The sequence below is a fragment of the Alligator mississippiensis genome, chromosome 6, assembly GCF_030867095.1.
Source record: "Alligator mississippiensis isolate rAllMis1 chromosome 6, rAllMis1, whole genome shotgun sequence".
Lineage (NCBI taxonomy): Eukaryota > Metazoa > Chordata > Crocodylia > Alligatoridae > Alligator > Alligator mississippiensis.
Window position 1 is genome coordinate 19,233,802 of NC_081829.1, and position 51,642 is coordinate 19,285,443.

The 51,642-nt window shown below is 46.3% G+C and overlaps 1 protein-coding gene across 1 annotated transcript; it reads left to right on the forward strand.

Annotated features, from left to right (window-relative positions):
• The first annotated feature begins 399 nt into the window (after positions 1–399).
• Positions 400–49,485, forward strand: PKD2L1 (polycystin 2 like 1, transient receptor potential cation channel). The gene is made up of 15 exons (XM_059729684.1): positions 400–1,142; positions 10,390–10,503; positions 19,840–19,967; positions 20,404–20,660; positions 23,502–23,726; positions 25,667–25,895; positions 26,286–26,456; positions 32,109–32,290; positions 34,709–34,829; positions 35,348–35,446; positions 37,188–37,309; positions 39,844–39,961; positions 40,206–40,342; positions 43,609–43,756; positions 48,418–49,485. Exons 1-15 carry the CDS (start codon positions 848–850, stop codon positions 48,634–48,636), a joined length of 2,565 nt encoding a protein of 854 aa, XP_059585667.1. The 5' UTR covers positions 400–847; the 3' UTR covers positions 48,637–49,485.
• The last annotated feature ends 2,157 nt before the right edge of the window (positions 49,486–51,642 follow it).

Here is a 51,642-nt window from a genome sequence, read left to right on the forward strand (position 1 = left end):
CTTACTGCACAATAGAAGCATGTGTTTACTGCCAGTAAGCTATGCTACTTTTCAGTAAAGCATCTCATGTAGATCCACCCAGTGAGCATTTCTCCATGGTCTAGCTGTCTACATATACAGTAACTAAAACTAATGACACTGTGACTGCACCAGCTAGTCCCTCTCAGTTCAGTTCCAGGAGGCTTTGTACTCTATCTGTGTACCTATGTTAGACCCCTCCTCCTTACCTCAGTCACAGCAGTTTGAATGTTTAAAGCTTCCTAGACCTCCAAACACAGCATTTTCCACCTAGCTCTACAAAGTAGACCTGTTCCTCCTGTGCTTCCTCTATTCTACCCTATCTTCCATGTGCAAGGTCTAAACCCTCACCTCTGCTTGGAAGCCCAGCCCTTATCACATGGAGATGCACCAGGTGCTGATCTCAGCTGCCTGAAGCTTTAGGTGTTCAATTATATCCCAACCCCCACCCTCTTTTCAACTCAGGCAGCGAGAGGCAGTCTCCTAGCAGCCTCCTCTCCCCATTGTGGCATTCAGAGCTGTTATCTGTGCTAGGAGGGAGAGACCATTCCTTGGATGTAGCTTCATTCCCAGAAGAATAGAATTTACGTTCATTCTCAACAATGGGCTGTGCCACCCTCTGCTGCGTGTCCATAGATGAGTTAGTATAAAAGAGAGAGTGAGAGTCTGCATGAGCCCAGTGCTCAACCTCTCCTGGGCTCCTCGGGCAGAGGGGTTGCTGAGCTCTGACAGGCTCCTAGTCGCTCTTCTTTGCTAGTCTAAAACTGTAGTCTCTGGGCAGTCCGCACCAGGAATTGAATTAGAGCACATCATTCCTCAGTGAATAGTCATGAGCTGCTCCCGGTTAAACAACAGAGCTGAGAGCCACTTCCAAGCCCAAGAGGAGCATGAGCTTGAAGCCGTGGGGAAGAAAGCCTGGGATAATCCGGTTTACAATGGGTCCCCCTCTAGCTCCCTGAAGATCCGAGCCATCTACAACCCCAAGTCCATCCTGGAGAACCCTTATGAGAACATTGATAAGGTGGGCGACTCCCTTCCCTACCCAGAGGAAAGAAAGAAGTCTGAGGAGGTAAAGAAGAGCTCTATCCCCAGATGCTGCTTCTATGTCTTCAGAGGAATCCGAGGTAAGACTCTCTGTCTGGTTAGAATGTACCTGCAAATCCCCTTGAAGAGCAGTGGAGATGGGGTTGGTTCATAGAGAGGTGAGTGATCTAGAGCATCTGTACAGCCTGGAAAACTGCATGTAATCCCACTGAGCATGCATCTAAATTGTCCTTTCCAAAGTCAGCCTGTGGCAGAACCAGGGAGAGAAGCCAGAAGTCCTGATTTCATGCCCCTTGCTCTACCTTTGAAGCTAATCTGCTACCAGTGAGGTAGTCATTGTTCCCATTTTACAGATGGGGAAACAGAGGCAAGGAAAGTCTAAGGGACATGCTCCCACTGTGAATGTGTGGGATAGAACCAGAAATCCTGATTCCAAGACCTCCCTCATAGTGATAAGACAATATTTCCACCCTAATATGTCTATTCTAGAAGTAGTAGTTATGACAGTTCCCATATTTATATATGTATAGACAGCAAGAAATTTAAAAAGGGGCAACCAAAATATAGGACTTTAAGGAGAGAGAAATGAGGAAAAGAACTAAATATGTAGGGTTTTGTTAAAAGACGACAGAAAAGTAGTGTTGTAGTGCTATTTTATCTGTGATGGTCCAGAGAGTAAGTGAGAAGCAGGAATTGTTTGGTGATACCTTTTATTGGACTCTTTAGCTGGGAAAAAATGTTAGATTTGGGGTTTTTTGCACACAAAATGCCTTTCCTCAGGTCTGGGAAAGAAGCAAGTACAGCCTAAGTTAAATATCGGGTAAAACAATTACTTATTTTACTCCTTTATATGATGAAAAGGGCAAAAAAGTTAACTAAGAAGTATTCAAATAGTGTAGAGGGGAAAGGAATTGTTTAGGCACATACAATGGAATAAGTCTAAGAGCAACTAGACTGACAGCTAGAAATTAGACTGAATATAAGGATAATGTTCCTGGTCATGAGACTAGCCTCCCAAAGACAGTGGTGAAGTCTCTTTAACTGAGAGAATCAACACAGTTCAGACAAAACATCAGATATCAGGGAACAGTCTTGAATTGATCATACAACTGAATCTTTGTCTTTTGTCAGTTCTAAATTCTGTGGTGTTCCAGTCACAGATTTTAGTAAGACCTGGTGCAAGTTTACACTCTATAACAAGTGTGTTTGGGGAGATCAGTCCTGTCCTGCACGTATCACATATTTATGGAGTATTTCTTGGCTTCTGTGAAGGGCACGGTCCAACAGCTGGTTTGTCTTCCTGCGGATTTGATGATGGTTAGATTGGGTCTTTAGAGTAACTGAAGGCACAACTTGGTAGTAATGCTGAATCACTATAACTGTCCTGACCAAACAGCCTCGTTACAGCCCAAATGAGGACAGGGAAGGTTATGCTAGTGCAAAGTTAATGTGTTTTAATTCTGAAGCCTGAGTCGTTGTGACATAACTGTACAGTGCCTAGAAATAGGGGGATCAATATTTGCAAAACAAATACCTTTTTCAAATATAACCTCTATTAGGTATCACTATCTGCAAGCAGAGAAATGGAAGTGAAAATACCTATCGTACAGCTGCATCCCATTTTCCACAACTAATGCAAGTGATCCAAAGCCTGGTGAAGTTAATAGAAAAATGTCCATTGATGGTTTTAATTCAGATCCTTTATATTCTTTTATGCCAGCAATAGCACTAGATGAATTTATAGTCCTTTGAATCTTTGCAGTGCCTTTTAATGATGTTAGCTAATTCTTACTGCAACTTTGTTCTTAGATGAATAATAACATGTGAGCTCACTGCCTCAGTTTCTCTATATGTACAGTGAAGAGAAAATACTGGTCTCTCACAAAGGCAGAAAAGAACAGAGAGATTCATGGTCACAGCTGGGACTGGAAGTAGCCAGTTGGTATTTCTCATTAGATGGATTATGACCAGCTCTTGGGGGGCCATTTGTGCAGAGCACTGTAATGAAGTGAGTGTTTTTTTTTCTTTTAGCATTACAAATTTGGGCTAAAATTGCAAGTCCCTTGCTTGCATTGGTAAGCAGCTGCTCACTGAAATAGTCTCAATGACTCATGCAAGTAACTGGTTACCAATGGGAGTAAGGGAAATATGATCCAACCCTTTGCATATATACTACATGGTGTAGAGTCTCTCATTTCCCTTAAAGCCATTACAGAGAGAGCCAGCATTACTCCAGTTCTTGGATCCCCTTCTAATCCCATCTCTTTAAAGATACTAAAGTTTGTGGAGGGCACTTATTACTGGAGAAAAATAGTAGAATGTCACTGTCAAAAGAGCAGTATCACCAGCTTTCCAATCCACAAAGATGTTCAAATGAGAAATGCCTGGTTTGGGAGCATTTTCATGCATTGTCTAAGCAATAGATGAAAATAGAAACTTATCCTAGGTTTTAAAATTGGTGGAGAGTCCCTGCTGCAGGGGGATCAACCACAGCCGGTGCAAACAAAGCGTGTGAAACCGACTGTTCCTGGAGGAGCAGAAGGATCTAGAGATTAAGGCATTGGCCTGAGACTTCAAAAGTCTGGGTTATTTTCTTGCTCCACAGTAGATTTCGTGTGTGACCCAAGGCACACTTAGTCCTAAATCTTTAATTTTTTTTAGTTTTCTAGTCCTTCTGAAATTGTCTTTCTGTGCCTCAGTCCCCATTTGGGGATAGAGGATAAGGAGCTTCATTAGAAGATGGTGAAGCAGACGGATCCTGTGGTGATGAGTGTCCTATTAGTACCTTAGCTAGATGCATAGGTTGCTGTGGAGGGATTTCTAGCAAATCTCCAGGCAATAGACATTTGATGAAACCCGGGTTTGCTGTCACCATTGTTTTGAAGCCCCTTTTTCTGGGCCATGCCCTCATCTCATGCAAATCAGATTAGTTTCACTGGCTTCACGGACAGTTCATGCACATCTGTGGTGCTAGCCCTCTGCTTTTTACTCCCCGCCTTCCTCCTTCTATGACACTTCCATCCCTCTTCCCCTTCATGTTTCCCCACCTGATCTGCCTATCTCTTATGTGTTAAACTAACACAATTTTATTGGTCTTATTTGTAAGTGAAACTATTATCCTTTTCCCCACCTATACACATCAGAATGTACATCCTTCTGCCAGCTCTTCTCCACTATTTAACCATAGAACAGGTTTTCACTACAGCCGCTGCTTTTGGAAGACCTGGCACACAGTGCTGGTGTGTTTGGTACCATGGTTTGCAGATACATTGTTGCTTTGCTCTATCAAATGTAAATGGAGCTATTCATCTTGCCCTGGGTATATGGAAGTGAAGCTTATTCTCCCATTTTATGTTCTGCCTAGGAGACTGCAAGCCAGATCCCCAGCTGGATTACACTAGTGCAGCTCCATTGACATTGATGCTAATGCATAGCAGCTGAAGAGCTGGCTCTAGAACTCTGCCCTATGTCCATGACTGGTAGAGTCTTCCTCCTGAGGCGCCTCATAGTGTCTCTCAGTTTGTGCATCCGAATATGCCTATAGACTTTCTTCCTTTCCCCATGTCACTGGCTTACATTCTTATTAGCCTCATTGGGCCAGCAGCAGTAAATCACGATACTGTTATTGAAGTCAATGGAGATATCCCAGATTACATCTGCTGAGGATCTGGTGTTTTGGGTGAGGGTTGTGCAGACAGTTAATATCCTTCCTCTTTCTGCTATGCCATTCTCATGCCCTGAGGCACTGAGGAGACAGCTACAACTCATACAGGAGCTCTCGGTGCTGATTTGCTTATTAGGTAAAATAGGTTTATTGATAGTAGGTCAAAGTGCTTCCCTCCCCATTTCTCCAAGAACTGAGAAGATGTCTCACCATCCCTTGTAGACCCAGGGGCTCCAGGACCAGAATGCTGGCCTCCCACATGGCACAGAGCAAATGCTCTCTAACTTCTGCTGGCCACTCGCACAACTTGTAATACTCTTAGCATTACCTGTATGAACCCCTCAGCCTCATTCATCCAAAGATTTCATACTACTTCCTGATGATCAGTGGTTAAGCTCTGCCTCCTTTTGAAGAGTAGTTAAGGCATATGTAGATATATGGGACTGATATGCAGGAGTTGATCCAAACTCCAGCCTGGGGACACAGGGGCCTCGTTGTAGCTTACTTGGAACAATTGGCAGTGAAAAGATGTACTGTATCAAGCCATGTGGTCCTTGCACCAACCCACATTGATTTCTGGGGCTGTTTCTCTTGAGTTAGACTGGTACCAACCATGATGTTCTTGCACAGATCTTTGGATGTAAATTTGCATACTTACATTTGTAAATTCAGCCTTTCCTGCTGCTCACTGGCAATGTAGCCAAGTGGTCTAATGTCTTGAGTTTTCAGAGCAGAAGTAGACTGCAATTCAGTATCAGGCCAGACCAGCATAACTGTACATCAGTGCAGCCAGGGAAAGCTTGATAGTGAGATGGGTTCCCCCTGCAAAATAGAAATTCATATTTATAACCCTTGGTTGACTGAGAGCTACTTCTTGTATTGCTATTGCATTTAGCAGCATCACTGCTGGAAGCTGTACAATTGCACAGAAAAAGACATCTTGAACCCAGAAAAGCTTATGGGCTAAATAGATAAAGGGAGCGTTATTATCTCCATTTGTTCATTTAAAAATGGAGGTAGAGTGACATGACCAAAGTCTCACAGAAAGTCTGGCAGAGAGGAGAAAAGACCCTTCTTTGATGACTTAACCACACAATCATCATTCCTCCTAAAAGCTGAGGTGTTCTTCACAGACAGGGATATACTTAATACAGGTGTGACATCTTCCTCCAGGTTGGGATTTGAATTCCATCCCTTCTTCTGTCCACAAAGCTCAAGGAGATTCAGAGGTTAGAGCTTGTTTTAAAGGTTTGCATGAGGTGCATACAAGCCAAAGGAAGCATGAGGGGAAGTCCGGCTGATTTCAAGGGGTAACAACCAGATGTCTGGGCAGATATCCTGAACAGCATGAGAAGATAGTTCAGACTCTGCTCTATTTTGCTCAGGTGCCAGGGAACAGGAGGGGGTGAAAGTCCATTGTTAACTATCTTGGCTCAGTGGTACTGTCAGAGAGCACTCAGGGGGCTCCGCCTTTGATCAGCTTTGATATCTGTTGCAAGGAGGTGGAGCTGTGTCCATCACTCTAGCTCTTCCGCAGGTGGATGTGTGGGTGGTGCCAGATTGGACCATAGGAAAGGAGCAAAAACCATTATGATTATTGATGAGGCTTAAGCCTTTCAGCTTTCAAGTGGAAGTTTTTGTGAGTGTTAGCTATTCAACAGGGTATACATTTGAGTGATCACATAAAGAAGCCATTAGAGAGAGCACAAATGAGTGCTTTAATGGTGTTGGGCAGTTCATCAACACTGATATGTCAAGGTCCTTTAAGGAACAAGTCCCTTTCTCCTTGATCAGGCATCAGGTGACACTAACGGAGCTGCTTCTACCCAGTAAAGTGCAGCAGAGCTTAAGATGCAGAACTAGATTCTAGGGCTAGATCCTCATCTACTGAAACTGGCACACCAACTTCAAAGACAAGATCTGCAACAATTTACATCTTCTAAGAGAATCTGAATGTGAACACCCCCTATTATTAAGGTAGGATCATATCCTTCAAGAGTTCAGCAGTAGTTCTGCTATATTTTTGTTGTAGGTGTAGTTAGAAGTATATAGAAAAGAACAAGATATTCATGTAACATTAGTATCAGATACAGCTCAGTTTTCAGTGGAGCCTGCACATGGCTGGGTTGGGGTGAGCTGTGAGCAGGCCCTGAGCTGCGGGGGGCTGGCTCCAAGGTGAGGTAGCACCCGGCCTGCTAGCAGCCCAGCCAGGTGGCCCCTGGTGTACTGCCACTGCAGGGGGAAGGACCGGGGCCCCCAGCAGCTCAGATGCCGCTGACAGCTCACCCCCTGGCTGCAGGCAGGCTCCACTGGGGAAGAAAAAAAAAAAAGATTGGGCCTCTTGCCACCTTTTTTCACCTCTAAGAGAACTTCCAGCACCCCATACATTGTCCCCACCACCTTCCCAAAACCTGGAAATGGTCCGGCTGCCCCGGGGCAGTGTGGGAAGGCATCAGAAGGGCAGCTGGGTTTGGTGGCAGCCGGAGAAGGTGGTGGGGACGGAACACGGGGTGCTGGAAGCCCAGGTGGGCTTGAGGATGGATGTATTACTGCAATTTGTTAGAAACCAAATAAAATACATTGGGATACATTTTAGTTTGCTACCTAACAGTCGTTTACATTGCAATATGCTACTTTACATGTATAGTGTGATGAAATTAAAATCACAATACATCACCTCACATGTAATGTGCAACACAATTAAACCACTATAAAAGGGTAATTAAACCTCTAAAAAGGACAATTTTGTCACGTGCTCATAGTGAGGGAGCGTATTGCTATGGTGATGTAGTTGTGGCATCATGGTTTGCGCCCACCGACGCTCTGCCGCCATAGCACGTTGCTAGGATGACGTAGCGTCCCGAGTAGACAATCTTTGCGTCTTTTTCTTCCTTCCTTAATTTAGGGCATTTTAAAAACAAAACATTTATGAACATGTCAGAAAAACATTGGCTTTCTAAAAAAACAAAACAGGTCATTTTAGAAACTCTTAAAATGTTTTGAAATTTTCCACTTTCTCTTCCTTTTTTTTTCCTCCCAACTGAAACTATTGACCAAATCCAACTAAAATTCACAAATAACTTCAGTCTCACCAAAATTACATTTTTGGTAGCCAATTTACTATTCGTTGATACATTTTACCCAGCTGGAATCTGCAGAGTCAAGTAGGTGCCACCTTCCCACTTTGCAAGTCATCTTCACATACAAAGGAAATCTTGTGCAAGGCTAACATGATGTGGGGCTTTTTGTGCTCAGACTGTCTGAGTTTGGTACCTCTCTGCTAAATTCCTAGCTGTGAGCTGGCCATTGAAGAGAGAGAATATTCTCCTGGTGTCTATGCTTGGACCTGCTGGCAAGGCAGGAGACATGGGGAAAGTGTAGTTGGAGCTAGGGGCAGGAGAGAGGGATTGTGGGAGATTTATGAAGAACAGAGAAGTAGGATTGTAAGGTTGGAGAGTGGTCTTTAGGGGGCTGATCATGAGGGCAGGAGAGGGAGATTTGTGGTTTCAGAATGAAGAGCAGGAGAACTACTGACACATACACCAGTTTAAGTGATCAGAAACTGGTTGAAACCTGTAACAGAATAGAAGTTCAGTGGACATAAGCCAGTTTCAAACTGGCTGAAACTGATTTAAGATAAACCTGGTTGAATGTAGTATCAAACTTAACTGATTTAGGTCAAACTGGTTTATGGAACTTCTGTCCCAGACCCCTTCATGGTTTAAGTTAAATCACAGTGCCCCAGCACCCCAGCATTTTGCAGCCCTGGGTTGGGCTGTGCTGCCTTCTCCAGAAAGCAGGGCTGGCGCCCCTCTGCTTCCTAGCTGGAGCAGTGAAAGCTGGCTCACTGGCCTCCCTGGCTGGCTCACTGGCTTTATGACAGGAGGCCATCTTGAGGCTGATCACAACATCAGCCTGCCCACTTGTCTAGGGCAGTATGCCCTGTCTTATCTGCCATGACCTGATATATCAAAATAGATGGAAAAATGCAGGAGGCTACCCATTTAATTGCCCTGATGCCAAGAGCAAAATGCATGGCTTTGAACTTTCCCTTATACCGTGTCCCATGCCTCACAGACAGCATCCAAAACCACCTCTGACTCCCCCAGACCCTTAGCTGGGCCACACTCAGCCTCCAGCCCACATTTGGCCTCAGGGTCTTCAGACATACCTTGGCCTCTCTGCCCCCCTCACTAGGGCCACTACTCCAGCCAGCCTATGCACGGTCTTTCATGCCCCCACAGACCTTACTCTGTGCAGCCTCCAGCTTTCTGTCCCACACTGGGCTGAACTTGGCCTCTGGCTCCTCTCTGGGCCAGTACTCTACCCTTCACTGGGGCCACTGCTCTGCCCCTCACAGGGGTCCTGGGCTTTATGCCCCTTGGGCCTCAGGTGTCTGTCGACATCCCTGGGCCCCTAACTCGGCCTACAGCCCATTCAGGCTTCAGGTGTCTGTCGATGTGCCTGGACCCTGCCTCAGGCCTCTTCAATGTGCCTGGGCCCTGTGCTTTTTCTGTCAGGGTGTGCTCTCCTAGCCTTTCCCCTCCATGGGGTACCCACAAGGCAGCAGGGGCTGAGGCTTTCTGGCACCCCATCATCACCTTTCACTGGGGAAGCACAGGCATGGCATTTCCTGGAGACTGCCCCACCATAGGTAGCCCCACCACACCCCCCAACCACAGCAGGGTGTAGTTTCAGGTTATGCCCAAGGACCAGGAACCTCCTCCATCCCCACAGTTCCTACCCTGACCGCCAGGTGCTCTGGCTCCCCGGGTGTAACTGCCAGCACAGCTCAGCTCCTAGTGCCTGGGCTTATACTGACACTGCCAATTAGTCCTCCAATCCAGTGGCCCCCTCACGGTCATGTAGCAGCCTAATTGGACCTAACCACACCTACCATCTGTACCACAGCTTGTTCAAGCCCCTTAAAGTAGTGGGCGCCAAACGTGCCTTACCATAGCCCCCCTTTCCCCCGGCAAACCCTGGCTGGGGTCTGGGGCCAAGGAGGGGGGTTAAAATAGAGCTGCCATGCCCTGCTCTGCTTGCTGCAACTGTGGACTACAAATCCCAGAGGTACTTGGAAGCAGGAAGAGGAAGTGATAAGCAACTCTGCAAAGTCTTGCTACTGTGATTCTGGACTCCAACTCCAAGTGACCTAAGGGGCAGCAGGAAGAGGAAGTGAACACACAGCTCACGCTGGCTACATGCCACACAGCCATGTTCTAGCACCCCCATGCTTCTGGGTTGAGCCATTGGAGGCATGTGGCTGCATTTCCTGAATCAGAAGTAAATGTCTGTTCATTTGCTTATTGGTTCAATCTTTGCAGCTTAGGTTAACCTGCAAAGACTGAATCAATTCAGCTTCAGGCTTTTTGACTATACTTAGCAACTGGCTAGAAGAACTGAGCATGGGCTGGAAAGAGGCAGTGACTGAGTAGATATAGTCCCTCTGGAGATGGGATGAGCCATGATGTCCATGTGGGCTGGAGAAGCTTGTCCAGTGAGCCCATTATGGTTGTTAGCAGGCTTTCTGCCTCGGATGCTTAGCACTAAAAACACAATTCTCCACTGGGTTGAGATAAGTGTTATCCCATCCACTATCATCTGTAATAGAGTCCTAAGGTCTTTCAAAATTCACATGTCTTTTTTTTTACACCAAACAGGGCTTTGGGGTACAACCTTGACTGAAAATACAGCTGAAAACAGAGAGCTTTATGTAAAGACCACCCTGCGAGAGCTATTGGTTTATATTGTGTTCCTGGTGGACATCTGTTTATGTAAGTCCAGATATCTCAGTGGTGGTGGTGGTGGAGAATGTCTTTGTGTGACTCTTTGTGTGTGTGTGTGTGTGTGTGTGTGTGTGTGTGTGCGTGCATGCGCACGTGTGTGTACACATGTGCATGTGTGTATTTTAGAGGATTTATGTTTTTTACAACTTGGCTCTAACCTATGCATAGTATCATAAACATCCACCCAAAGTACTGACCGGGCATTTAAAAAAAATAAATCAGTAAAGTATTTAAATCATATGGAGGTGGAGAGAGAAACAGTAAGATGGAATGCTGGATTTTGGTACTAATTAGAATTTGTTACCATTTTTTTCATGCAACTTTTCTCATGAAAAGTGGTTTTTGGAGCAGCATAAATATATTTGCACAAATTAATATTTTTCCAGGTTTTTCCTTTAAAAAAAATCCATTGGTAGAGAAAGTCCAAAATATTTTGAGGTTGAAGCTTCAGGTTTTCCCCTGAACTATCAAAAAATATTCATGGTAAATGTGAGGGGCAGGGAGCAGGGGTGGGGAGGGGAGGGAGAAAAATGTTCAAAATTTACCATAGATGGGAAAAAATGGGGTTTTCCTGAGTGCTTTTAGCAGTTCACTGCACACCCATCACTTCTCCCATTTAAGACTCTCAAGTCCCTTTGCAACCAATTAAGTGACCCTTTTCAGCTCTCTGTAAAGACACTATTCCATCCACTTAATAAATGTAAACAGTTAAGGTCTGATTCTCAGAAATTCTGCACACCCACAACTCAGCTAACTTCACCGGGAGCAGCTGTTCCACCACTGAAAATCAGGCTCTAAGGCTAAAAGCAGACATTGCATTTCTCCTAGAAAACCTGGAATCCTATGCTAGAAATAGATGTCAATGAATGAAGCAGAGATCAGCCATGCTGCAATGTGTCATGGCACAGCTGATCCACTTGACTAGGCAGAACACGTGTTGCTCCTTGATGGTGTGGGACACCCTTTTGATGGCGTGGGACAAAAGACAATGTAATCTCCCACCGTGCATTGGAAAAGACACAGAGGAGATCTTACTGCAATACAAAAAACCCTGGGAAGTGCTCCTAGAAGTCCTAGCAGTACATAGGGGTGAGTGCAACACCAGTAAGGATGCCAGAACTTGGGTAGTGTTGTGCAGTGTGACTGCTCCTGCCTGGATTAGCCTAACTTGGTGCTCAAATCCAGTGGAACTCTTAGCAAAGGGAGCACTCAGCCTTTCTGTGATCATTATAAAGTGACTGCTGCTAAGATCACTTGGCATCTGCTACTTTGAAGTAGTGCTTCTGAAAATTTAACATAGGCTCTGGCCATTAGCTCCCGGTCAATGGTGTTTCTCCTCAGCTTGGCAGCTTGAAGTTCTGTTACATCTCTGCATGCAAACAGCCAAGGTTTTCAAATGCAGCTCTCAAAACTTCCTGGAGTAGGAGATGCATTGTTCAAATGTGACACTTCTCCTTTAAATCTTGGTGAGCCATGCTCAAAGGGTGACTGGCATTATAACGTGAGTGGCAGCTCACATTGTCACCCGGGCGTGGATTTAATGCAGCTCTGTACCAAATACTAATGCACTTTGTGTGGGCAGAACAATTGCTGTTTGTTTTGGGAAGACTCATTGTTATCTCAAAGAAGCACCTGTGGCATTGCCTGGCTTGATGGATTATATTTCATACACCCAGTGGCACAATAGATACAAAGATGATACTAACCTGCGTAGTTATCACACAGACCCAGGGGAATGGAATCCCAATCGGTCTTCAGATGTGACTGAGTCACACATGTGTCCTGGTCTGTACAATATTGTTACTGAAAGTTGACTGCTTTTTCAGGAAGCCCTTTCATTAGAAGGACAGGTCAAGGCATTCATAGTGATGGATTATATAGTGGGGGATGAACTGGGGAATGCATGTTAATTGTTTCAATCAGCACCTGCTCAGAGGTCAGGATCTTTGTTGAGTGAAAACTTATCTAAAACTGTGGTTGGGAGATCGCAACATCTGTGATCTCCCAGCTGCAGGGGTACATGGGACCCCCCATGGCTGGAAGCCCTATCAGCTGGAAGCTGCTAGGCCACGGGGTGCACATGTGCCCTCCTAGCTGGAAGCTCCAATCAGGTAACAGGGCTCCCAGCAAAGGGGGCCCCCGGCTACACCTTCAAATAATGATGTGATAGGGGGCGGCTACAAAGTTATTACACATATTTGGTGGGATAACTTTGTAACTTATTACTCTCTTTATCACACCATTTATTTACTAAATGTGTGCCCAGGTGGCCACTTAAGGCATGATTAACTGGTATATCATGCCTTAAGTATACTGTGTACGTGGGACCTAGATGGCAGATGAGCTGGTTTCACTCCAGAGTGACTGTGACACACACCAGAGCAGGGCTTGCAACCTTTGGCCCTGGACTGGATCCAGCCTGCAAAGAAGTTGGTTCTGGCCCAGGAAGGTCCAAGCTGACCTGGGGCTGTACAGAGGATGAGGCAGCACACAGCTGTGCTGAGCCACCCATCCCCTCCACAGCCCCCTCCTCATCAGCCCATCTTGATGCTCTCTCCTGCTGGTGATTCCCTTCACTGCAGAGAAACCAGGTATCTGTGACATGATAAACAGAGCAGTTGGAGCTTTTGTTGGAGGGTGTGGAAGGTGACAGGGAGGGGGAAGCAAGCTCCAGCCTGAGACAGCAAAATGTTGCTAACATCTGTACTAGAATAACTCTCTCTAGTGCAGATTTACTGGAGAGCAATATTTCCTATGGAGACAGTGCTGTGCATTGTGTCTGTTCTACTTTTGCTTTGGAGTAAATTGAGAATACCCCAGAGTTAACAATTTCTGTGTCTGTCCATGAAATCAGTGGTCTATGTGGGAAGGTGGTCTATGTTTTTAAGTTTTCATAGAAAGTCTGTTGTGTCTTGGACAAAACTCACTTTTTAGGTGACAAGAGGTTTTAGGAGTGATTCAATAAAACCTGGTAAATCACCCAAACTTAAAAACATAGACCACTTTCCCAGCAACACCCCCCTAGTCACCATGGATGTTAGCAACTTATATATCAACATCCCACACCAGGATGGCATCCAAACCTGCCTTATGTACCTACAAGAGCAAGATGACAGCTCAGAGTACAGACCCAAAGATATTACTGACCTTATACATTTCATCTAAAAGGACTAAAAGGGGGCATACAACCAGTGGAAGGGAGGAACTATCACCAAGGAGGAGTACTCCTCCTCGGCCCGGGAGTGTAGGAGGGCTATTAGGAAAGCCAAGGCAGAGCTGGAACTCAGGCTAACGTCCAGGATTAAGGACAACAAAAAGTCCTTTTTCAAGTACATTGGGGTCAAGAAGAGGGCACCAGGCAATGTAGGGCCCCTGCAAGACACAAACAGTAATCTGGTGGCCACGCCAGACAAGAAAGCTGATATTTTTAACAGTTTCTTTGCCTCTGTTTTCCTGAACAGAGACCGGGATATCCCACCTACCAGAGGTAGGGACAATCTTAGGGATAGCTCTATCAAGCCTTTAGTCAGTGCAGATGTAGTTGGGGATCTTCTGGAAGGGCTAGACACTTTTAAATCTGCAGGTCCAGATGCCTTCCAGCCAAGGGTGTTGAGGGAGCTGGCAGGGGTCAACACGGAGCCTTTGGCCCGGCTGTGTGAGCATTTGTGGTCATCTGGCCAGGTGCCAGGGGATTGGAAACTGGCTAATGTGGTCCCTATTTTTAAGAAGGAGAGGAAGGAGGACCCAAATAATTATAGGCCTGTAAGCCTCACCTCGGTGCTCAGGAAGCTCTTGGAGAGGATCATCAAGGAGCATATCTGTGGGGGGCCAGCAGGGGAGATCATGCTCAGGGGCAATCAGCATGGGTTCACCAAAGGCAGGTCCTGCCAGACCAACCTGATTGCCTTTTACGACCAAGTAACTAAATCCTTGGATGATGGTGTCGCTGTGGACATAGTCTTTCTAGACTTTAAGAAGGCCTTTGACACTGTTTCTCACCCCATCCTCATCAATAAATTGACTGTGGCATTGATGCCTGCACAGTTGGATGGGTAAAAAATTGGCTGATGGGGTGCACCCAGAGAGTAGTGGTGGACGGGTTGTACTCAGCCTGATGAGATGTGAGCAATGGGGTACCCCAGGGCTCGGGCCCGCACTGTTTAACATCTTCATCAGTGACTTGGACGAGGGGGTAGAAAGCATGCTGTCCAAGTTTGCTGATGACACTAAGATGTGGGGCAAGGTGGACACACTTGAAGGGAGAGAGAGGCTGCAACTAGATTTAGACAGACTACAAAAGTGGGCAGACAAGACTAGGATGGGGTTCAGCGTAGACAAATGCAGGGTGCTGCACCTTGGGAGAAGGAACCCACAGCATACATACAGGCTGGGGAGTTCCCCTCTTGAAAGCACAGAGGTGGAAAGGGATCTCAGAGTCATCATTGACTCCAAGATGAACATCAGCCTCCAATGTCAGACCGCAGCTAGCAAGGCCAGCCATACCTTGTCATGCATCCAAAGGTGCATTTCAAGCCGGTCCAGAGAGGTGATACTCCCCCTTTATGTGACTTTGGTCAGGCCGCAGTTGGAGTACTGCATCCAGTACTGGGCGCCGCACTTCAAAAGCGATGTGGCCAGCCTGGAGAGGGTTCAGAGGAGGGCCACCCACTTGGTGAGAGGGCAGCAGGACAGGCCTTATGAGGAGAGACTGAAGGACCTGAACCTGTTCAGCCTCAGCAAGAGGAGGCTGAGGGGGGACCTGCTGGCTGCCTACAAACTCATCAGGGGGGATCAACAGCAAATAGGCAGAGCTCTTTTCTCCCCAGCACCACCTGGGGTGACAAGGAACAATGGTAATAAGCTGATGAAGAATAGGTTTAGGTTAGAGATCAATCGGCAATATTTTACAGTTAGGATGGCCAAAATCTGGAACCAACTTCCCAGGGAAGTGGTCCTCACCCCTACCTTCGGCATATTCAAGAGGAGGTTGGATGATCACCTGTCTGGGGTCTTGTGAACCCAGCATTCATTCCTGCCTGTGGTAGGGGGTCAGGCTAGATGATCTGTTCAGGTCCCTCCTGACCCTAGCTACTATGAAACTACCCTCACACACAACTTCACTTTCAATAACCAACACTTCCTCCAGACCATGGGCACAACTATGGGCACCAAAATGGCCCCAAAGTATGCCAAACTTTATGAGTCAACTGTCAAAAGAATTCCTCAAGGACTGCACCATCAACCCCTTGCTATACTTCAGATATATCAATGACATCTTCATCATTTAGACTGAAAATCTGCAATCTCTGAGTTGCATCAGAAATTCAACAATTATCACCCCCGCATCAGACTTTCTCTTGAATACTCCAGCACTAACATCTCCTTTTTAGACATGATGATCATTATCCAGAATGGTAAAATACAGACCACGATATACAAGAAACCCATGGACTAACATAAATAACTGCAGAGAACCAGCAAACACCTGAAACACACTGAGAAAGCTGTAATATACAGCCAAGCCCTCAGATACCACCACATTTGAACTGAGAAAAGTGCCTGTGATTGTCACCTCACAAATCTCAAAAAGGCTTTCACTCAACAAGGGCACTCCTACAGAGAGAGAGATCACATTTTTGAAAGAGTCACCCAGATACCACGTGAAGAATTGCTACAGTACAGAAGGAAATCCCCCATGAATTGCACACCACTGGTTATGACATATTATCCTCCCTGGAATCTCAATCAATTGCAACCCATACTAGATTCATAGATGTTAGGGTCAGAAGGGACTTCAATAGATCATCGAGTCCGACCACCTGCATAGTCAGGAAAGAGTGCTGGGTCTAGATGACCCCAGCTAGATGCTTATCTAACCTCCTCTTGAAGACCCCCAGGGTAGGGGAGAGCACCACCTCCCTTGGGAGCCCGTTCCAGACCTTGGCCACTCGAACTGTGAAGAAGTTCTTCCTAATGTCCAATCTAAATCTGCTCTCTGCTAGCTTGTGGCCATTATTCCTTGTAACCCCTGGGGGCGCCTTGGTGAATAAAAACTCACCAATTCCCTTCTGTGCCCCCGTGATGAACTTATAGGCAGCCACAAGGTCACCTCTCAAACTTCTCTTGTGGAGGCTGAAAAGGTCCAGGTTCACTAGTCTCTCCTCATAGGGCTTGGTCTGCAAGCCCTTAACCATACGAGTGGCCCGTCTCTGGAGCCTCTCCAGGTTATCTGCATCCCTCTTGAAGTGCGGCGCCCAGAATTGCACGCAGTAGTCCAACTGCGGTCTGACCAGCGCCTGATAGAGGGGAAGTATCACCTCCTTGGATCTATTCGTCACGCATCTGCTGATGCACGATAAAGTGCCATTGGCTTTTCTGATGGCTTCGTCACACTGCCAACTCATGTTCATCTTGGAGTCCACTAGGACTCCAAGATCCCTTTCCACTTCCGTGCCACCCAGCAGGTTATTTCCTAGGCTGTAGGTATGCTGGACATTTTTCTTCCCTAGGTGCAGCACTTTGCATTTCTCCTTGTTGAACTGTATTCTGTTGTTTTCTGCCCACTTGTCCAACCTGTCCAGGTCTGCTTGCAGCTGTTCTCTGCCCTCTGGCGTGTCCATTCTCCCCATAGCTTTGTGTCATCTGCAAACTTGGACAGAGTACATTTTACTCCCTCGTCCAAGTCGCTGATGAAGACATTAAAGAGTATCGGTCCAAGGACCGAGCCCTGCGGGACCCCACTGCCCACACCCTTCCAGGTCAAGACCGACCCATCTACCACGACTCTCTAGGTGCAACCCTCCAGCCAATTCGCCACCCACCGGACTGTGTAGTCATCCGAGTCACAGCCTCTTAACTTGTTCACCAGTATGGGGTGGGATACCGTATCGAAGGCCTTCCTGAAGTCTAAGTATACGACATCCACCCCTCCTCCTGTGTCCAGGCGTTTCGTAACCTGGTCATAAAAAGAGACTAGATTAGTCAGGCACGATATGCCTGCTACAAACCCGGCTAGAAGACCTAGTTCTTAAAAAAGAGATCTTCCCAGAGCCACCCATTCTAGCCTTGAAACATGCACTGAACATTGCTAACCTCATCACCAGAAGCAAAATTCCTACGGCCCAAAACACACCGAATAGATCCAGACCATGCCATGACAAGAACTGTAAAACCTGCCAGCATATCTTCATCACCCCCACAATTACTACACCCCACAACAGAAGATCATCATTTCTGGATTTTACAGCTGCACCTCCAGAAATGTAATACATCTCATCCAGTGCACTAAATGCCCTGATGGAAAATATGTAAGAGAGACCAAACAACAACTGAGCACCAGAATGAATGCACACCGAAAATCTATCAAAGACAAAAGTACTCAATTATGTGTAGGGGCAAATTTTTCGCAAGAAAACCACTTTCTCTCCAATCTCTCAGTTCTAATCCTCAAAGGGAATTTACAAAACACCTTTCACAGACAAGCCTACGAACTTCACTTCATCAACCTACTGGATACAAAAAATCATGGACTAAATACAGACATTGGATTTATGACACGTTATAACCTGCCTAATATCTGATTCCCCAGGTACCTCTCCACGTTTTACCAGCTACATTCGTTCCCCTCTCCACCGCGCAACTTGTCTCTCACCCGCTGACTCCTCAATTTACATCTTCACTGATTGGCTTTCTTGCATGCATACCAGCCCCTGGCTCCTTTACTATTCATTCCACCCAGGAAGAGCACAGACCAAATGCAGATGCATCCTCAACCTGACAAAGGGTATTTGTACCCAAAAGCTTAAAAAGAATAATTTTTCCAACTATTTGGGTTGGTCTAATAAAAGATATCAGATTTACCCACAGAATCTTGTCTGCCTATGTCCTTAGACAAACATGGCTACAACCTGTACCCCTGAAACCCCTATATTTGAACCCAACCCTTATCCAGGTCCTGGCAGAAAGGTTTCGCTTACTTTATGGAAAACATAAGTCAGTAAAAACATGTATCAGTTAAAAAAAGAAAGTTTTGTTGTCAATAATATGTTTGCAGAATGTTGTTGGCACTAGATTTACAACCCAGCCCTGATACCCTGCTTGAGGCAAGTACAACCTTCAGACTAACGACAACTCCTCTAGCTGATAATAGGCAAATTTTATTGATACACAGTGATAAGAAATAAGAGCAACGCAGGCAAAGCAAGCAAGATGATTACAACATACGCTACCCAGATTCCTGAGTGACCAGAATATACATAAGGTTAGCAGTGTATCCAGCTAGTACGTAAACACCACCTTGAAGTTCTTTGCTTGGATGTTCGATATCAGCAACCTTGGAGGTCAGGGGCCAATGCAAGCTTGTTGTTCTGAAAACTTCTTTTGTATTCTCTTTCTCCTCTCATGGCTTTTCATTTTTGGACATTGTTAATTGGTCTTCCTGTGGTCACCATACTGTTCATGTTTTGTTTTGTTAGCCAAAAATCTATCTTCATAAGCCTATTACATCCACACACCTTAATTTGGTTATTTTATTTGGAACTGGAAATTCCAAAGGTTTTTGCAAGTAAGTACTGGAGTCCTGGAGCCAGGTCTATTTTTATTATGAAAATAAAGCTTGGATGTTTTTAATTTTTCAGGATGTGTATGTCCATTGGCCTTAGACACTGTGTCTGCCATGAAGGCTGCGAAACTGACGAACAGGCTTTTAGAAATCAATTAACCCTTGCCAATCTTTTAAATCATTGTTCTAATGCAATATGTACTTTACCTACAAGCCAATTCCTAAAAGCAACCTCTAAATATAATTTTTTTAGCAATTAAATGTCATTAAAAACGTCTTGGGTCAGTAACCCTGCTAGAGCACACCTACTCCACATGCTGTACTGCCCTTAACGTGGCACTAAGTACCTGCCAATATGTCCTCTGTCTTAGCCATGTTTATCATCATGTTTGTAGTGGTGCACTAAGGCTTCTACACTACATTTCAAGGCATAGCCCATTTCAAGATACACTTCAAGGCATAGCACACATGTTGTAGGCTGGCTGCACTTCACTGCAGTGCTCCCTAAGCAAACCAGACTACCAAAAGAAATCCAGCTCTTTAACATATTTCATTCTCACTGGTGAGTCGTCTATAATTTCTGAAAAGATTTTGTTGAGGACCCTGGGGAATTCCTGAGCATCAAACTCACCTCTTTCCTTTCTAAGCAAATTGCTGGTCATGTAAATCATGTCTTCTGATCAGAAATTGCTACTGTGTGTTAATCTCTGATATTCAGAGCCTCAGAAAGAATTCTCCCCTACTTCTTTTCTATTTTCTCCTAGTGACATATGGAATGACAAGTTCAAATGCCTATTACTACACCAAGGTCATGTCTGAGCTCTTTCTGCAGACCTCATCAAGCAGTGGAGTCTCTTTTCAGTCCATCAGTAGCATGACTGACTTCTGGGTGGTGAGTACAAACATAGGGGGCAAGGCCTTGGCCCATGAAATGGGAAACATATCACTCTGGTGCCAAGTAACCTGTCCCTGAAGCAGCTGAGGATTGGTATGGCATTGAGTGACCTTTGCTGAGATTTCGTCACCTCTCGCCATGAGCCACTGGCTGGAAATAGCTTGAAAGGTTTCAGTTGTCTTTGTCTGAAATATAAAAATCCTATTATTATCTAGAGATTTGCTTTTCCCCTTTGTGCTCAAGTGGTTGATTATTTTCCATACCATAATCCTTGTTTCCAGACCAGGATTCTTTTGGGAACCCCTTTTTCCATTTACCCAGATTATAGTTGACACCAGCAGTTAGCAATATCAGAATCATGGGGAAGGGGATGAACTTACCCCATGGAGTGGATTGCCAATGACTTAGAGACTTGTCCCACCTTCTCTTGCAGTATGGCCAAGGCCCACTACTGGATAGTCTTTATTGGACCAAATGGTACAATAATGAGTCACTAACAAACCACCATACCCAGTCCTACATCTACTATGAGAATCTGCTGCTTGGTGTCCCACGTCTGCGCCAGCTGAAAGTGAAGAACAACTCATGTGTTGTTCATGATGACTTTAAAGAGGAAATTTCAGGATGTTATGATGTGTACTCTGAGGACAAGGAAGAAAGGGTCTCCTTTGGACTCCTCAATGGAACTGCGTAAGTGTGCCCCTTCCATCCAACCTCCACTGAGGTTGGACTATTTTTTAGTTTTGCCCAACCTCTGGCCAAATTTTGCTGAAATTCAATGTTAAAAAGGTGGTCCCATGAGCGATATGTTTGGTGTAAGGTTCCTGTGTAAAGCTGCAGTTATTTCCTTCTGATTCTCCTTGGCAGTCAGGTCCAGTGTGTACTGTGAGTGCCAACACTAGGATTAAAAAAAAAAGAAAAAAAAGTCCTTGGGGTTCCTTTGATGCAATGAGAAATAGGGTCAGGTGAAGAGCAGGTTCTGCTGGGGAAGAATGCAGCCAAACCCAAGAAAACTCTTAGATTGAGTAACTTGTTTGCATTGCTGTTGAAGCTGAAGAAAACAAAACCGCACGGAAAAAGAACATGGGTCTCTTTCACATGTGCGCTGGCGTGTTCTGATTAGTACACATCAGAGCAGACCCAATTAAAGGAGTCTGCTGCAGCGTTCTAATCAGAACACTCCGGCGTGCTGCAGCAACTTGTGTATTAAGTGTCCCCACATTTCAAAATGGTGGGGGGGGGGGGGGCACTTTAACTAAAGTTTATTGAACTCCCAAGAGCCGCTCTATTTAAAATGGCCCTCCCCTGGAGCACATGTACAGACACCCATTGTGACCAGATCCAATAAAGGTGCAAAACCACCCACTAACCCTATGGTATCTACGGCTCAACAGAAATAATCAAGTTTCTTAAAAACTGAAATCCTATTCTCAGCAGGGTTTGCAAACCCAAGAGTTTTGAATCATGCAGTTAAGACCTGGGACTTTTCAGGGACTTTTCTAGGGAGCTGACCCTCTTATCTGAACTCACCAAACCTGTAAAATTGCTCTGAGGCTGTAGGATTTCCTCAGTCTTGTTTCCCTTATATTAACATGATCCATGTGGTTGTTATAAATTATCTAAGAATACTGAGCTATAACAGCATTAAGAGAACTCTAAGTGACCTGCCAGTGAAGGAAAATGATTGTATATTGCTTGTTAGGGTTTCCTACATGAATGCAGTGTTCTAATCTACTAAGAGCCACATGCAAAACAAGCTAGGAAGCAATACAATAGATTCGGGTAAGCAATTACAAGACAAACAGAAAAACTGTTACCTCGGGGATCTTATATCCTGTCTCCAAGAGGTTGCAAATCTGCCAAGGTTGGGAACTAATACATCAAAGGGCTATATACAGATAAAGACATGATTCAGGCTCAGATCTTCAAAGATACTGTAGAACTCCCTTCCTGAGTTACCTTTGAAATTCTGTGCCTTAGTCTCTGGAAAACAAGTGATGAAAAGGACTAAGCCAGGGGTTAGCACTGGTTTTTGGCAAGGGGTCAGAATGACTCAGCTTGGGTTGGAGATAGGCTGGTATTAGGACCCAGCTGCTGCCTCCCCTTAACTAGGGACAATCTTTGGAGGTTAGTCTAACCTGACTAAGTTAAATCAGTTTTGTAACCAGACAGACATCCCAGAAATGCAGGCACATGCCTGCAGTGGCTCAGGCTAGAACCTGGGGGGTGATAGAGGTGCCCTCCCTTCCTTCCACAACACTGAGCTGAGGGGTGGAGGGCATGGCCAGGTCCTGGCAGGATGGTCTGATTAGCCCAGCAGAGAATTGATAACAGTGTTTATCACCCCATTAAAAAAAACAACAGCGGGACAGCCGAATCCAAATCCGAAGCAAAACAACAGAGGGAATCAGCCGAATCCAAATCTGAAGCAAATACTTGCCACTTTGCACAGGCCTACCTCTGGGCTCTGCCCATGGCATAGCACAGAATGGCATGGCATGGGTAGAGCTCCCCCTCTGTTGGAGCCCCAGGTAGCTGACTATGACACAGTGCAGGGAGAGGCCCATGCCACCAAAGCACAGGTCCGTGGGCCAGATCCAAAGACACCATGGCCAGATCTGGTCCAGGGGCCATAGGTTGCTGACTAAATGGTTCTCAAATATGCTTTGCAACTTCTTGGAGGTAGGATACAGGATCCTTGAGCCAAGTGTTCCTGTTTGTGTTAGGATGTTATTATAATACAGTACAATTACCATGCACTTAAGGCACTTAAAATGAGAGAGTCCCCAGGTTAGAGCTGGAAAACTATTGCTAAGTACTCTCTGAGTGTCTCAAAGTTATGTCACTTCAGGCAATGGTTATCTTTGGGTCATAGGCAGGCAAGGTTGTTTGTGTAGATGTCGTATCTTTTATTAGATCAACTGAGTAGTTGAGACAAAGTTCTTTGTAAGTTTTTGGGTGCAATACCATTCTTCAGGCATAGGGAGTCTGCTGTTCTGAGACTCCAAGAATGAAAGAAGCTAAAAGTGTGACAGGATGTCAGTGAGAATGTAAATATGTGGAAATTAGGAAAACAAAAGATAGAGCAGGGAAGGGAGGGGTCAAAAATTCGGTGGGGGGAGGGGGGGCAAAGGTGAGTAAAGGAGACTCTACAGTAGTAGATTTCCAATGTAGAAAAGAGGCTGTCTGAAAAAGTAAATAGCTGGGAATTAGAAAGACAAAGGGCAGAAAAGGAGGGGAGGAGAAGGGAGGAAGGGGAGAAAGAGAAGTGTAAGAGGTCAGGTCCAGCAGGTACCTGGTAGATCAAATGCCAGTGCCAGTCTCAATTGCAGTCATGCCCACTGCCATACTAACAGCAGCTACATTAAGCTTTGTTAGTTTTTCATAGGTCATAGCAGCTGTCCCTAAAACAACCAGAGGAAGTACAAACAGACTCACAGTGGGACATCAGAGAACTGAACCCTGTTCTCCTGCATTCTAGCTCCATACCCTAGCCAATGAGATAACATTTACTTGTATATTTTTGTGCAGGTGGAGGTACCATACCGAGGAAGAATTGGGAGGTTCCTCTCACTGGGGTAGAATAACCAGCTATAGTGGTGGAGGATACTATATAGACCTCAAGCTGACCCGAGAGGAGACTGCTGAAGCTTTGCAACTCTTAAAGGAGAACTTGTGGCTGGACCGAGGGACCCGAGTAGCCTTCATTGATTTCTCAGTATATAATGCAAACATCAACCTCTTCTGTGTGCTGAGGTAGGCAGTCTTGCCAAAAAGTTTTCATTCTTTCTCTTCATTGTCAGTGTTGCTACCTAGTACATTTACACTTTTCCCATCTTCAGAGTTTTTAATGCAAGGCGCTTAAAGCACTTTACAAATAAATTAATTCAAACCCCTTTCCCCTACATTCCCCACCTCATCCAGGTGGTAAATTTTAGTATTATTCCCATCTTAATTGGTGAATGACTTGTCTTGGGTCCCAAAATGGATTAAAAGCAGGACTGGGAATAGAATCCAGGAGTCATGGCTCCCTGTCCTCTCTAGCCACAGGGGATGGAGATGGTACAAGCTCTGAATGTTTCCTTGTCATTGTCTGGAGATGAGTTGGCATTTCTTTCCTTGAATCTTCTCGCCTTTGACACTAGTTACTACCATGATTGGAGTGTTATGAAGACCTGCAATAGAACAATGCAAAGGCAAGATATCACTCTTACCCCTTTACCTACCATGAAAAAATATGCTTGTTTCACACTTACAGCTTTATGAGTCCTTAACCTTAAGGGGGGGTGTTATTTGGAGCTTTGTCACAGGGTACCTTAAAATCAGCATATAGGAACTTAAAATGAGAACATTCACCTACTAAAGGGTATTACACCATCATAAGTACCCTCTAAATGTTTTAAAGATAAGCCACCCAAGAGGAAGTTCATCTTGGAAATCATTTCTCCATGCCATTTCAGGGTGTTGGTTGAATGGTCAGGGGAGGTAAAATGTCTTACTTTCATTCCTCCAGCATCTCAGGATGCACAGCTCCCAGCCACTCTACCCATTCCCACTCTGCAAAACACCCCCTACTTCCAGCTGAGAGCAACTGCTTTGAGCGGGTTACTTGCAGAGAGACCACGGAGCTGGGGAAGCCTGCTTGCATAGTCTTGCTGCTGGGAGGCTCAATTTCAGCAAGACCAGAGAGTCCCAGGGAAGCAGCTTCTGGTGTCACTCACCGAGGTGTGGCAACACCACTCTGAGAGAGGGGCTGCCAGGGCTTAAGCCCTCAGTATGGAACCTCCACATCAATTTCAGCAAGGCCAGAGAGCCCCAGAGGAGTTGCTTCCAAGCTACACGCCTCCCTTCCATCTTCCCACCTGCCTACTGTCTCCATGCCCTCACCCGCCAGGGCCTCTAGTGGCACCTCACAGTCATGCAGGTCTGATACAACATGAAGACTTTACCTGTGACTACTCTAAAACCACCCTTTTTGACATTACACTGCATTCCACAGATTTCTGGCATTATACAGGAAACCAGTAATGAAGGCCTTTATGCTAGTAGCTCTGCCCTACCTAACTGTAGCTCCCTACTACATACCATGAGTGCTCTCTAGCTAGGGATGGGTAAATAGTTGACTATTCAGATGCAAATCAGACCCAATCCTATTTAAGAGATGTGCATTAAATGGAATTACTGCGCAGTACTGTCACCACACTTTTTTTTTTCAGATGCTACTGTGCAGTAGGAATGAGCTACTGTGCAGTAGCTTATTACTACTGCTCACTAGTGTCACCATCATGGTTTGCGCCTGGCGATGCTATGGTGCCATAGCGATGAGCTATGGTATCATCTCATGTAAATGTGCCTAGTGAGAGGCATCATCTGGGAGCAATGGGAGCCACTGAGTGCTGAATAGTTTTGAAGGTCCAGTCACACTGGAGGTAGGACTGAACACAGTCACATGATTAATAAGGTAATTTTCTCTTACAAAAAATATACTACAGTACTTGCATTTCCCTTGTCACTGTTTCCTTCCTCACAGTGTGCAATGTGGCAGCAGAGATGAGCGATTGTGGCAAAGTCCACAAGTATGTTCATGCTTTTTCCATACTTGGTTGGAGGTTCTCTTGGCTCATACCCTTAACCTGATACTTCTCAAGACCATACAACATCCCCACAATTACTGTGCTTTCTTTCTTCCTTTGAAGGTTGGTGGTTGAATTCCCAGCCACTGGTGGTGCCATCCCCTCCTGGCAAATCCGTACAGTCAAGCTTATCCGATATGTCAGCACTTGGGACTTCTTCATTGTCGCCTGTGAGATTGTCTTCTGCATCTTCATCTTTTACTATGTAGTGGAAGAAATTCTAGAACTGCGGATCCACAAGCTCCAGTATTTCACCAGTATATGGAACATCCTGGATGTGGTGGTCATACTGGTGAGAGTCCCCATGAGCTTTTATGGATGAAGAATTCAGGGAGTTGGAAAAGGAAAAACAAAATTAGGAGCAGGGGAACTGGTGTTGAAAAGCCCAGAACTGTCTCAAACCTTTACTCCAAATTCAAAGAGAATGACTAATGGGAGATTTCCTAAGTCCTTGACTTTCAATAGGTGTTAGGTGCCTTTGAAACTCTTCCCTTTAAGTCCATGCTTAAATGATTAGACGGGCTGGGACATAAACCAGTGTGTTAGAACCCTGCTAAGTATTTCCATCCCTTCAAATGGATTATCTCCATTGGCTGATTTCAAGGGGCTCAATGACATTTTTATCTCCAGTCCCTGTTTACCTTGTACACCCAGCAGTAATTCCAGGTGCTTCTTCCTTCAGCTTTCCATTGTTGCCATTGGGTTCCATATCTTTCGCACCATTGAGGTGAACCGGCTGATGGGAGAGCTGCTGAAGCACCCTGACATCTATGCAGACTTTGAGTTCCTGGCTTTTTGGCAGACCCAGTACAACAACATGAATGCGGTCAACTTATTCTTCGCCTGGATTAAGGTACTACACAGGTTCCTATTGGGCTTTCTGCTTTCTGAGCTAACATAGGGAAAGAATCCAGAGGGCTACAGTTTTGGAGCTCAAACTCCCCTTCTTTTGTGTGAACAGACAGTAGCATGTGCAATTGATGGGGAGGGGCAGGCCTGGGGAAGAGGCTTGCCTCTGCATCGTGTTCCAGGGCTCCTACCTGATCTGCAGGGGCAGTGCTCTGGAGATGGGAGCAGTGAGTTGTGGCATTGAAAGGGGTTTTAAGGTGCAGAGTGCCAAATAATTTTATTGAAAAAAATATTAACAATGTGTTGTCTTGCAAAACCATAAATGGCAGGCTAAATCTTAATGAATGATTATCTCCCTTAATGCCAAACTGGATCAAGACACCCCATCCTTCTTAGGCATAAGGTTCTTTACATATAGAAAATGAGCCCCAAAACCCCCATGGTTGCTTGCTGTGACTATTTCATTAATAGAACATAAAAAAAAAAACAAATGAGACCATGAGCAGCAAACTATGATTATTTCAGTCACTGTCTCTTGAATATCTCTCCCTGTGGACAGCTTTCAATATGATACCTTGAGAGTAGGTGCGTAAAACCAAATTATATTAATCTCTGAATCATCAGCAAATCCCATTTCTGTATGTTACAAACAATTAATACATTTTATAGCTTCCCTGCTGTGAGTATGGAGCTGCAGGTGCGCAACGTGGAGCCTCAGTAGAGGCAGCCACCGCTGCACTGGCAGTGAGGAGTGCAGCCCTGTGCAACCTACCTGGCCACTTCTATTGGGGAGGTTCTGTGCCACCCCCAACCCTCACACCTACACCCACACCTCGTCCAGCTGAGCTCCACACTCCTTCTGTCCCTCTGGGGGGAGGAGGAGGAGGGGGAAGAGTTCCCCCTAGCATGGAACAGAGTCTCCCCCTGCCCTGGGGGAGGAGTGGGGTGAAGAGTCCCCTTCTGGGGCTGGGCAGCATCCCATAGTTCACCCCCTTCCACACCCCACAACAATGGGGGAGAAGCAGGGGGAAGAGTCCCCCTCTGGGGCCAGGCAGCCTCACAGAGCCTCCCTCCCCATCCCAATGCAGGGGTGGGGGGAGGAGGGAGAAGAACCCCGCCGCCCCCCAAGCACTGAACAGGGCCCCACTCTCAGCCCCGTGGGAGTGGGGGAGAGGGAGGAGGGGGAAGAGTTCCCCGCTGGGGCCATGCAGCCCTGTGTGCAGGGATTGCTCCTGGCTCTCAGGGAGCCACTGGGGTGGGCCTGCCAGGGCCTCGCCGTGCTCCCCGCACCTCAGCTCGGCTTCCCTGTGGAAGGGAAGGCTGCACTAGTGCCCCCAGGCTTTTGGCTTGATTCACTGAAGGCATTTGCCTGCATTTCCCAAATAGAAAGGGAAAGTCTATCCACTAGGAGACTGAGTCACTCTCCGCTGGTTAGACTAACCTGCAAAGATTGAATTAATTCAGGCTCAGGCTTTTTGAATGTTTGTCCCTAGCCCAGAGATCTAAGTCCTCCAATAGGTGTAGTGAGAGCAAGAGGCCAACTTTGCTGAAGACAGGTGAAATAACATGCCTGAATAAACTCCAGCATAGTTTGTGCTGGAGTTTATGGTCCTGGGTGCTGCATTTACATCTGCACCCAGGATTGCAGCACGCTGAGCCAGGTCAGAGCAGCCCTGGCTGATAGGGATCCTGGGGGTTTAGCCTGCCAGCACAGAGCTGCTCCAACCCAGCTCAAAGTGCTGTGGAGGAGCTGGCTGGAGCACAAGGGTGCTCCGGTGCAGGGTTAGCCAGCAGGCAGCTCCTGCACTGAAGCACCCTCATGCCTCAGCCAGCCCCATCAGTGGCTACACACATGAATGACTTGTGCTTCCTGAGGCTGGGGGGGCAAGTTGACCACCTGCAGGCGGCAGTGACAGTGTTAGCAGTGTGGCATGGCGGTGGCAAGTGGGGACTGTCCGCAAATGGGCGCAGTGACGCCGGCAGTAAGGGCGGAACAAGCGGGGACTGCCTGCAGGCAGCTGTGGTGACATAGGCGGCGAGGGGAGGCCGAGTGGGGACCGCCCGCAGGTGGCCACAGTGGCATTGGCAGCAAGGGGAGGAGGGGGGAGAGGTGACCACCCACAGATGCTGGAGGCAGTGTTGGCATTGGCCAATCTCAAGGGGGCACGTGTCCCCACCATGCCTCCACTATATGTCGTCTATGCCTACATGTGCATAGCAGTGCACTAAATAACACCACTGCAGGCAGTACTTGTAAACAAGTACTCTCCCATGGTGGTGTTTATTAATTTACTGCAGAGTAATAGGGCCACACATGTAGACACTGACACTTTACTGCAGAGCTAATTAGTCAGCTCCACAGTAACCATCTTATGTAAACAGAGTATTTGATGAACAAGTTTATATAACTGGGCGTTGTGATCCAAAGATCCCCCATTCTTGTATTACTAAACTATCATAGTCATTAAACTTCATGAGACCTGAGGAAGAATGTCTTGCATTCAACAGCTTGTTTAACTTCATCCCAGCTACATAGTTGGTCCAGTAAAAGATATCACCCTAAGAAAACCTTGCATCTATGAAAATTATGAAATTCACTGAAGGCAAAATCCTAATTGTAATGTACTAAAAATCTAAGATTTTAATTTAAATTGATAAGATCATATTTTTTTTAGTAAGCAGGTTTGCATCAGTAATGAGGCCTGCCCCCTACAGGGTGGAAAACTACAGAAATTAGCTTCTCTTCTTGGCATGTTCCCCCTTGGGGCCTAGCCAATACTTTTGCTGTTTCAGGGAGAAGGATCTTGTGGAGAATAAGACTGAGGATACAGTGTCAGAATGATCCCCAAAGAGCCTTGCTGTAGGTGAGGAAAGGGGAGCTAGATAGGATGGAAAAGATGTCAGCACCTCATGGGTGTAAAGAGGGATATTTTATCCCTCTTCATTTTAAGAAGGATATTTATTACAAACTTGTAATATTTCCTGGAATCCATCCCCTTCCTGTGAAAATGACAGAATAGAAGCAAGGGAAAGCTACTATGTTTTAGGAACTAAGTGGTAATTGGGCACACATTGGCTTACTATGCTCCATGGGTGTACAACATCTAGGACACAAAGAGTGGGGTGTTTAGAAAGGTTTAAAGAGTAAAATGGGAACTGAAGGTCAGGGATGAAAGTGGATACGGCCAGTGGAGCTGCGAACCATATTGATCCATTGATCTCTCCTTCCTAGTAGCTGAAGAACATAGTTTCATAGTTTCTAGGGTCGGAAGGAACCTGAACAGATCATCAAGTCTGACCCCCCGCCCTGGGCAGGAAAGAGTGCTGGGATCATAATACCCCAGCCAGATACCTATCCAGCCTTCTCTTAAAGACCCCCAAGGTAGGGGAGAGCACTACCTCCCTTGGAGATGAGAATATAGGTATGACAAGGAGGATGTGTAGACAGGATCCTCTTTCTAGACTGTTCTGGAGGTCATGGAAGGACTACTGGGGAGGAGGTCATGGGAAGAGATCATGGGGGTCTCTGCGCAAGCCCCTGTAGCCCTGAGGCCGCTGCAGGAGCGGTGAGTCCCAGGGCTTTTCTCGGCTTTTTTTTCTTAAAGGGCTGCAGCTGGTCCAAGTGGGGCACCCGTGGGGGGACTGGGGGAGTGAGGGGGGAGGTCAGGGGGCTTGTGCAGAGCCCCCTATGCAGTGTGGGGTAGTGGGGGGGCAGCAGGGCTTGCCCCCCTGCCTGGCAGCACCCAGTGAGTAACAGGGCTTTTTTTTAAAGTACCAGGAGCTGGGGCAGGAGGGGGCAGCCATGGTGGGGGGGCTGGGGGAGCGAGAGGGAGTTGGAGTAGGGGGGAGTCCAGGGGGCTGGGGGAGCAGTGGGGCTTGGGGGGGGGGCTAGCAGGGGTCCCCCCCCATGGTCCCCTTCTCCAGCCCCCTTCCCCCACCCCTAGTACTTACTAATTCGGTGTCAGCTCCAGCTGACGAATCATCAAAGCTCTCCGAATCTTTTCCAAAGATTCAGACAGCTTTGAATCGATTCAGACCTTTAGACGTGGCCTACGTTTGACCATATACTGACAACATTTTATAGAAGCAGGGCATTAGCTGCTGTGGTTCCCCTGCTTTACCTGTGGCAGGTTAGGGTGTTAGGTCTGTGTTGTGTCAGCGTTGATGGTAGTCTTATGTACATTATGGTTGTTTAGATTATGGTTGTATGGGATGGTTTGGATAGGGATAATTCTGCCTCAAGCAGAGGGTTGGACTGGACGGCCTCTGGAGGTCCCTTCCAGCCTGATTTCTCTATGGCTGTATGAGTACATTTCATCACCTCAGCCATGGACACTGGTCAGCAGGACAAACCAGCCCAAGGATGATTCACAGATTACAGGGTTTTGCAGACAGCTCATGATAGTCAGCTGCATCATGTGCAGAATTTGGAGCTGGACCTTGACCAGAGCCCAGAGCCAAGCCCCATGCAATGTGTATTGATGGTTCTGTTGGGTTTCAGTGCCCAGAACTGATTGCTGATTATTTACATGTAGCCAATCTTGACCAGGGTTGAGTCCCTGATGCACTCGATGCTAAAGAGATGCATCCATCATAATAAACAGTTTTTGTGACAGAGAAGTTGCTGGCCTATTAGAAAAGCCAGTTCCCACTTCTAAGAGTTGACTGGAGAAACTAGAACCCACCCATCCAAACATGACGCTCAATAAGGACTCAGTAATGTGGCAGCCCTAGAGTGGGAAGTCTTTTTTGGTCTACTCAACAGGTAAGTGCAGCACAGCATGGGAGATCTCCATGGGCTGCCCCAGTCTTACTCTAACAAGACCAGTGGCATAGATAAGCTTCAGCAGAGGTAGGGTAAAATCTTTAGGTACCCCCTCCAATGAGCGGAGCACCCTGCAAAGGCTCCCTTGATGCAAGGTATACACTCTGTCCTGGGGAGTGTGCCCTGTGAGAAGCATCTACCTTACATAGGTCACATCGGTCTGTTTGGCAGCCACTAAGCAAATAGTGGCCTGGGGTAATTGCTCCATATGTCCCCTCTTATCTATATCCCTGACTAGCACCCCCTTTGAAAGGCAAAAAAGAATGGCAGCTTCCAGACCTTTGTCATCTTGTCCCCTTGACTAGCACAGTCCAGGAGGATGACAACCAAAACCCACTATGGTGGTAGTTTTCATGGTGCGGACTCATGGTGCACTGGGACGAGACGCATACACTCCCACCCCCACAGATTACTACTGGCCAGTGCTGAACTTGCTGTTCAGGCTTGATTAGCCAAGTGCAGGCTTTATGCTGCCTTCTACATTCATGTGGCTCCCACCATCTTTCCATGAGGAATGGGGAGCGGACAGGTGCTCTTATCCTTACATCACCCATGTGAATTAGGAAGTCTCCATTTAATGAAACAAAAAGAGCAGTATCCACTTTCTCAAAGTCCCTCAGGAAGTCTGGACAGAGTTGGAATTTAACTCACATTGCTCAGGGCCCAGACTAGCACTGCAACCACTGGAGCTTCCTTCCCTTCTGCTTACTCATTTCTACTCTCACCACGTTTCTGGTAATGATGCTAGTAATTCAGGAGTGTATGTGTGTGTGAAAGAAAATAAACTGGTTGATGGTCACAGCTCACCTTGAACCTGTCTCTTCCATACAGATATTCAAGTACATTAGCTTTAACAAAACGATGACCCAGCTTTCCTCCACACTGGCCCGCTGTGCCAAGGATATCCTGGGCTTTGCCATCATGTTCTTTATTGTGTTCTTTGCCTATGCACAGCTGGGCTACCTGCTCTTTGGGACCCAAGTGGAGAACTTTAGCACCTTTGTTAAATGCATGTAAGTGTTTTTTTTTTTCCTGTCTCCTCTTTCTCCTGCATCTATTATTCTCTTCTGTCATTCTCCTTCTCAGACTTGAAGTTTCCATTTTTCCTTGCAAATTGAGTAGGCATAAGTGGGCACCATCTTGTAAGCTGATTTGTTCCTGAATTTAAGGAGAACTGTTCACTTCAATGACCCACAGAAATCACTCCTGTGTTTTATTCTGTATGGGGATGTGAAAGGGACGTAGAGTCCATGCCTTCATGTTGCATTACATTCCAGCAACAGCTAGCTTGGAATCTAGAATGCTGCTTCCTTTCTAAGTTAGTGCACAAGGCAAACCAGGGTGGTGCTTTAGAACAACTTGTTCAGAAAGATATAATCTTTTGTAAACTACAGCCTACTTTGTTGCATACTGTGAATGGGCTTGCTGAGAGCAAGGGTACTAAATAGAAAAGAATAAAGTAATTTAAATAGAAAGGATAGGGAAAAGCGTGGGGGGCGGGAGATTGGGAGAGGGCTCTGGTGAGAGAGACAAATGTGAGCTGAAGAGCTCAAGAGGGATAAGCAAACCATTTAACCCACTGGGGGACATAAGGGTTATAAAAGCTAGTCCAGATAATGGGCTAAGAATCCAGAGTCTCTGCTGAGAGAACAATTAACACAGTCCAGTCTGTGGATGTTTTCTTGTTGCATAATTTTGCATTCAAATCAGTTTTAACAGTTTTGTTGCTCTGAGGTCAGTGATCACGTGTCCAGGGAGGTTAAAGTCTTATGTATCTTTCTGGAATGGATGTCAAATGGGTGTCCACTCATTTTTTTCATGTAAGGGTTGCTCCATCTGTCTAGTGCAGACAGCAGAGGGGCACTGTAAGCCGATATTGTGAAAGAAGCAGGTGAATAAACCCTGGATATCAAAATCCTTTTTGTTTGGTCTAGCAATGGTGTGGTCTCTGTCATGTGGGGACACAGCTGTCATCTAGGTCGAGAGCAAGGCCTGGTGCCTTGGTGAGAATATGAGTTAGGTAGTCTATTGCTAGATAGATGCCATTTGTGGTTGAGGGGCTACTTGTAAACCAAAATAGGCTTGTCTCCCAAGGCTGCCTTGAGACGGTCATCATTTTCCAGAAGTGGTTAGAAGTCATTAGTGATGTAGCTGTAGGTGACAACCAAAGGTGTTTTGTTATTCTTGTCCCAGGGCCAGTATTGTAGCAGGCTGGAGTTGGGTCTGAATCTGGCTTTGTTGATACGAGTGGCTACAGTTTGGGGATTGTATTGTAAGTGCAGGAAGCCCTGCTCCAGAGCCGTAAAGTATGCAGCCCAGCTGGTAGAATCAGAGCAGATATCTTTTGCAAAAATGTATGCCTTTCTGAACTAGTTATTCCACGGTGCCAATTTGCCCTGCTTTCTGCCTGACTTCCGACTAACACGTCCAACTACTTATTTCTAAGTTACTGCAAATTAAGTCCTCATGTGCCAAATTCAGCTGACAATTACAATTGAACAATGTACTTATAGGCAAAAGGAAACAAGAAGACAATAGGGCTGTGCAGTGGAAAAAGAGGAGTGGATTTGGCTTGCATGGTCTTTATTGCCAGTAATGTGTTAAGAAACAGCTGAATGTTCAGGTTCTAGCTTTCATTTGTAGGGCTGTGTAGACTTCTCATGGCCAGATTAATCGGTCTCCTCCATATTTCCCAAGAGCAGTCAGGTAGAAGGATGGTTACTCAGTGAGATGGAGATGCCCATGGGCTGGAAATTATCTCACTACTGTTCACTCATTTTACACAACGAATATTAAATAGAAGATGCAAAAAGCCAGTAGAATCAGGACTAGTGCATCATCCTGATCACTGAGCCACACACTGACTCCCAAGTCTGGTCTGCACTGTATTTTAGCTGATATACAAAATCTATGATTCAAAGGCTATAGCTCAAGCATACCTTGACTACTGCCAATTATACCCTTCTGGCCACAGAAGGTTGGAGCTAGAGGCACAAGAACCCTACGTTTACCAAGGCAGAAATTGTCACAGCTATCCAAGGAAAGCAAAGGGAAGCACATGTCATAACCTGTTAGTTAGCTTGAAAATTGCAATCCTGTGTTTTAAGGCTTTGTCCACTTCTTAAAAAGCACAGCTCAGTCTGATCTCAAATAAAGATGCTAGATTTGGCAGCTAATATATTGACTGAACAAACTGTTTGCTCAACCCTGGTAAAATATGCTAGATGAGTCTCTTGCCACAAACTAAAGGCAACATGGGCATGGACTAGCAATGTGATCAGCATATCATGGAACTGGCCCAGTTTATGACATTGCCTAAGGTCAGTTCTCAACAAATGAACAAACATTGTAAAACACATGAATAATACCTGCATCTCCCTATTATCAGCAAACACCTGCCTACTGCTGACAATGTTCTTTCTACTTCCCAGCTTTACCCAGTTTCGAATCATTCTTGGTGACTTTGACTACAATGCTATTGACAATGCCAACAGAGTCCTGGGACCCGTTTACTTTGTTACCTATGTGTTCTTTGTTTTCTTTGTGCTGCTGGTAAGCAAAAATGGTTTCTTCCTATTGTTTAGATTACAGTTTAAGGGCTCTTAGAGCCTTTGTGCATTGTATGCACACACAGCGAGAGATTCTCCAGCTACAACATCTTTATAGCATAAAAGTGCATAGCAGGAAAGGGCATACAATTGTAAAAAGGAATTGGAGCCCCAGACAGATTAAGTGGCTTGTCCAAAATCACGCAAGGAAATCAGTGGCAGAGCTTCAAACTCACAGGCCTGGTCCTAATCCAGTGCATCAAGTACAAACCCATTTTTCCTCTCTGGAAAGAATGGTGCTGGTCTGAGTGCCCTGTCCCCTTCCCCTCTGTGTTTGCAGAGGGATTTTCCAAGCACAGATAGGCAGGCTGGGAACAGCCCACCTGTTTATTTGATCCCTGTCAAAGGCAGTGGTGGGGTTCACCCAATAGTATGGCTGTGCAACCTGTTTCTGGCAGCCTCACCCTTTAAACTCTACTGGGGAAGCCAGATACTCAATGTGCTTCCTTTCTTCTCTTTTAGAACATGTTCCTGGCCATCATCAACGACACCTACTCTGAAGTCAAAGAGGAGCTCTCAAACCAGAAAAATGAGCTGCAGATCTCAGACATCTTGAAACAGGTTATATAGAGATCCCCGTTATATTTGGGTCCAGGGGCAGATCCAGGATTTCCTAAATTGGGGTGCGGGAAGTGGGTGTGGCTGCATCCTCTGCTGCTAGCCTCGAGGGACTTTTTTCAAGTCCCTAAAGCAGGTGATTTAATTCCCCCTCTCCTTCCCTTCACCTCCCCCTCCCCACCTGCCATTGTTGCTTTCCCCACTGTTTCAGAGGCAAGGAAACCACCAGAGCTGAGCTGTGCCAAGGCTGGGGTCATCTGGGGTTCCCCCCTGTCCATCCCAACTGCTGCTTTCCCAGTCCCCAGTTGAGCCCAGCCCACATGAAGCCTGGCTGGGGTGGACAGGAACAGCTCTGTTCTTTCCCTACCCAGGGCAGTGGGGAAAGCAACACTGGCAGGCAGGGGAGGTGGGGAAGAGGAGGAGAGAAGAATTTTCACTTCCTTTAAGGGCTTAAAAAAAGTCCCCAGAGGCTCCTGTGGTATAGTGCAATCCAAAACAGGGGTGCAGCTGCCTCACTGCACCTGCTCTGGATCAGCCGCTGCTCAAGCCTTCCTCATTTTAAAATTGTTACAGACACTGTCATAGTTCCCTAATTCATCCACAAATTATGGGGGATGCATCTGGATCCAAGCACCAGCTCAACCCCCTCCCCAGTATGCTGGGCAGCAAGAGAAGTTTTGAATCTGGATCCCAGTATAGTCAAGCCTCACCCACAACACAGCTCTGAATGTTTAGTCATTGAGATCTGTCTGTGAACTTTGTAGCTTGAATCTGCCCATATCCATTATCCCTGCTCCCTCCCCTTCCAGACTTAGTCATCTGCAGCACCCCTTACCAGTGTTGATCTCTTTCAAAATGCACTCAGTGCCAAGCCCAAAGTCCATAACATGTGTTTGTTATGTATAAGAAAATATTTAATAATGGAAGAACCCAAAAAACCAGGAAATAGAGCAAGGGGATGGAGGAAGCTTGCTCCTCAAATACCTGCAGGCATGAGTACATTAAAACCACCTTCCCTCTAGTGGCAGGCTGTGGACAGTGCACCACTGCAAAGTGGTGCCGTCTGATTAGTACCTGCTGAAGGAGTAGCTGAGCTGAGCACTTCCCTGGGGGCAAATTCTGCAGATCAGGTTTCTCCATGCATAGGTGTGTAACTGGGCTTAGGCTTCTAAGTGTGTTTCTATTTCATGCTGCCTGAGATCCTAAAACCAGTTAATGGAACAGGTGGGTGGGTCTTTCTCATCACTGCTTTTCTGTGACTCAATCTTAAGCATTCGTAGAGGGTGTTTGACAAAAGCAGATGCATTAATGAGTTTTTAAGGTCTTTAAAGGGGTAGAATAAGACTGCACTTAGGTGCCTAGGTCCGCAACTCTGAATAGGTAGAATAGAAATTAGTGCCACTGTGCAAGGAACCCCAGGATATCTGCATGCCTGTCTGTCCCACTGCTTCTTCCATAATTTACATTGGTGTCTGTCTGTGCATGCGACTGCCACCCAGTGGCAGGTACAGTTCTGTATCTCTTCTAGTTGAGCCAACCAGCACTGAAATTAAGCAGGGATCACTCTTTATAGCCCTGTGTTTAACATCACATTCCTGATATTAAAAGGAAGGGAGTTAGATCCATAAAGAAATGTACTTGGCTTTGGTAAAGCTACAGTACACTGTGTTTCACTACTAGCTCTGCTTTGCTTAACTAGCTTTGCTTTGCTTCTGCTCTATGTTGTTTGCATCTTTAATCCCAGGGCTATAACAAGACACTGATGAGGCTGAAGTTGAAGAAAGAGCGTATTTCTGATGTGCAGAAAGCTCTACAGAATGGGACGAAGGAACTAGAGTTTGAGGATTTTAAGAATAGCTTGAAAGAGTAAGTGGACCAGCTTGAAAACAACCCTGTTTTCCCATAAGGATGCTTCTTTTTTCTTGAGATGTATCTACACTGAAGCAAGAGGGTCATGCTGCTGAGGGAATAAGCCCCACCCAACCCATTCTGCTTTGCGTGGGTCACCTCCAAAAATGAGGTAGCGAGGGTCGTGCCCTGAGAATCCCCCAAGCCACTGGAGCGTGCAGGAAACCCAGGACACAAGCACAGTGTCAGGTCATGAGCACAGAGCACAATGCCCATTATAACATTTTCCTAACCTCATTTCCAGGATTGAGGTACATGGAGTGGGAGTGTGGGCACAGCTTATTTCCTCAGGGAGGACAAAGCATGCTGCAATGGAGTACACTTCTCTTTGGAGAACCACCAAGCCCTCCTCACATTTCTGCTGCAGGTCTTAGTTCTGCCCAAAGCATTCTCACCTTCCATTGACTTTGGAATCATCATTGCTGCAATCCATGATACGATTGCAGCCCATCTGGTCATGCCCCAGCTAACTTTCTTCTAGCTGGCTTGGGTACCAGTAGCAGCAAATGAATGGGAATTTATGAGCTCACCTGGAGGTCTGTATACTTCTCAGGTGGCTGATTCATGTTGAAATCAGTGATGCCACATCAATAATTCTATTGGCACTTGAGCAAACTAAATTGAACCTGGTTCAAGTCTATCTAGGTAGGCTGCAGTCACATCTCCAGTTGCATTATGGACGTACACTTTGCATTACACTCTGTTGGGTCTTATGGGGTCTTCCCTTCTCATTTAAGGAACTGTGGTTCATCTGATATAAATCACCATAGCTATGCTGCGACCAGTGGAGACACTCTGTTTCATACCAGCTGAGAGTCCAGTCCTAAAATTTGGGTAGTTCAGCACAATGTAGCTAGACATGTCCCTTCTTCCAGAGATGAGGAGTATCCTCTAGTGTATGCAGCTACCTCTGCCCTGTACCAGTTAAGGAGTCTCCCTACTGGGATGACTGGCAGGTCAGGGAAGAAGCAGCTGTCTTGCCACTCCTAGTTTGTGTTTTGTTGCAGCTGCAGGATGCCAGAGAATGAGTCATAGTTTCCTCCTCTTGTAAAATGTTTGTTCCTTTTTCCTCTGTTGTTTTCCTCAGTCTGATCTAATCATTTAACGAAGAGCTAGTTATTGTCATTCTTGTGTATGGGACCCATAACACCCAATATTTGATGGCACATCTACCCTAACTCGTTTGGTTCCCAACCAAAGTAGCATCTAGTTCCAAGTGCCTGGGTCAGTTTTCAGGGCTCTCCAGGTGGATTATCTCCACTCTATGTGCTCACACTTCTATCCACGTAATCCACTGCTACCACCCTGTTTAGCTCTTGCCACATTTACTTCCTTTAATTAATGTAGACTAGTGTAATTAATTTAGATGTCAAGATCTTTGGGGTGGCAGCCTGTTACCTATTGTAATGGAGTTCCTCCCCCACCCCCCGACCTTCCCCCCGGGGTGGGGGCAGGCACTTGTATTGGACCACTGCAGCCTTGTCTGATCTCAGAGAGTGGCTCTCTGAAGCCAGCCCAGGTGTGGCTTCTAAAGCAGGAGGGAGCCCTGGCTTCTTCCCACTCTGAGACCCAGGCCTTTTGGTCCCTCACCCTCTATGTCCATGGCCCTGACTCAAGGAGCTATCATCCAGTTCCACTCCCATGAGAGGACCCTTATCTCTTGGTGGAAAGAATAAGTTCAACACAAAGTTCCAAGCAATGAAACAACTCTTCTTTGATAAAAGCATTTATTAGGGCCAAGACCATGTAGCCAGGTGTTTTCTGCCCCCCTTCACTGGTTAAGCAGCCTCTCTGTCCCCAGTCCAGCCTGCACAACCCTGAGCACCGTGGAGTTACTCATCTGTTGCCTTTCTAATCTGCCTGGCTCCCTCGAAGCCCCAAAGCTGCCCCTGCTCCTGTTCTCCAGATTCTTCTTCAGGGAGCACCCTGTTTGTCCCTCGCTGCTGTGGTAGTTGTTGCATTTATTTACCTCTCTCCCTTGGAAGCTGCCTGGATGTCACTTCCAATTCCACCTTTGTTGACTTGACAACAAAGCTATTCAAGTCCCTATTGATGCTAGAGGTCCACATTATGGAGATAGGTAGGCAGATCTCTTAACAGCAGGGGCTCAATTAACTCTTCTTTCCTTATGTACAAGCTAATTTACTCCACTAAGGTAGGCAACATTATAAAAACATGAACACATTTAAAACAGAAATTTTGTCCATCCCATGTGTAAAGCCACTAACACATTTCTTAGTCCCGTAAAATTCTAAACCAGTAATTCCAACCTTTCAAACCCTTCCCTTCCCCCTCCGTTCACCCTTGTAGTGAAGCAAGATTGTGTTGCCAACTCATTGATGTTTGGGTGATCTGGGATTTTTGGTTCTGACACAAAGTTACCCTCAAGGCACCACTTTTACCCCAGCACTTTTATTAAATTAGATTCCAATCACCTACTGAAATGCAATGGCTTCTGTCTCCTCAGATGTTGTATTTCCCTCTTACTCTAGGCTTGGTCATGCTGACCATGAGATCACAGCAGCTTTTTCCAGATTTGACAAGGATGGCAACCAGATCCTTGATGAAGAAGAGCAGAAGCGAATGAGGCGGGACTTAGAGGAGAAAAGGGTAAAGGAGGAGTGAATGGGGCTAGAATGGGAACGCTCTATAATTCCTTGTGTCCAGATATAGAGTGGGGGTGTGGGCAAAGTTAGTGCTGTGTCACCATCTCTGCATGCACAGCAGCTGTAGATGAGTTTATGAGGACCTGTGAATTCAAGTGTTTCTGTTCAGGCCTATGCAGCAAATCTCCAAGTCAAGCCTTAAGAGTGCTAAGATCCAACCTTCCAGGTGTCTTTGCTTTGTCTTCCAGGTTGCTTTGAATACAGAGATTGAAAACTTGGGGAAATCCTATGGGGGAAACAACTTGGATGAGAACCTCACTGCTGCAGAGGCAAAGAATAATCACACCAACAAGTCCAACTGGGTCTCTGAGGAGGAATTCCAAATGTGCGTCATTGCTGATATTAGTCTGGACTCACTATTAAAGCCATTGCTGGTGTCCACCCCCTTGCTGCTCTGGTTGAAAGCAAATCTGAAATCTCACCAATGTGATCTGTCCCTTCCAGATCCCTCCTTATGAGTGCATAAAGGGACAAGGCAGTATAGAGAGGCAGGCCCTTTTTACCACATATTTTGCATTTTCTTGAAAAGACTGTCTTGGAAATTATACATTGTGCATCTGGCATCATCTCTCTTCAGCTGTCTCTTCTGGTAATGTAGCCTGCTCTAGATCAGGTCAGAGGTTGAAATGGGCACACAAGGCCACTGGAAGTTGGCACACTGCAGAAGAGTCCCTAGAGGAGCTACCCCGATTTATGTCAGCTGCAGGATTTTCCCTTACACGTTGAGTTTGAGCACGAGGACAGTTAAGCTGTTTCTTTCAAAGAGGGAGTGGAAGTCACACCTTAAAACATAGAATGTGGCATCAGAACAAGACAGCTAGGGCCATACTAAAAGGCAGCTGGAGGGACCCTAAGAAGCAAGACACATTGGGAGCCTGACCTGTACTAGGTGCTAACAGGCTGAGAATATAGTTTGGCTATATCCATATTAGTGGTCAGCAGGGATCCAGGTTTTCAGTTTGCTGTGTGAAAATGTAGATTTTCCTTTTTAAAGGAGAAAACTGCAGGAAATGATGGGTTGCCCCTTGCAGGCTGGCAGCCTTCCAGCCTTCAAGGAGCTTCTTGGGAGTTGGGGGAGCAGGAGGAGTGCAACTGGAGGCAGAGAGCATCCTGTGCATGGCAGGCATGCAGCTCTGGCAGCTGCATGCAAGTAAGCCTAGGTTGGGTAGGGGTTGGAGGGACAGGGCTTGGGGACTATCTGGGGAGCTGTGGAGCGTGTGTGTGTGTGTGTGTGTGTGTGTGTGGCAGAGGTGTGTGGAGGTAATTGGTGTGTGAGTGGGGGCAGGTGCCTGCTGGGGGAAGGTGTCGGGGCACTGGGGATGCAGCGGGGGGGCAGCGGGTCTGAGGCAGTGCTTGGTGCTCCTGGTGAGGCCAGCTCCACACTGCTGCCAGCAGGGCCCACCTGGAGGCACCTGCCCCTCCAGCACAAGATGAGGACAGAGGGAATCCTTTGGGGGAAGCAGGGAGTTGCATGGCTGGGCCAGCAACCAGTACCTGTGCTCTCAGGAGTGGGGTAGCCAGGAGACACTACCCAGGGACGCTATGGCCAGACTGCCTGGTGCAGTGCAGGAGCCCCAGCCCAGGGCCGGGGGTGCTACAGTTGTCTCCTCCTCCCCCCTCCAGCCTGTGCCTAGGCCAGACTCCTATGGTTGCCAACTCTGACTGAAGCTCTTCTGGAAGATTTTTTTTCCAACATGACATAATGTTATTAATACAGGTGCACCGATAGAAATGTTTTGGGCTGATACTGATGGCTGATTCTTAACAAGCCATATCGGCCAATACCAATCCAATTGCCAATAGGCAGCCAGGCGGCTTGGACAGCAGTGTCTGGCTGCTAAGTCTGTTGTGGAGGAAGGGGGGAAGGAAGTGGCATTGCGGGGGGAGGTGGGCAGACTGAGGCCCCTGCAGTGAGGGAGGGAGTGGGGCTGGGGCTGCACAGCCGGGACAGAGCGTGGGCTGCACTCCTAGCTGCCTGTGTGCTGCGCTGCGGCTGTGCACATGCGTGAGGCATTTTATCAGCAACATTATCAGCCACGTTAAACAAAAAAAGCTGATTGCTGATACTGGCAATTTTCCTTATGTCGGTGCTGATCCATATGGGACCAATTTATTGGCACACCTCTAGTCATTAATTGTACTGTTCAACCCGTTCACAATATCAGTCTCCTGGATTGCTTTCAGTAGTCACCGGGAGTTTGATGCCCATCCCAGTAGACTCCCAGCCAATCCAGGAGGGTTGGCAACTGTACAGACTCCCTTCGCCGTTGCTTCCGCAAGCTGGAGCCAGCATACTCTGGCCTGGGCAGGATGGGGCTTGGAGCCCTTCACCCTCCTTCTGCTGCCTGCAGTATGGCCAGTCCAGAGCCATGCTGTGCTTCATGCTGCTGCCATGGAGAAAGGCACTGGTCCTCCCTGCCTCACTGGAGCCCCAGCCCCAGCCGGCAGCGCGAGACAGTGTGTGGTGCCCCAGCTGCTCCCTGTGGTTCTGTGAGAGGTGTGCTGCATGCACCTCATGCTGGAGGCTGTCCCCACCGTGTTCCCACAGACCACCATCCTGTGAGTCCATGTGGAGTTGGGTGGGGCAGGGGGAAGCTGGGGACCCCCTCTGGAAAGGCTTGGGGGGCAAGGGGCTGCATGTGAAGAGTGAGGGGTACCAGCAGGACTGGGGGGTGCTGTAGTTTGTGAGTGAGGGGCACTGGGGGGTGTGGGGGAAACTGTGGGTCTAGAGTGAGGGGCACTGGGAGGGCCAGAGGGCTCTGGGTCAGGAGCAAGGGGCAACAGCAGGGAGGGGGGGTTGTGGGTTGAAAGTGTGGGGCACCAGCATGGCCCAGGGGCACACGGGACTGTGGGTAAGGAGTGAGGGGCACTGGCATAGCTGGGGGAGGCCAGGGGACTATGCAGCCTAAGTGAGGGGCACTGGCAGGGCTGGGGATGGGGCTGTGGCTTTGGAGTGAGGGGCAGCAGCATGGGCAGGGGCAGGGCATGGACATATCAGGTCTGCTCAATGCCACAAAGCAGCAGGGGGACATAAGTAGCTGGACCTGCATCCTGGTGAGTGAAGGGGGAAGGAGAAGCTCTGATTTTCCATGATAAAAAAACCTAAAATCAAATGCCAAAATATATGGGTATTTAGAATTTATTTTATTATAATGATTGAGGCACTGGTAGGCTTCCAAATTGCTTTAAATTTGTAAATATATCAATAAAACATTGTGTTAAGCTGATACCTATGTATATAATAGCATTTCATTTTAATCATGGAAAAATGCAAATTTGGGGTTTTTAAATCAGAGAATTTGGTATTTTTTTAATCAGAGAATTTGCAATTTTTGAACAGAGAAAACCAGGATCCCTGGTGGTCAGTAGATAACCTGGTTGGGAAGCAGCCTGCCTTTAGCAGGACCAGTCAGAAACTGCAGCGGGAAACCCAGTGTAGCCAGGGATCCCAATGCCCCCAACTGTAAAACAATATAGTTGACTTGATTTATTCAATTTACACCAATGGAGGATCAGGCCCTGAGTTTGTACAAACTTCTGCAAGTCCCAGAGCATGTCCCACTGGAAGATTAGCAACACTCTCTTTCACAGCCTCCTGAGACGGGTGCTGCAGCTGGAGCAGTCCATTGGCAGCATCGCATCCAAGATTGACTCTGTGGTCACTAAGCTGGAAGCTCTGGAGAGGAACAAACTGAAGAGGAAGGATCTGGTAGGCAAGCTACTCGACAACATTAGCAAGGTCAGTAGCCCTCTGCCAGGTGCCATTGCAGACCCATCCCTTGCCTGAGGGACTATGCTTTTTACCTTCCTCAGTGGATTGTGTCAATTATCTACTTCATCTTTCTGTATAAGACAATGAGAGTTAAGGGTGCTTTTTCTTTTCCAAGACCAAGCCATTTTACTATATGGGTTCATGTGATACCAGATCTGTTGCATCTAGTCTTCCCATCCTAACAGTCAGACAACATCCAGCAGCTTATCCAAGACACACAGGAGCAGAACGTGACTCTCAAATTCTTTTGAAGCCAAAATCAGACCTGGTTAGGTGGCTACAATTGGAATTGTACCTGCTTATACCAAGTCTGAGTTTGCCCCTGTGTCCTATAACACTAAGGAAGCCTCTATCTTCCTTCTCGGTGAGGTTGTCTGTTGCTACTGTAGTCTTGGAATTGGACCTGTGCTTGCAAAGACCCATACAGCAATCTTTATACTCCATGTCTGTTGAACTAAAGCGTGCAAGATGATTTTATGAGGATAAAATTAATAGCATTCTGGTCTGAGCACAGTGCGAGCAGCCTGGATCTCCTGAGTAATCCAGAAGATACAACCAGTTCCTTTGGTAATGAGTGTGTATATCCACATGGCAGACCATGAAGTGTTCACCCTGCAGCACACAGTAAGCATTAAGTTACTGTGGTTAGATTGTAAAAGACATGTAAGATACTTAGTTTAAAACAAGTAAGTGCAATGTAGACTCCTGCACCAGGGTGGTACATGGGATCTGGGCCCAGGGGAGGAAGCAGGACAAAGCCATGGATAGCTCATCCAGGGGATGTTGGGGGGAGGGGGGTTCCCTACTGCTGCATGCACTCCCCCAGGGGAAGCATGAGGGGGCATTTGCCCCCCCCCAGATTTGTGCACAGGGAAGATGCAGGCTGTGGGATTGGGGCTCTCTGCTCTGCTCCCTTTTCCTCAGGACTCGGGAGCCCTGTACCAGCTACACACCCCTTGCCCACCCAGCAGCAGTGGGGGTGGTGAGTTGTGCCTCCCACTGCTGGACAGACAGTGGACATGCAGCCAGTGTGGGGCTTCCAGGGCAAAAGCAGCAGAGCAGAGAGCCCCAAGCCTGCAGCAGGAAGCTCACATCCACCCTTGCCCCACTCTGCTCTGCTCCAGCTGTGGCAGGGGGAGGGGGCAGGGCACAGGGAGAAGATTAGCAAGGAAGAGTTTATGAAATTGAAGACTTCTGCTGAAATTCATAGGAATCTTGTATTTTCATTATAGTCAACCAGGCCTTGCTGATATGCGTTTCAAGGGGTTTTTTGGACATTTATCAAAAATCTAGAATGGTGGATTGAGGTGTTAGAAATAGGAGGACATATGCTAATACTATCTTTGCAGAGGATTTTCACCAGGGATTAATTTGGCCCATTTTTCTATAAAGTAGTTGTCAGGTTTATTAGTCGTTTCACCTGGGTGATGGAATGGCATGTTGCATTTCTCATGTGCTAAAGAAGACCGATATTTTTCTTTCTGGCTTGCTGAGTAAGGTGGCTATATCTTTCACACATCTCTCTTGCTTTAAGGAGAGAGACTGTGCCCTAGCTCTGGAAGGGCCTTGTTTTAAAGTCTTTGTCATGTGAGCTATTTTTATCTTACATCATGTGAAAATTGTTTAATGCTTCCTTCTCAACCCTTTCTAAAGGTAACTATTTGTGAGTTGAATGGACTTGTTTGATGGCATAAGTATTATCATTCAGTATTGTAATTGTCAGCAGGGATGAGTCTGACTTGCTCAAAGAAGCTGTGGGGGTTTCCCTTTTAATTTTTCTTCTAAACCTCAGCGTATGTTTTTATGCATTTGTGGTGTTCTTGTTTTATGCACTTTGACAAGGACTGCTGTATAATACTGTATAATGGCAAACAAGGAGTCTGGATTAAAGTAGATTTCCTATGATAGACTGAAGATAGGGTGAATCACAGAAGATATTAGTGAAGGAGCAGACCCAGTAGATCCATTCCACCTCCCTGTCAATATAGGATTATTTCACTCTTGCATTTCGAGTCTTTCACACTTTTGTTTTAAATGTCTCAAATAATGGGATTTTTGCTCCTTTCATCTCCTCAAAGCTCTACCTACTAGGAAGCTTTTTTCCACATTTCACAGTATATTTTTTGCTTTCATATATAGGACCTATGGGCTAAAATTCTTTCCTAGGAATACTGCTTCAGTAATTCCTCTCCTTAAGGCTCTCAATTTCAGCCTGGAATACAGACCACCTGTCCCAGAAGGGCTTCTAGAAGCTAATTCTACCTTAGGATTCCCACTTGCCCAGAGTGGGGGGAATAATTTACTATACCCCTTTGAGATGGTTTAGCATATGCCTTGCTCCACACTCAGTCAGATTGTCATGGTGACTGGACAAAGCAATGGCTGTACGCACATATCAGTCTACCCTGGCCTCCAGAACATAGGGCTTTTTTACACATGCAAGCGCCACAGCACCAGGTGCTTTAAAAAGCACCTGGTGCTGTGATGCTAGCAGTTATATCAGCGGTAGGGCTGTGCAAAGCTTTGGTCCCTGATTTGATTCAGTGGAGATTCAGCCCAATTCAGTGGCCGAATCTCTGAATACGAATCTAATCAGAGAACCCACAAATTTCCCCGAATCGAATCGGAACCCTCCAAATTGATTCAGAGAGATTCAGAAAGACTCAGAGATTTGGACATAGACACAGTGTTAAATGTTTTTCTATATACCTCTAGGTAGCAGGTGGCTCGTGGGTGCTGCAGTGGTAGGGCACAAAGAGCATTCCACAGAAGCACGAGGGGCTCCCCAGTGCACTCAACAGCAGACCCAGAAGTAGACTAGAAGCACTTCAGGTCCACTTCCGGGTCCACTGGGGAGTGTGCTGGGGCGCCTCCAGCTTGGCGACTGGTGCCTTCTGGGTCTGCGGGGCGGGTGGGAACCTGGAGTCCCCCCGCAGCTGATCACCAAGCCAGGGAGCTGTGGGGGGACCCCCCAGCACGCTTCCCAGCAGACCCGAAAGTGGACCGGAAATACTTCCAGTCCACTTCTGGGTTCACCGCCGAGCACGTGGAGGCCCCCCCGCCCCAGTCCTGTGGGACGTTCCATGCGCCCCAGCATTGCAGCGATCACGAGCCATGCTGGTACCTCAAAGTATGTAGAGAAGAAATTTAAAACTGCGTCTGTGTCCAAATCACTGATTCTCTGAATCAGCATTGAATCTTCAGATTCGGATTTGGCTGAATCAAATCAGGGACAGTGATTCAAATCAATGAATGGAATCATTGTCCCTGATTTGGGCCAAATCCAAATCGAATAGGGCTCACTTTGCACACCCCTAATAAGTGGCAAAATGTCCATCAGTGCTGAGAAAATGGTGGTTGCACGCTTTTGAACTAAATCACCTTGCCACCATTTTCTGCACGCTGACCCGCATTTCGCCACTTATACAACTGCATGTGGCACAGTGCAGTTTGCCTCAGCTCACGTGCAGCACAGACTCGATTAATTGAGTCTGCTCCAAAGCAGCAGATCTCTGGTGTGTCATAGGAAAAAAGTACGTGTATAAATGCTCATAGCCAGTTAGGAAATATGCCTGTGCATATTTTAATAGTGTATTAATAGATGGTACCTGACTATATAGCATTGTCTTACAGTTTTTCAGGAGTAAAAAAAGTTTATTGGGGCTGTTGTGCACAACAAATGGTTAACGGGTCTATTTATTAATGCATTTTGACACATTCATGTTTATAATGGGGTGTGGGGGAGCCTCCAATTTTCTGTTTGCCCAGGGCCCCAATAAAACTTAATCCACCACTGCTTGCAAGCCATACATTATGTTGGAAGGATCAGATGGTCAGCCTTATTAAAGAGTTTGGAAGTTGAGTGGCTGGGCAATCTAGTCACAGTGAATAATTCTTACCCTCTTCCTCCTCCCATCCAATCCCAGTTGCCTATTACCAGCAAAACTGGTAACTACATTTCAGCTTCTTGATTGCTTGGAGTGACTACTACTCTGAGAGTTCTTTGCGTGGAATTTGCAAGGTAAAATTGCTCACCTATATCGTATGATAGTGGTTTTGGTTTCTGATTGGATAACTTCAATTCAAATTTGCATATGAATAGCTGTGCAGTAACACTAACTTTTATAGGTCCTACAAAGGCCGTGAACAATACTGCCCCAGCTACTGGCCTATTAATTGTTTATTGCAGGGGTACACAGCACTCCAGTAACTATTCAAAATCAACCAAGAACATTCAATAGGGCCATAGGGTGCTGCTATGCTCTTGCAAGTATACATTTCTATGTATACACCTTTGCAAATGTACAATGACATGTATTGCTTTCGGGAACTTTCTTGCAAACAACAGTTTACAAAAATGGATTGCAACTATCCAGTCCACACTAGTATTTTAAACTGTGATGGTGCAAGTGTTTCCACTAGCACCTTTCTAAAGAGACACCTTTGACCCTTGTTGAAAAAAGTCCATCATAATCCAAAGAAGGTGCACAGGGATTTGGGGAGATATTTTGATGGAGTCTGTGGCCCATGCATCATATAGCCTGTTGTATTGCTGCCTTTTGACCCTTGCTAGTTTTCTTTGCAAACTGCTAACAAAGCAGATGTCCCTTTCTTGTGCTTGTAACTAGGAAGAAGAATCCAGCCAAGAAGAACTGCTCCATAGGAATCTAGACCAGCCAGTACAGGAGGACCAAGAAGACTGGGAGACCGGGCATATGTTGGGGAACAACCTCAATGGGAGCTCTTCCCGAAGTGGTAATAGCATCTATACAAATCTGCCCAGATCAGGGCTGCCAGGCTCTCAGGTGCCTAAGAACACCCGGCCTCAATCTAATGTGCACTTCTAGCTGGCTAGAATGCTCCCCCCTGGGCACATCTACATGAGACTTTTACTGTGGAACTGCCTAATTAGCTCCATAGTAAAATGTCACTGTTTACACATGCGGTGCTATTAGGATGGAGTAAGCTAAACTAATTAACTCCGCCACAGGATAGTACTTGTATTTACTAGTATTTACAAGTACTATTCTGTGACGGAGTTCTTTACTCCACAGCAATGCATGTGTACACGCTGATGGGGCTGGCTGGGGCACAAGGGTGCTTCACTGTGGGGGCTGCCTACCAGCTAGCCCCCACACTGAAGCACCCTTGTGTTCCAGCCAGCCCCACTGCAGCATGTTGAGCCAGGCTGGAGCAGCCGGCAGGCTGACCCCATGGGTCTTCTGCCTGCTGGGGATGCTCTAACCTGGCTCAACATGCTGTGGTCTTGGGCGCACATGCAAACAGTGCACCTAGGAGCAATAAACTCCAATGCAATATGCGCTGGAATTTATTCCTCTGTGCTAATTGCATGTGTAGACGTGACTAAGTCAGTGTCAGTTGTATCCCATTGTTACACTAGCCAGGGAAGCTGAAGGCAGACACCACCAGAGAGACTTCTGTCACACTGGCAATGTACAGAATCATGGTTTGTCTTGATTTTGCTTGCCAATGTAAGTGACCAGTTGTGTAATACCATAGAACTAGAACTTCAGAAACAAATGCTAGAAATCAGTGGAAAGTCTTATTTGGATCTAACTGGATCTAAACAGGCTCTTCTCTCCAAATCAGCTGAATCAGTGTCTCCACTACAAGCTATAAACACTCCAGAACAGTGAGAAAGTTTAGATCCAGAAAGGACCTTTGCAGCTGCCCCCCCCCCCCCCACACACACACACATACAGAGTTTTTTGCAGGATAGATGTGTAGGAATTAAGTAAACAAGGCAGCTTAATTTGAAAAGGAGAAATTTTGCTCATTTTAACTGCTTGCTTATTCCCACTTTTCCTCTCTTGGTCTGTCTCCACCCTGCTATAGTATCTGTGTCTTTATCCCTTCCATAGCAGGTACAGAACCAGAGATAAAAGGACACCAGGCTAGGACAATTAAAATGATTTGAGTGTCTCTAAAATAAATAAGGAAGAAATTGGAGTCAATGAAAACAAAGGCATAATTAGGTAGCGCTATGTCCTGGACTGCAGTGCATGGCATAGCAGCTGCTGCCAGGCTACCAACAGTGGGACAGTGACCAGGAGAGCAGCACCAGTGGTTGCTGTTTTTGAGTCCTCCCTCAGTCAGCACTCAGGGCTGGTGCCTCTGTCACACCCCCATACCCCCCTTATTTACGCTAAGAAATGGAAGTGGGGTGGTGGTCATTTGTTCACTGGCAGCTTATTGGAGCTATCAGAGCTGCCATTCACAAGGTTTCTAACCTAGCTGTTGATCCTGGAATTTCTGCAGTTCTGTTGTCTATTTTCATGCCCCAAATTTCCCTTTTATGAAAATTCATAGTGCTGGAAATGTAGCCATGAAATTATGACATTTTTGTGTGTTTTGCAAAGGAAACCATTTCCTTTGAGGTCAGGGCAAATATGGCCTTCTTGTGTTGGGAAAACAGGACTGAGTTCTATTTCTCATTGAAGGGTGAAAATGCCACTCTTCTGAGCATTTGATATTTTTGTTGAGACTTTTTCACTTGGATGTCATTGATGCCACCAGCTACGGATGCTGATTCATTCTTGGCTGGTGTAAGGCAGCATTGAACTCAGTGAAGTTATACTGATTTACACCAACAAGCATCTGGCCTTCTATGCATTCCAGATCATCAGTTACATTATGTTGTATGTTTCGGATTCCTGCAGAAGATACACACGTACACATACCAGCAGTCACATTTCTTTAATAAGCAGCACTGAAATACAATAGTCAATGGAATTGGCTGGTATGAGATTTTTAGACTTTAACAACAATTATTTCTATTTGCTTAGTAACTTATAAGGCTGCCAATACACTGCTCGCTGGTGGGGAGGGGCTGTGTTAATCAGAGTAACAGCTGCTCTAATTAAAATGGCTCACCATCACATATATTAAGGTCCCCCCACCCCCAGTCCTGTGTTTCAAAATGGCCCTGGGGGGGTGCTTTAAAGTTCACTAGACAAACTTTAGTTCAAGCGCCCCTATGGCCATTTTGAAACATGGGGGGCTTAATACACATGATGCTGAGGTGACATTGGAGTGTTCAAATTAGACTACGGAGCAGACTCCATTAATTAAGGCTATAGGCACTTTTACATCCCAGAGTACTTTACAGATTTTTTCTCATATATAATATGCAGGAATCTCTTTGTTCCACCAGAAAAGTGCAACCAGCCACCTCTAGGGCAGAACAGACCAGTTGTTTCATAGCAATATTACATAGAAATTTAGAGCAGGGGTCTATTTAAAGGGATTTTAAATACCTAATCACAGATGTCCAATGAAAAGTTAAACTGACAAAAATCATCTCTGATTGATGTCTCTTTGAAGACTTTTGGATTAGTGTTATTCAGTCATCACAATCTAGTAGTGTTTGTTATACTGGGTAAAACCGTACCAGAATGAAATCATTCATCTATTGTTATAGAACAAAGGGATCATGTCAGGGAATTAGAGTTTTCTAAGACTTGAAATTCAGCAGGTTTTTGTACCAAATTGCAATCAGAGAGATGACACGTGCTTCTTAAGGAGTAGCCCTAATCACAAATGAAGCATCTTCACTGTGTCAGTTAGAGGTGATGCAAGGCCCAACCATAGCAATTTGGAGCTGTTTGTCCAAAGTAGCATAGAAATAAAATGCTTTAAATCATTCTTTAGAAAAGGTATTTTAATCTCTCAGATGAGATTCAGGCTGCATTTCTGGAAACTCAATCAGAACAAGTCTTTTCTTAAAAGATCTCTTTTGGGTGCCTTTCTTCTCCTGAGCTTAGGATCCAGGGTCAGACCCTGGATCAATCTTCCTGAGTTCAAGGGAATGCGGTGTAAAATGTACCTTGCTG

Bases quoted from the DNA above. Each gene is read 5' to 3' on its own strand.
- PKD2L1 (XM_059729684.1), top strand. From the start codon at position 848: ATGAGCTGCTCCCGGTTAAACAACAGAGCTGAGAGCCACTTCCAAGCC. The intron at 10,504-19,839 runs GTAAGTCCAGAT...ATTTTCTCCTAG, and splicing joins CCTGGTGGACATCTGTTTAT to TGACATATGGAATGACAAGT. The intron at 34,830-35,347 runs GTAAGCAAAAAT...CTTCTCTTTTAG, and splicing joins TTGTTTTCTTTGTGCTGCTG to AACATGTTCCTGGCCATCAT.